Below are 71853 nucleotides of genomic sequence, written 5' to 3'. Positions count from 1 at the left end.
GATAGAGCCTCAGACATAATGATAAAAAGATAGGGGATAGAGGATCCCCCTATCTGAGGCCTCTTTTAGGGATGATCTTATTAAGAGGACTCCCATTCAAAAGGACTTGAAAGGAAATAGTAGATATACATTGCTTAATCAAACTTCTCCACCTTTGGCTAAACCCCAAATTCTCAAAGATGTTATCCACTAGAGACCATTCCACTCTATCATAGGCTTTTGCCATATCCAATTTTAAAGCTACCCACCCATGCTTCTTGTCTTTCATGTTTTTCATGTGATGAAAAAGCTCACATGCCAAACCAGTATTATCCCCTATATTTCTCCCTTTTATGAAAGCCCCTTGAAAGGGAGAAACAATTTTATTTAGGTGCCTCTTTAATCTATTGGCTAAAATCTTAGAAATGACTTTGTAACAGAAATTGCAAAGACTAATAGGTCTAAAATTAGCCACAGTCTCCGGATTGTTTATCTTAGGAATAAGGGCAATATAAGTTTCATTAAACGTGGGGTTAAGCTCCCCCTTAGTAAAAAATCCTTCACAAAAGCAACAATACTGCTGCCCACAATATCCCATGTGTTTTGATAGAAACACCCTTGGAACCCATCAGGTCCAGGAGCCTTCAGGCTGCCCATCTTTTTAACAGTTCTCCAAATATCCTCATAAGTGGGAATGGCAGTAAGGCTCTCATTCTCCTTAACTGTGATAAAGGGTTTGAACAGATTTAGGATGCTATCATTTCTTTGGGGATGATCAGAGTTAAAGATATCTCTAAAGTAGGAGTTTATATTCTCCCCTACTTCAGTTCTCCCTACACTCCATCCTCCCCCTTACCTCTGTAGCTTCTCTATGCTATTTTTTCTTCTTCTGAAGATGGTTGAAAGGTGGAAAAACTTAGTATTCTTTCCACCCTCCTTCAACCAGTGAATAGTGGATTTCTGTTTCCAAAAACTTTCCTCCTTAACCAACCACTCAAACAGCTCAGTTTTTAAACCTTTTGCTGTTTCATAGTTGGATAGTGAGAAAGGTTTTTTCAACACATCTTTCAGCTCTTTATTAACTTTTTTAATATTGGTAAAGATGTTGCCAAACACTTTCTTGTTCCAAATAGAGAGATGTTGTTTTGTTATCTTATGTTTAAGGATAACATTAATATCAGGCAAGTCATGAGAAATAGATTTCCAAGCAGTATCTATAACAGGCATGCAAGTACTATCAGTGAACCACATATTATAGAATCTAAAAGGTTTTTCATGTTCTACTCTAATGTCATCCTTATCATTAAGATTTATCATGATAGACAGGTGATCAGAGCTAGCATTAACCACATTGTACACATGCATGTTAGGAAAAAGGATAACCCATGCATCAATAGCCATAGCTCTATCAAGTCTTTCTATGATGTGACTTTGAGGGGCTCTGTTATTGCTCCAAGTATACTTTGGGCCCTTAAACCCTAGGTCGATCAACCCAAGATCATTTATCAGCCCATTGAACTCCATCATACTCTTATAAAAAATACTTCTTCCCCCAATTTTTTCATTGAGAGAAGTAATGGCATTGAAATCCCCAAACAGATACCAAGGTCCAGGAATCAGGGCAGCTACATCCCTGAGCTCTAACCAAACTTTATATCTATTACATGCTAAGGGTTCCCCATAAACAAAGGAAAAAAACCAAGGTTCAGTGCAATAATAATTATTTAATTTACTTGTCACCTGGTTCCTAGTTGCCCCCAAGATATCCAGGTCCACCCCTTCTTTCCAGAGAACAGCAAGGCCCCGCCCGACCCGACCCAATTTTGGAACACGAATGCCCTTGTACTTAACCATCCTACTTATCCCTTGCATCCTTTCAATACCAACCTTTGTTTCAGACAGACATATAATATCAGGATCAAACCTACCTATTAAGTCCTTTAGATTCTGAACTGCCGTGGAGGAACTTATTCCCGGCAATTCCAGGCTTGTATCATAGTTGTCGAGGCAGCTGTTGTGGGACAGCTATCGCGAACCCTGGAGGAGACACCAGACCCCCACTGCTTCTAGGCTTTTCACTACCACTAAAGTTACTCTTACCCACAACACTTTCCTCATTATCTTTACTGAACTTACCTGAACATTCCCCCTTATGTTGTTTCTTAGCTATACAGGATCCCTTTTTCATCACCAAGGAATCATCCACAGCTATTGGCTTTGGTTGTGGGAACCTTATCTGAGTAATGCTATCCTCAGAGTCGTACCCACCTCCTTCCAAGCTTCCTGGAGCAAGATCCACAGGCATGTTCCCAATAGACACTTCCTCTTGCACCCCACCATTCTGAGAACCCAAATTAGTACCAGCCTCTTGAGAGTTATATTCTTCCCCCCATTCTGTAAACGCATCTGAGGGAATTTGATCTTTTGGGATGGAGTGACTTGAGTCAGATGGGATGGTAGAGTCCAGGGATCTATTCGAGATAGATGGTTCAGTTGATACCTTTGAATCACTTGAAATGCTAATCACTGGTGCTTCGTCAGGAATGAGCAAGTGTCCCAAACCTCTGGCTTTCAGATCATCAGCCTCTCTTTTCGCTTTTTTTTTTATTGTCTTACTACCTTCCTAATACAATATCTTTCCCATTCACCATCATCCATATTTCCAAGCTTTCTTCCAGAACTTATACTGAGCTTTCTTTTTTCCCCCACATCAACCCTTTGTATTGATTCCACACTTCGTTTAACCAACCATTTACCTTTGCCTCGAGACACCAACGTCTTACATCCCCTTCCACGTGAAGGTGTTCCAGAGAACCTGAAAGAGGGTTGTGCTGTTCCAGCTGATGGGTTGATTTGAAGCATCCCATCTCGTTTGATATTCTCAAGATATGGCATGAGTGTCTCGGAACCAGATGAGAGATCTTTTGGCGAGGCGTGCTCATCTCCAGATCTGTTTTCTATTCCCAAAGATCCACTCCTCAGAGCTAGAGCCCCTAGGCCTCCATCTGTACCTTCCAGAGAATTCGACTTGTCCACTTGGGCTTTATGTGCCCCATCTACCATATCCACCTTTTGTGTATCCAGATCCATCTCTGAAAGACCCAAGCCCCAGATAACTAAATCTTGGTCCTTAGATGTTAGCCCAAGGCCCAAACCCAGACAGTCCTCATGGACTTCTTCATTTCGAAACTCCAGGGCTTTGGCCCAAACTACCATTTGTTGGTTTCCCCCACCCTCCTTCTGGCCCTCCATGTCTGCTTCCCCAACGGCTACTGATTCAGGATTTTTCAAAACTAATCCATCCGTTCTGACTTCTGTCAGACCAGACTTGTCTTCCTCTGCCTCCCTTATCCTGTTCTCCTTCCCAACAGCCTCGCTGGCAACCCTTGGTGGAGTTGAGAAAATCCCCGCCCCTTGCCAGTGTCTTCTGCCCGGAGATCCTCTATTTCTGGCTGGGATCTGATCCAACCTTGGTTTTTGGGGGGTTCCCGAGATAGTGACTGTTGTCGGGGAGGAGGAGGCCGCTCCATTGTAAAACACATTTGCCCTCATCAAGAAAGAGAAGTTATTTTTTATATCCTTAGGGGAACCTCCCAGTTTCCTTAGCTCTGCACTGTGCTTTTCTCTTATGCTACAGAAATGCAGATCATGCCCAATACACCCGCAGAAGTAACAAAAAATGTCTAGTTTTTCGTACTTGAAAGTCACTGGAATAACTTCCCCCATCTCCGTGCAGAGCTCCATACCTTTAAGTAACCTTTCTTTAATGTCCATGCGAACTCTCACCCTCGCAACAGGTTTTTTGAATTCAGATGAGCAACAGATGTCAACCCCTTTTACTTTTCCAAGATTCATCCCAATGATCTTAGTATTCTCTTCATTTATTCAATATCTTGGGAGCCCATGAATTTGGACCCAGAAATCCACTCTGTCAAACTTCCGATCTGCTTCCAAGACTTCTGAATATTTACCTTTTTTGATGGACAAAATGAAGCCTTGGATTACCCAAGGTCAGTTCTGTTTGACATGATTATACTCATCCACATTGTCAAACACCATCTTGTAAAAACCTTTTGTAATCATTTCTATGTTTGTTTCTCCCTTTGTTTGCCAGCACCTATGTACCTCTTCCGCAAATTTTGTCAAAGCAATATGTTTTCCCCCATACAACTTCCCAACTAAAGTTGTGTGTTCTTTTGGGTCTACTACCAAGTTCTTGCAACCAATGTTAACTAGCTTTTTTTCTCTTGAGCAGAACAAGTTCTTCATATCAGCTTGGAGTTTTTCTATATTTGCTTTCTTTTGATTTTCCTGTTGTTCCTCATCCCTCACACCTCCCCTTGTACCCCTGCCATCTGTCGCCAAGTGATCCAGATAGCAGCAGCAGCCCAGGGATGGTTGGGTAACAGAAGTAGAAAGCCAAGGTGATAGAGACCAGAGGTAGAAATGGAATTATATTTTCAGAAGGAGAAGAATAGATAGAAGCAGTAGACAAGCTATTCTACCCTGACCAGAGAGATCCCTTTTTTTTTTTTTTTTTTCCAAACGAGAGGAAAAACGGAACCCCCCAGCCAGATAATGCTAGGATACTCAAACAACTAGGATTCACAGTTTGAAATTTGAAAAAGAAAGAGGGGGAAAATTAAGTAAGTAAATCAAGGAACCAAATCTGCTTTAAGCCGCAGGAGAGCTGCTATCTGGGGATACATATCAAACTTACTGTTTTTCCTTTTTAGCAATTTATATAGTAGCATTGCTGGCTTGCTGCATCAGTACATATATTAACATCGCTACTTATGGCGTAGTTCCTGGATGGAAATTGGAAGCTTTTAGATATTCAAGCAATTTCTTCCCCGACCCGTATTCTGATTTTGTACTCTTCTTTGTTGAGAAAAAAAAAAGAATCAGTTAAGGAAAGGATAGAGCATTGTTCCAAGATTTTGAGTGTCAGGATACTAAACTTAATGCTTTGTATATATGTTAATCAATGGATGAGAAAGAAAAGGCCGCAAAACATCGGATTGGCACTGAATTTTTCTGTCACACCTTAGGGAAATATTCACGCCTTAGGTTGGAAATAATCACAAAATTGGATACAAACGATATAAAAAAAAAATAAAAAAATAAAAAATTTGAGAAAAGAGTTTATACTCGGCACCTTTAAAATGGTTCAAAGTTCATTATGCAGCGTAATCAGATTTCCAACCTATAACGATGAGGTTGACAAAATTCTCAATCTCTTTCTGGACCTGTAGGAAAAAATACCCAAGAAAGTGATAATACTGAAATATGCTCACATCATTCTTATGAGATGTCACGACGATCACCACTAAAGCTGGAAAAGAAATAAAGAAATCACCAACATCATAAACGCTAGAATAGAACAAATCATCTTCCAATTCCCCAGTGATTATACTAAAAGGGCACAATGGTATCCTCTTCATCTCATTTCTACTCATCATAAACAGAATGTGTGTTACTATATAGGCCTCGGGGCTCGGGGTAAGGAAATTTAGTAAAAAGGAAACTATCACCGCAATGTTTGAAACCTTCACATGTGCCTAGGAACATACTAACGAGGCACGATCTGCTCATAATGGAATCTATTAACTCTACTAAAGCTCCGTCCAAATCTGTTTTCTCAGTGCTCCACGGGTCATTTTTAATATTAAAAGAAGAGGGCATCTAGTATGTGCAGGGTGTACTTATGCGCAGGTCTAAAAGGGCATAGATCCAGTACCTTCTCATGTAATAGACTTTCAGCTTGTGTGTATGAGTGGTCCAAATTCACTAGCTTTTTCTTTCTCGTGACCCACACTAGCTTTTCTCTTAAAAGAAAAGTGTGGAAAAAAAAAATTAAGCCAAAAATAAAATAGCATTCCTTTTCGCCCCTCTCTCTCTCATATTTTCTTCCCCAAGCGTCGCAACACTCAAGGAGTAACTACTCAATCCCTCACTGCAAATGCCCTCCTTCTTTTCTCCCACACTGTTTTCTAATCTGTTTGCCTTTTTCTCCTGATTTTTCATTTACATCGATACGCAAACATTAATGCACAAGATTATTACTCTATAAAAAAAAGGTATGTTCAATCATTCTATCCCGCTGTTTTTATTGATAGAGAATTAGAAGTGATTATAGGACAGGGATGCTCAGAGAAATTCGAAGGAATGTAATGTTGCTGTAACTTTAATTTGCATAAAACTCAAGATTTGAGCACCAGGAAATTACAATGCCATCCGTGCCTGCTCCAAAGATGGTAATTTCCTCAACTTTCATGCATATCAAGTATTCTTTAGGATTTATGTCCGGCTAAGAGATATTGCAATGATGTTCAATCATTCTAATTATGTCTAATCATTTTTAAAATATTACTCTACTATTTTTTTCATTCTTTATTAAAGGCATTTGTTTATGTGTTACCAATTTATCAATCTCTTTCAACTCCAATATTATTATCAGTTTGTTCTTCTCTTTTGTCATCACTTTACATTTATTTACAACTAATTCTCCAACATTTTTAAAAAGGGAAGTCAGTCATGGTATACGATTATTTGTGAGATATCCTTATTTATTCATATTAAATTTTTTCAGTCACAAATGAATTTTGTTACAAGGGAGGAGGCAAGAAAATCGAGATTCCTTCACCAAAGTATCCTTCAGCAGAGATACAACAAGAGGAGGATTGAGTGTCTATGTAATTAATTCTTAAATAAAAGGTCAAGATTGATTTTTAATTGTTCTACGCCTACGGTTTGTTTACATTCATGTATTGTTGTTCATGAGGATAGCACAACTACAACAACCACAAGCCAGACACATGGTTTCGCCGTTGCAAATGAGGAAGTTAATGTGTCTTTGCAAGATGAACAATTTAATGGATGTTCACATAATAGTGAAAGAGACTCAGGTATGATGAATGGGTTATGTACTATTTTTTACAGTACTCGCTAACCAGTAGATTTTCTTCCACGTTACTTTGGCAGTCACAATTGATTGAAAATGGGGAATTGTTAATTATATTTATTCAACTTATGTCCTTTTGTTCTTCTGCAATACCACTCTGCCATTGTTTTCACCCCTGTAGAACACTTTTCGAAATCCATGATTTAAAATGAGTCTAGGTGTAAGTTTGTGAAAATGCACGTAACACGTATTTATTTATGTTGTTGTTTGTGTTATATTTCTTTTGCAAATCTTACTTAGTCTATTAAATATTGATTAGTATAGTAGCTAGCAATGTATCAATCATACTATAAATAACTAGTTGATGATAATAGAAATTCCTAATCTAAATTACTCTAATGAATGCAAGTAAAAGATGTGGCAAAGTAATAATGAATATATGGTTGATTTAATTTGAGATTTAAACTATAACTAAACTAAATTAAATATTTAATTATGAATGAAGAGAGAGAATATCGTGGGAGAGATGAATCCATCAAAATCATAGAATTAGTCTAATAGATTTACCTATCATGCTTAATATAAATCACCATTAGTAACTCACCATACCTACAAACCTTATGCTCATAACCATGATGATAATATGTGGCTTTCAACATGTTTTCCATTTTTCCATCAAATACTTCTTCAATCTCCAATGATATCTTCTATCTACCAAAATTGTATTTTAAGTGCATTCAATATACAACTCTAGGTGCCATGGAAAATCCACATGTGGTATTAACTATATAAATAATTGAGGTGCCATAAATAATCTAATCATCACACTAGAACACTAAAAACTAGAATAAAAGAATTTGGGTTTGTGATATTTGGCTCTACACAATCATAAATTACCCTAAGACCTTCTAACCTCCACAAGGAGAGTTAGATCAATGGATGAATAAGAAAAACTCAATGGGGGATTTAAACTAAAACATGATAGAAGAAGAACTAAACTAAAACATAAGAAAAATGCTTCATCTCCCTCCCAAGAGAAGGGAGATTAGCTCCTCATGCTATGCTATGAACACAATATGAAAAAGAATAATCTTTATTGATGGTAGTAGTGAAAAAGGTATGAACTTTCTTCTCTTTTAATTTTAGATCTAAGATGTCAAAAACTAATTTTCCCTAGATGATGTAAACTGAGGTTTTTGTGCCTTATATATTGGCTTACATGTTCGTTTAGATAGAGATTTGAATTCTATGTTTATTTGGTCTTAAACTCTTTGGAATATATTTAGAAGCAATCCTGAAAAAGTTGGATTCGGTTGGACAAAAGTTGAACATGGCCCACTTTGCCCTGCAGGCTATTTCCAAAGCTCAGCTTCTGACAGCTTTCAATTTCCTAATTCTTGTGAAACTCTGAATTCTTTTCCATGTTGATCTCCTCTTCTTATGAAATCTAAATTAAGGCTTTGAGATCAGATTTAAGACTCTTCTAACTCAATTATTATCCTCTTTTAGAGTCTCATTAGGCTTGGCACTTATGGGGACAAATATGATGTTTTTGCCCTAGGCATTTAGCTGTAATTTCCAGTGACTCCTTTTTTACTTTTTTTCCCTCCATATTTCACATTTAGGTTATTTGACCTGCAAAAACTGAAATTGCATCATATTAGAATATTTAAATATAAAATAGAGACTAACATACACATAATTGGAGATATAAATCATTACTTTTGAGCACTTATCAATTTGTTGTGTTCATGTTGCTGGTTCTCAAACATCAACTCTTGAAAGGTAGTGGAATTTACTCTGTGAGTTCTTAGCTAGCCCTTAATTATTTCATAACTCATGTTGGTAATGACGTTTGCATTTCATTTTGCCTCCTACTTTGAACTATGATGTCTTGTATAAGATCCGAGCTGACTATACTCTGTCGAAGCTTTTGACCAATTGACCCAAAATTTTGTTTGTGTTATGTCGTGCGCTAACTATGAACTATGGCTTCATTTGATAACATTGAACGATAATTTGAGATGCCTTTGTATGCAATATATTCAGGAAAAAAATGTTTTTATTATGTTATAATTTAAGTATTTTCATGCCATTTATCCCCATTCTCTGTCTGTTTACCTTTATTTGTTAAGAATTTGTTTTTGTTTTTATTTGAATTATACAATTTACCATTTACCTATTCGTATGATTGAAACAAGATATCAATGTGGTGATTGGCTATGATATAGAAAATAAGTTTGGCATTAGTATCTCATCTTTTATAAAACACTTCAAGAACGACCTTCGCAATAAGGTTTGAAGAAAGGTGGCATTGGCATAAACGTTGCATACCTATTAGCTGAGGTTATAAGCCTTTATCTCTTGCTATGGTATCTTACAAAGTTTGTAAACAACCTTTATCTCTTACTGCTTTAAAAGTCCTAAAAGATTACCCAGTTGCGTACTTGATGCAACCAGTCTCTTATTTAGTATTGGTAATGTACCGATTATTTTGTGTTGTCTAATTTTTTTTTTTTTTAATGTTCTATTCATTTAGTATTGCACTTTAAATTATAATGAAAGCTATGATTCACATTAAGAGGTTGTATGATTTTCATTTCTAAGTTGAGTAAAAATATTGTCAGACGTCAATTTTAGTATTTTCTTACGGATGAATGTTTTGTTATGCATTCAGCATTTGTGTATTGGTGAAAAGATTATAAGAAGATAAAATGCAAGGGACATGACTATTTTAGGTTGAATCATTTCCATTTATAGGCTGAATAGAGATATTGGTAGTCATATTGTTGCCTGACATATGTGTTTAATTTGAGTGCTTTCTGACGGTTGAAAATATGAATTTATACATATAAAATGAGTGTATATGTCAGCTGAAACAAATACGCCATGTCTGTTGAAGCAAATTCAGTGAGGATAATTGATCTTAAAAGTGGGAAATACATTACGTCTTGGATCATTTTCTTTGCATCCTTTTTAAAGCAAGAGATTGCTCTCATTTTCTTTGCATCCACATGAATTCCTACCATCCAACTGCATCCTTAAATGAGAAACCTTGATTTTTTTTCTAATCAAAACTTTATGCCACCTAAGCAAGTAAGACTTTGTTTCCAAAATTATGCCACCTAATCATGCCACCAATTAGGACTTTTGTGCACCTAATTAATTTTGTGCCACCTAATCCCTTTTGATGACTTTGTGCTAAAGTTATGCACAAAAGTCTTTGATTCATTTCAATGTATCTTGACTTGTGCTAAAGTTTAACGTGTAAGTTTGATCACCATATTCTATTGGTTTGCATAGTGGGTCCCTCATGCTTCGACCAGTGGTGGGTCCAATAGTTGACTTTTTACAAAGTCCCGCCTATGTGTAGAGCTCGTCGCACTGATCATTCTGATGGTTCACTTGCTGCTATTGCAGTTCAGGTTTAGAAGATATGGGCTTCTAGAGTTTGATGCTTTTCAGCATATTCATCATGTTCTGACTTGAAATTCTCCTTTTTTTTTTGCTTCACGTGGGCTAAACTGGAAAACTTCATGTAGACACCCTATTCCATGCTTAAATACTGGCTTTTATCATCATTTTCACGTTGATTGCTCAAACCTGCAAAAGCACAAAATAAAATACGATTATTTCATGATTATTAAACACATAATTAACCAAAATGATATGTCTCTACGGGGTTTTATATTACAGCTTTGGGTGCTTATCATTACTCTTTTTGAAATATTTTCTAAAGAGGAAATCTTGACTCATTAAAACACAGTAGTTTCAAAGATATCTACTTAAAATTTTGGTTAGATATTGCTTTGGGCAATGACTATCATAGCCATATCCACTGTGTCTATGATTTCTCTCATCAGTTCCGTTTTTACTAAAGGTCTCATTGTTGTAACAAGTTTTGAACTAAGTGACTCTTATATTCACCTCCCTCATAACACATGAAGATTTTTATTTTTGTGTCAAACTGATTCTCGATGTTTGTTTTGAAAATTTGAAAGACTTTCTGAAAGTCAACTTCATAAATAAACCTTTAAATCATCCTCAGAACCCTCAATGTTACAGGTACTGGCCTCCATGTTTGACAAGAGTGCATTGACACCATCTAAAGTACCTAGAATATTATCAGCATGTTTCTTCATTATATGAACAATCTGAAACACCATAGAGGAATTTTTGGATTCAGGATAAATCTACTAAGTGATCTATAATGATTCGATCAATGGTAGAACCGCCAGATTAATTTTTTTTTATACTTACAGCAAGGCAATAAATAAATGAATACCAAGCATGAGCCTTCATACTACATATATGTTGTTGTTTGCTCCACTGATGATATAGACTGACCCGTGCAACGCACGAAGTCAAGAACTAGTATAACTCTAAAAGGAGGCAAAAAAGGAACACCTCCTAAGGCATTCAAGAACTTAGCCATAATAGGCACACCATCAAGCTGCTATAACATTAAGGAAACCACAAATCACCAAAAAATATAACTATAATCATTGGTTTAATTTATACATACAATTATACATAACACGGTTATTCACCATGTCCTGCCATGCCTAGATGTGGGTTCAACATTGGTCTAATAAATAGCACCTTCAACGTAATCGACAATGCCACCCATATAAATGTGAGATACTACTTGAGCGACATGAGTTCAGCATAAAAAACTAATCCACAACTAGATCACAGTAAGTATATGGCCAACATACACGAACTAAAGTAAACATTCAATTCAATTAGACTAGTCAAATAAGAGTTTACTTGTGTAGCAACGACCCAATCGGAGCCTTGACAACTTGGTAGATTGGGGTTGGGTCAACCCTAAAAAACTGCACCATCTGGCCATTCTCTGTTAAAAAGTCGGGTGTTGCAGATAATATGATACACCTTAGGTGCTTGCTTGAGCATTTCACAGCCAAAAAATGGTCGAGCCTATACAAATTCATTTAAGATCTCATGCATTTGTATTGATAATCAACATTACATTAACTATCAACACAATTCTATAACAACTACACATATTACTTACTATCAACAATACATAAAATACCATCAAATGATTATGAAAATTAAAACACAGATAAACCATAATAACTCAAATCCACCATACTCATTAAAAAATCCAATTCAATAAGACATCAATAAGTTAATGACTTCCCTAGCCATGGTAGATACTTACTAACAGAGTGTAAGACTCCAACTATCACCCATGTAACAACAACAAATGAGTCAAGACCATCCAACAAGGACATCAATATGTAAAACAAGCTTAATAGCAATAAGCCTACGTATCTGGACTGAAGAAACATTCTAGAATCAGACTCCAACATACAAACCTAGAACATATACAAAATTATAATCCACCTCACAGTAATTTGCATAAATGTAATTATGATACTAAGTTCCTAACAATACTAATGATAGTCAAATCAATAATAAGCTAAGCTACCTATTTACAATCTGTAACTTTAACTTCACCAGAAATGTAAGTCTCACGACCAATCCCAAGAGGTAAAAGCAGCAACGCTGCTCCACAAGGCAATGGAATATGAGACTGCTCTTAAGACGGTGTAATGCTTCACTATGGAAGAACAAACAATGTCATATAGGGTTTTATAAGTGACGGTTACTTAGGAATTTACAAACAATTATCAGTTTGGTCCTTTTAAAAAAGTTAAGAGAGCTTCTGCCAGAAAATCTTCTCCCTCACAGTAAAAAAGACTCGATTATAAATGCAAAATACTCATAATGCAAACACAATACGTCATTGGAAAACAGTTTCAAATACCATTGGAAAATAGTTAAAATATTTCACAAGAGTCATACACAAATAATTAGTAAACCCTAACAACTTCTAAATCATCCACATTAGAAAACAGTTTTTTTGGTTATCATACATCTTCTAAATCATCCACAACTTTTCTTTGCATGCATATCGATTTGTTATCATACATATTCTAAATCATCCTCATTTGTTAGTTTACTAGATTATGTTCAAACACACCATGCAAAAAAACTTCTCAACTAACACAGTTGTACTCTTTATGCAAAAAAACTTCTCAACTAACTTAACATAGAATAAATAAAAAATTACCTAGATCTAGTCATTCTGTTTTCTTTATGTTCGAGTCTCCTCTCTTCGAGAATTGTAACTAGCTCCGAGAAGTGATGACCCCTAATGTGCCAAAGCCATTTCGGCAAATTATGCGTCCTCCATGCTCGAGAAATTGGTTTCTCCCTGGAGAAACTTTACTACGGATGTTTTCCATGTATTTAACTATTTCAAAGGTTTCTCCTTCGCCCTTCTCCGCAATCTTCATTCATTTTTATCATTTTCAGACAAACTTAAAGTCTTCCTTTTCATAATGATGCCCTAGGATTTGAGGAAGAAGCCCTTAAAATATACATCGGAGAAGAAAATCAAAACTGACCACTTTTTTTTTTTTTTTTTAAGAGAATGCCAAATATATATATATATATATATATATATATATATAGTCATTCTCTTAAAAGTAGCTACTTAAGTTAACTTTAAAATAAGTACGTAAGTAAAACTTCACCTACAAAATGAATTTAAACCTATTTTTTTGTGTATATGATATACTCAATATTAAGATTATCTCTACAAAATTTCAGCTAATTTGGAAACCTCTAACATTGTCAAAAAACTATTACAAAAATTCAACATTTCTGGACCATTAGATTTTTTTTTAATTATGACAACAATTTTATCTATGTTAAAGGTTTCCAAATGAGCTTAAATTTTGGGAAGATAATCATTATGGTGAGTACTTCATAACCACAAAAAATTAGGTTTGAATTCATTTTGTAGGTAAAGTTTTACATACGTACTTATTTTAAGTTAACTTAAGTAGCTACTTTTTAGAGAATTACCATCCACAACTTTTCTTTGCATGCATATCGATTTGTTACCATACATCTTCACACAAAAAATTATCATACATCTTCTAAATCACCCCTATTTGTTAGTTTACTCGATTATGTTCAAACACATCATGCAAAAAAACTTCTCAACTAACACAGTTGTACTCTTTATGCAAAAAAAACTTCTCAACTAACTTAACATAGAATAAATAAAAATTACCTAGATCTACTCATTCTGTTTTCTTTATGTTCGAGTCTCCTCTCTTCGAGAATTGTAATTAGCTCAGAGAATTGATCACCCCCAATGTGCCAGAGCCATTTCGGCAAATTATGCGTCCTCCATGCTCCAAGAAATCGGTTTCTCCCTTGAGAAACCTTACTACAGATGTTTTCCATGTATTCAACCATTTTAAAGGTTTCTCTTTCGCCTTTCCCCATAATCCTCATTCATTTTTATCACCAGACAAACTTAAAGTCTTCCTCTTCATAATGATGTCATAGGATTTGAGGAAAAAGCCCTTAAAATAGACATCGGATAAGAAAATCAAAACTGACCATTTTTTTTTTCTTTTGAATGACAAAAAAAAAAAAAAAATATATATAATATATATATATATATATATATATATATATATATATATATATATATATATCAGTTTTGGTTATCATACATCTTTAAATCATCCCTTTTATTTGCATACATATCGATTTGTTACCATACATCTTCAAACAAATTATCATACATTTTCTAAATCATCTCCATTTGTTAGTTTACTCGATTATGTTCAAACACATCATGCAAAAAAACTTCTCAACTAACACAGTTGTACATTTTATGCAAAAAAAAACTTCTTAACTAACTTAACATAGAATAAATAAAATACTACCCAGATCTAGTCATTCTATTTTCTTTATGTTCGAGTCTCCTCTCTTCAAGAATTGTAACTAGCTCCGAGAAGTGATGACCCCCAATGTGCCAGAACCATTTTGGCAAATTATGCGTCCTCCATGCTCCAAGAAATCGGTTTCTCCCTTGAGAAACCTTACTACGGATGTTTTCCATGTATTCAACCATTTTAAAGGTTTCTCCTTCGCCCTTCTCCATAATCCTCATTAATTTTTATCATTTTAGACAAACTTAAAGTTTTCCTCTTCATAATGATGTCGTAGGATTTGAGGAAGAAGCCCTTAAAATAGACATGGAGAAGAAAATCAAAACTGATCATTTTTTTTTCTTTTGAAAGGCAAAAATATATATATATATATATATATCAGTTTTGGTTAGCATACATCTTCTAAATCATCCACAACTTCTTTGCATGCATATTGATTTGTTACCATACATCTTCACACAACAAATTATCATACATCTTTTAAATCATCCCCATTTATTAGTTTACTCGATTATGTTCAAACACATCATGCAAAAAAAATTCTCAACTAACACAATTGATCTTCTAAATCATCCACAACTTTTCTTTGCATGCATATCGATTTGTTACCATACATCTTCACACAACAAATTATCATAAATCTTCTTAATCATCCTTATTTGTTAATTTACTCGATTATGTTCAAACACATTGTTTCGACCCCCACCCACGTGGCAAACGTCCATTAGTAGGGGTCTCCATTTTTATTCGTTTAATCGACAGGGCTAAAGCCTAATTTGCAATACCATGGATCAATGTACAGGCCCATTAACTCATGTGTCTAAGGCTGAACCTTAGCCACATGGCTTGCCACTAATGTACATTGATTTATGTACATATTCATTTCTTATCAAAAGATAATTATCAGTTGAGAGTTATATTCAATTACAATTACTTAAGTTACAAGAATACTTGAGCTACAGGGAGTCTCTACTATACCTATATAAATACCAAACTATTTTTCATATAGAACTACGTTCTTGAGACTTGATCCCATCGATAATTTGGGTACGTAGGCAACCGAAAGGTACAGTCTCATCATTCTCTCAATCACCATTATTTTTATCACTACTTTTCTACGTTATTCATCTCTTTCGTCACCACTTAGTGTTTTGATCATATTTGGTGAAAACATAATTGGCGCTATATGTGGTTCTTATTCAACACCCTCGATCACGTTTTGCGAAAGTTATGATGCATACTCGAAGAGCTCAAGGTCCCGATGCAATTACTGATGATCATCATGAACATGATGGTCAAGGTCAGCTTAGTAATAACGGACTAATCCCTCATAATATTGTCATTCCACCAATGCGCCAAATTATTCAACGCGAGATTATTGCCTCAAACGATTCTCTATCATCTGATGTGGATAATATCAGTCAAACATCTCGTGAAGCAGTTCTTAAAAAGTTCAAGAGTGTCCACAAATAGAACAACTACTACAAGTGTCGTCTGAAACGACCAATTCCACTCGCCGATGATGTTGTATCGGTCACACCACAACGTAACACATGCCAACGACATAACAGTGTGTAGGATCATTTGAGTGGTGAGGATGAGATTCACGATATTCGCAATAACCATCAACAAGTTCTAAGTCATGGGCGCAGAGTTCCTCGACCTCCGCCGAGAAACAACCAACCATTCGGTCATGTTCTCGATAGGCAAGGTACTGCTAATAATCATCCGACTGCACCCCAAAGTCATACAGATTATCGGCAAGTCCTAAGGAATTCGGGTGGAGAACAGAATAATGGTCGCACTCATGATCGGAACCATCAGTATGGCGATTCTTATCGTTCTGAACAATATCATACTGAAGGCCCAACGTACCGACCACATTCATCTCGATATGATGAATCTTCATCATTTTCTTCTCGTTCCGTTTGTTCCCATAGGCGTCATCGCGACTATGATTATGAGCCAACTGATATGGATCTGATGACTTCTCAATGTGTTAGAGAAATGATTAAAAAATCCCATCTTGATAGTGATCCTTTTGAATTGACACTAGAGAATCTTACAGTTGAAGATGGTATTTTGGACAAATTTTCTCTCGGTGTCCAACGGGCTACTCATAACAAAGATTTTAAATAACCAGAGTTTGATCAATATGATGATGTCGAGGGTTGCCTTATGCTTCATGTGATTAATTTCACGAACAAACTGGTTTTATCGGGAGGTGATGATGCTTTGAAATGCAAACTTTTCCCTTCTACATTAAAAGGGGAAGTGTTGGTATGGTTTAGTGAATTACCCCCGCGATCTATTCATCGGTTCAATGACTTAACCGAAAAAATTTCGAAGCGTTTTCATCATAATCTAAAACGTTGAATGGTGTCCGGGTTCTTTTCAACATCAAACAACAACATGATGAAACTCTCCATAGTTTTGTCACTCGTTTCCGCCAAGCTGCAGTTGAGATTTCCGAGCAGTCCGATCTAATGGTGGTCTATGCTTTTAAAAAAGCTATTTTGTTTGATAAAGACGGGTTGTACAACTCTCTTGTTCGTGACACTCCATCTTCTCGACGTGCATTATACCAACGAGTTCAACAATTCATCAATGTTAAGGACGACACGGCTGCTCGAACTTCTCGTGACAAAGATAATAAAAGAAAGGATTTCAATGATCAGCGAAATAAACAGAAGAATCCGACTTTTGGTCAACAGTTACCCAGTCAGAAGCCTCCTTATAAGAAAAAAGACATCATGAGCAGAACTGGAAAGCTTTTTAATGATTTTGAATTAACTCTGCTTAATACTAAGTATGCGGTAGTTTACGACAAAATCAAGGATAAAGGTCTGTTCACTCCGCCGTTCCCCTAGCGACGACACTAAAACAACTCGCGATAAATCTTTATGGTGCAAATTTCATAATGATTATGGTAATGAGACTAAGAACTGTAGGTCTTTGAGGGGAAGAATTGAAAAGCTTGTGCAGAATGGGAAACTTGATCAATATGTGTAGAAAAAAGTGACAACTCAAGCTTTAACTGTAACAGAACACAATGTCATTAAGGTTGGACATGTCGTCATTGATTCATTGTCCAATACTCTGCAGAAAAATGCTCGTCATTCTAAAGTCAAATATCTTTCTAATTTTTACATGGAGTAATAAATTTTTTACATGAAGTAATAAATTTAAACTGTCTGTTCTCTTCATGACTAACATGTAAGCGACTTCATAATACTAATCTTTTCCTTTTCGTTGTCTGTGCATAAACGTCTCCACCAATTCGAAACTTGATTTCCAATTTCTCATGGCATGCTGCCTTGCCATGCCATATCACTCACCCTTGTATATCTTTCTCTACTTAGTTTTTTTTTCCGTCTACTATTTTGCATATGGAGTTTAGCCGACACTTATATAATATTTCTTAGATCTACACAACTAAAAAAAGGGCTTTCTATGACGGCTATTTTTTTTCTACCTTGACGACTTCCGTATAACCCGTCATTATTTCTAACTCACCATTAATTTTATGACGCTTGATGTCAAATGTTGACGGTTATAGGTCATGCATCATAAATATATGTGACGTTTTTTATCAATGTGTCAAGTTAGTGACTAACAATTGTATACTTATCGTTCATTTTATGACGCATGATGTTAATGTTGACTGTTATACGCTAGCCGTCATAAATATCTTTGACGTTTTTTTTATTAATGTGTCAAGTTTGGTGTCTAATTTATGAGTTCATTCTCACAAAGCGTCAAGTAAAAAAATTGTCTAACTTTTTTTCCTTCGGCACTAACCGGTGTTTAATTAATTGTCTAACCATTTGGGAACAATTAAAAGCGAAACCATTGTAACCGGTGGTCGAAAGTGAACTGTGAATATGAATAATTGGGTTAAGTCTCGGTCGGTAATAGTATACCCATAGTTCGTGATTCCGAACGAAACTTCGGAATTCCACCCGGAATTTCGGTTTTTCAAAAAAATGGAATTCCAAATAAAGAGTCGAAATATCCGAAATTTCGAATGTGATAGGGGTCGAAATTTAATGAATTTTGGATTTTGGATTTGTCGGAATTCCGAGAATTCCGGAATTCCGAGAATTCGAAATTCGAACTATGAGTATACCCAATTCTTAATAACCAAACTTTTTTTTTTTTGGTAACTCAATAACCAAACATCCCAAATAACCAAAACTGTGATTCCCTATCTAATACCGAAGGTAATAAAATCAATATGGAGAAAGAATTTCCCCGCTCAACAAATATACAACGCGCGCTTTCTAATCTAATTCCCGGATTCTCCTAAACCCTAACAGTTTATTATCGTAAGTTGTCAAATTGGGATTGGAGATTGGTTAATGCGCAAAAGAGGTAAATATTCCCCTTCACTCTGATTCATAGGGATTTGCTTTGGAAACCCTAGCATAGTATCTCAATTATATATAAATTTAAATGTCTGCATCTTTTAACTCATCTTGAATTTCAGAATCGTAGCAGTGTTCTCTTAGAGTCGAACTTGGAGTGGAGTGCGTTGCTTTTGCCAAGGAAGTGATTTCTTATTAGCAAGTAAGATTTTACTTTTGTTTTTTTGTTATCTGTTAAGCATTCTATAAAGGTTTTATAATGTTGTTTTGATTTAAAATTTCATTAAATAGGGTGTTTGGAATTTTTTAAAGGTATTATCTATACATAACCTGTTTTGGCTGCAATCTTGTTTACCACGTATATATCCGGATTCTCGGATTGCTTTAGTGATTCTTTTTGGGTACTCAATTTGGATGCTTATTGTTGATGCTATTTTCGTTGGTTTGTTTGTAAAACTCTTTCGAACCATGCCATAGTTTCGAGGGATGTTTTAACATTATATTTTTAAGTGAACTTAGTTCTCCTTATTGAGTTTGATTTGAACTTATATTCTTCGCATTTGTGTGTGTATATATATATCGGATCAAGTAGTAAGAAATGTGTCGTAGATCAAAATTACCTTTTAACACTCATACTTACTTTTGAAGCCTGAACAGATTGGCCATCAATTTTGGTCACACTAGCCTTCTCTCGAAGTTAAAAGCTTGTTTAGAACCATTAACCTTTGCATCACGTGGGGGTAGCAAGTTTTGTCGAGGGTTGGGCTTCTTCGCATGTTTAAAACCACTAATCTTAGCATCACCGGAAGGAACGATGAGTACCAGAAAGTTCTTTTAGTTTATTCTTATTTGCCACCTACTTCTTTTTTCCCCTAAGCTTGGTCTTTTTATATTGCCACTACCCTTATTTGAGTCAAAATGGCTACTTCCACCTTAGCCTCCTTCTCTCCATCTTTGGGCTTTGCCACATTAATTTTTTTCTGACCGATTTGGTAGTAGCATCCGAAGCACTCTTTTTGGCCCGACCCAACGCGTGCCCATTAGAACTGCTGCTACGAACAATAAATGCCTTTGCCGACTTTTATTTAAATATACCAACCGGGTTAGCGGTAGCACTCTTCACTCCATTACTATCATTTAACTTGGTCGGTTTAACTGAAAAGAACCTCCTACCGATACATTCTTGTGAACCAAAATTGAATCTCCGCGGTACTCTCTAGCGAGTATATGTTGTGATCATACAAGATTTTTCCGCCCGCATCGAATGCTTTTCTCCTCCTCCTCGGTGATGATCAATGAAAATATGGTGGAACTAGCAGATCGAGATCGGTGGCACATCGCATTAGTTTTAGTTGGCCTGCAAGAGCCGTTCGGTGAAAGGTAGCTATAGGGGAAAGCAGAAGTAAGGGAAGCAACGCCGGGTAAGTAAGCTGTAAAGGTAACTGAAGTCGACTACGACTTGTCATTGTCCCTCCGATCGATCATTCCGGTTACAACCCGTTCCACGGTGATAAAAGACCGGTCCATTTCGGTCTTGTTTGAGGCGTTAAAGGTAGAAGATAGGCCTTGTAGTTCGGAGAGTAGGGCGTTATTGACCGATATGAGGGTTGTATTTCTGTTAAGGGAGACCGGTTCTTGTTGTTGAAGTAGTCAAAGCCTTTTTGTAAGAACTATAGGTAGAATGAGCTAACATAGAAGCCACTATCATCATCACTTTTGATGTCTTAAGCAAATCAAGAAATCGAATCGAGTCGATCCGACTTTGAGATCCTGTGCCTAGGTAACTGTGATAGAGTCCTACCTTTATGAGAGGTTAACGAAGTTTCGGGGTGGCTGAAAGAGAAATGGGTTTCCTCCGAATTGGATGTTTTCACAAGTGAATTATACAAGTGCCCCCTTCTTTTCTAAACTTAAGGTGCTAACTACATTTACTATAGTTAACACTATTACTGAATGGAGAATATTGTAAACAACTCCCTGAATAATTCTGCAGTGTCCTGCATTGTGAGTGTCGAGCAAAACCACAAATAAGTGTAAGAGAATTGCTAGCGTCCTCACCCCTTTAAGGGGTAGGACCATGGGTAGGACCATCCTACCTCTAATTAAAACAAGAAAAGGTGACCAGTAAATGTTTTGAGCTGCTTTCTTTAAAATCATTTTTTTAAAGTGGGTTGAGTCCAATTAAAAACAAGAAAAAGGGAAATAAAAGAGAATTCCAGAGACACAGGCTATGTAATTTCTTTTGATGTTTGAGTTGGTCTTCTTCAAATTGATTAAGTCATTTTCTCTTGGTTAGTTATGAACAATTATCAACATATCTTGTGGCAAAGTTGCTTTCCAAATTTGTTCCTCTTTAAATTCATAAATCTTCCAAGAAAGGTTCTTTACAACATAAGCAATCCACTAAAGCATTTGAAATTTGAACAAATCACACAAGTAAGTTCATTTACTTCATTTAGTTTTAAAAAAGAGGAACCTCTAGAAATGGTCAACAAGTAAGTTCTTTTGTCAGATATAGAGGTAGGATGGTCTATTTTTAGTTTACTTTTAAAGGGGAGGACGCTAGCAATTCTCTAAGTGTAAATAATAATAATAATAATAGTAATAATAATAATAATAATAATAATAATAATAATAATAATAATAATAATAATAATAATAAAATGAATAGAATTAGAGTGTGAAAAGTTAGAAGAAATAATTATTACCATGATTGGTAAAACGAGATGAAGTAGAAAACTTGCGGGTAAAGAACCGAATACAAAGAGTCTATTAAAATTTGAAACGCCATTTAGAGATAATGATTATAATAATATGTTGGAATGATAATTTTTTTAGCAGTCAAACAATCCATTTAGAGTGGAGTACGCTCATTTAAGTGAAAAATGAGAGAGAGAGAGTCATAGAGCAGTGTCTCCTTTTATATATAGAAGAAGTGTGAAGCGAGGTGTTTCTGGGACTTTACGGTGAACTAGTAATCAAATTGAGATTGTTAGTAAGTAAATTAATTTGCTCCAATCGCAAATGTTTTTTGGAAAGTAGTAGTGATACAAAAATTAGAGCACTTTTATGGTGCCTATGAGAATACATAGTAATAGAGAAGAATAAAATCACTAACAGATTTAATGATCTTGAAGCGATTATTTTTATTTTTATTTTCTTACTAAAAAGAGTGCAAAATTTGGGTGTTTTCAGGATTTTTGTGTTATACTTTATTCGAAATGGACAAAATGTGGATGTCCAAGGATAGGCTAACAGATGAATATATTGTTGGGGTTAAGAATTTTTTTCTTACGTTTGCAAATCCAACGAGAGAGTGAGACCATTCTCATAAGATGTCCATGCAAAACACCGCGGTGAATCTTTGTGAGTTTACTCAAAAGGAGGTTAGAAACCACCTTTTTGAATCTGGTATCGACCAACACTATACTAGTTGGATATATCACGGGGAGAAAAGTCATAATGCAGCCCCTTCTAGTGTCGATGGAAATGGAGACCATCAAGATTATCACAATATGGAAACTCAGGAAGATGCAAAAAGTACAAAAACTTGCTAGATCTTTGGGCGTGACCAATTCACCGGTGATCCTGTAGAGTTTGAACAATTGCTCCAAGATGTTGAGAAACCATTATATGAAGGGTGTACAAAGTTTACCAAGTTATCAATGGTGGTTAAACTATTCAATCTAAAAGCCAAAGGTGGGTGGTCAGACAAGACTTTTTCAGAGTTACTGAAATTGTTTGGAGAGGCGCTTCCGGAAGGTCATTTACTACCGTCCTCACTGAATAAGGTCAAGAAGACATTGTCCGTCTATGGAATGAAGTATGAAAAGATACATGCATGTCCTAACGACTGCATCCTGTACAGAGGTGACACATATAAGGATCTTACTGTGTGTCCTACTTATGGAGCGTCAAGATATAAGGAGAATAAAAATATGACCGAGACAAGTAAAGGTGTGCCTGCAAAAGTTTTGTGGTATTTTCCACCCATCCCAAGGTTCAAAAAGATGTTTCAGTCTGTGCAAACAGCAAAGGATTTGACATGGCATGCTAATGCAAGAGAAGTTGATGACAAATTGCGTCACCCAGCAGATTCCCCAGCATGGAAGACTGTAGATTGCATGTGGCCAGAGTTTGCAGCAGATTCACGAAATCTGTGCCTCGCACTCTCTACAGATGGTGTCAATCCACACGGTTCTATGAGTAGTAGGTATAGTTGTTGGCCAGTTATGTTGATCACTTACAACCTTCCACCATGGTTGTGCGTGAAGAGAAAGTTTATGATGCTTACATTGTCGATATCAGGTCCACGACAACCAGGGAACGATATTGATGTGTACTTGAGGCCCTTGATTGACGACTTAAAAATTTTATGGAATACTGGGGTCAATGCTTATGATGCTTACCGACATGAATCCTTTACATTGAGAGCTGTGCTAATGTGGACGATAAATGATTTTCCCGCACTTGGTAACCTATCTGGCTGTTGCGTTAAAGGATATTATGCTTGTCCAATATGCGGTGAGAATACACCTTCATTTCGGATGAAGCATTCTAAGAAGATTGTATACATGTCCACCAGAAGATTCCTCCCAAAGAACCACCCTTACAGAAAGCAGAAGAAGATGTTTAACGGTAAACAAGAGTTTCGATCACAACTAGAACCATTAACCGGTGAGAAAGTAAAAGAAAAGGTTAAACTGCTTAATATTTCTTGGGGGAAAAAAGTTAAGAATGTAACTGTGAAGAATTTAACAAAACCAAAAGGCCGGAAAGAAGTTAGGAAACAAAAATTGAAGAAGTCAATGGGTAAAAGGAAGCGGCATGTGGTGAGAGAAAAGGCAAAGACGCCAACCACATCAGCAAGGGTTGATAATGGAGTCGATGATATTTTGAAATGTTGGAAAAAGTCGTCAATATTTTTTGAACTGGACTATTGGGAGTATTTGCCTGTTAGACACAACTTGGATGTCATGCATATTGAGAAGAATGTTTGTGACAACATTATTGGTACATTGCTTAACATTCCTTTCAAAACAAAGGATACTGTTAATGGTCGTCTTGATCTTGAGGAGATGGGAAGGGCGGAGTTGGCACCAAAGATAGGTAAAAGTAAAACTTTCCTACCCCCAGCTTGTTTTACATTATCTAGGGATGAAAAAAGAAGAGTTTGCCAAACATTGCATGAGCTGAAAGTCCCCGAAGGATACTCTTCTAATTTCAAGCCCCGTGTTTCAATGGATGATCTAAAATTGCAAGGGCTGAAGTCGCACGATTGCCACGTTTTGATGCAGCAGTTGCTTCCTGTGGCAATACGATCTGTCTTGCCAAAGCATGTGAGATATGCAATTGTCAGGTTGTGCTTCTTCTTCAGTGCACTTTGTGCAAAAGTAATAGATGTGCAGCAGTTGAGTCAAATTCAAAGGGATGTTGTTGTCACCGTATGTATGCTGGAAAAATACTTTCCCCCGTCATTCTTTGATATCATGGTTCATCTCACGATTCATCTTGTTAGAGAGGTGAAGCTTTGTGGTCCAGTTTTCTTCCAATGGATGTACCCATTTGAGAGGTAAACCAACTTACTGAGCTTTCCTTTATCCTTGGTTCGTATGACATAGTAAGCATTATCGTACCATTTTCCCATTGACATGTCTTAGGTACATGGTGGTCTTTGAAGCGGTTATGTACTGAAACCGCAATCGCCCGTAGAAGGTTGCATTGCTGAAAATTAATTGCGAGAGGAAGCAATTGAGTTTTGCGGTGAATTCTTATCCGACTTGGATGCAATTGGAGTTCCTCCCAATTGTAAAGTCACCCCGATGATATGTTGGTGGAGGAGTTACCCCCCGTAGGGGGTTCTCTGCTGAAGTTGATAGTAACGCCTTGGAGCAAGCGATCTTTATGTGTTGCACAACACGGAGTTGTTGAGCCTTACATAGGGTAAAATATGTTGATAGTTTACTTCCATTCTTCCATTGGTTTAGAATTCCTATAGCTAAATGTGAGATTGCTTTCGGTAACTAAATAGGGAGCACATGGACTACCTGAAGAAAATCCACCCCCGTCAGTCAAAGAAACCAACATGGTTACAAGAAGAACACAATCGTACCTTTAGTGATTGGCTTAAAGAAAGGGTACAATTAAGCAATTCTAAAGTACCATTTCTTCTGTAAACTCCATTTAATCATTACTAACTCTTATAAGAACACAGGTTTCACAAGAGCGACGCATCACCAATAACAAAGTCTCGGATACCTTAATGTGGATATCTCAAGGGCCTCGGATGCATGTATTAAATTATGAGAGCTATATCATCAATGGTTATCGGTTTTCCACAAAAAATCGGGATGCTTCACGTGCACTCAAAACAGTGGTGTGAGCTTGGTCGCCCTAAGACAATGCAAGTTGCAAGTGCGAAGGATAAGAAACCAGCCTTTTCTGATATGTCCTTTTATGGAGTTATTGTTGAAATATGGTTGCTTGATTATTTTAATTTTCACGTTCCAGTGTTCAGGTGTGATTGGGTTGATAGTAGGAATGGTATGAAGAAAGATGATTTGGGTTTCACATTAGTTGATCTTGGTAGAGTTGGGCATAAATCTGATTCGTTTATCTTAGCTTCTCAAGCCAAGCAAGTCTTTTTGTTCCCGACCAACTTGATCCTAAGTGGTCGGGTTGCTCGCAGCTCCTAAAAAGATGTTATAATGTTGGCGATATTGGTAATGATGTGTTTGATGGGGACATAGGAGACAAGGTTCATTCAAGTATTTCCAAGTCCGATTCTTTTGATTTGATTGATGAATCTCGGTTAGTTTACACACGTGAAGATCGTGAGGGAATATGGGTTGAGAATGAATCATCTAAAACCTAGTCATTTTGTTTTTTTTTTCTTCTCTTTTGTTTAGCGATTTTTTTTATTGTAAGATTCTCTATAAGTTGTCAATTGATAAAGATTTTTTTTAAGCCTTGATTGAATCTTGTATTTAGTTATTTCTATTAGTCACTTTTTTTCTGTTTTTCCATTTGGAGCTTTACTTATTTCATGAGTAGACTTCATCTATGCCAGGTATTATTCAAACAAATTTTTTAGCTTTCATTATACTTGAAATACAAATATTTGTTGTATTACAATTCATTCTAGAGAGATAATTAGCAGAATCTGTCAATCACTTATAACATCTTCTATACTGTAGAATTCCAAGCCTAATGACAGACAGCCAACAGGTAAAAGAAGCTTGTTATACATTTTCAAACCCGGGCCAATTAGTCAACAGAGCCTACCTTCATATCTTGTCTACACAGTTCCCTTTTGCAGTTTTGCTGCATCAGTTGTTAGTCTGATAAATGTTTCTTTCTTTCTTAAAATCGGTATTTTTGTTGCTTCTTTGCCCTAAAATGGATGATGGGCACTTATTGCAACATGAGTAGGAAGAATCAGTAACTGACCAAGTTCAATCCCATCACTACATCTTGGTCCCCTTCGAGGGAAAATAATGGGGAGATAGCCATTGCGGGAGGGCGCATTACGTCAAAAGTTCTCATAATCCTCAAACCATTATCTCACTAGGAAACTAGTGTAGAAAACCTGTGATGATCCATTCCTTCGGGTATGGCTTTGCAATAAATGTTTTACAACTTCGTCCCTAGTCGGGGATCTGATGATAATCTGGTTCTATTCCATTTCCATTGATGTCCATATGATTTGGCGTTACATACTTCCCAACAGGTGACTACCACACCCGATCCATCATTAAGTTGAATACTGATTGAATTAGACCCATCGAAAAGTCTTCTCCCCATCAAGAACAGCTCTGCAGTTATCATGAAGTGCAGTAGCTACTATTTCACTTGAACTAGCAGTCTTGTTGTTGACCAATACAATTTAGGGAGTTTGAACTGAGGCACGCCTCAAAGAACTATAGTATTATGGTACTTGGGATCCCTTTGTTAGCTACTTTGATACTGTGGTATTCTGTTGAAAAGAATTTGCACAAAAAAAATACGTGGATATATAATGGCCACGCTCGCCAAAAAAGAATGGCAAGTTGAAAAGAATGACAAACAAGTGTGTTTTACCAAAACATTTACATAAGGTTTTCCTTGAATGAAGTGTGTTAACAAGTTGATTTGCATGGCTCTCAAGAGCTGAAATCACTCAAGTGACAAGTTTCCTGAATTTAGACCTCGCTATTCGAGAATCCAACCATGTCACCTAGCCCTTCACTAGCGGAAATGATTCTGATTCTGATGAGTAAAAGAAGGAAGTGTAAGGGGAAAAACCGTTAAGTGAGATGACATGTTACACAATCACTAAGCATTGAACTTGCTATCATACATACCAAAAGTTTCTTCAACTTGTTGTTCTTCTTCTTCTTTTTATCTACATAGGCTTCAAGTTCCTTCTCACGGACAGGGGCATCCTCCGTGAGCCTGCGAAAAAAAACAAGAATAATCGGTGCAATAAAAAGCATTCGACGCGTTTTTCCTTGAATGTGCCACTAGCTAGTAGCTGTTACCTTGGGCCAAATACATACAATGAGTTCTAGCAATCAAGAAGAGTAGAGCAGGTGTTAGTATTTCAAATTCAAAAACCATGAGTCTATAAAACTTTTGGTTGCCATGAGTTCTTGTTCTAGGGCATCGACACGTTTTCACGTTAAAGATTCAGCATTTCCTCTTTCTCGCCAGGCATTGTAGCTGGTTTTTTGTTTGAGAACGGTGACCTTCTTCAGTGTCACCATGCACTTCATGACAGACATGTATTTAGCGGCGGATATGGTAGGTCCAGGTAACTGGTGGGGTAGTTGGCGCTTAATGTTGTGGTCTACAGAGTCAATAGTGCTGGAATAGAGGTTGGCATCAGTGAGCTTCTTTGGTATGTTGCGAGTCAATCTGATCATAGTGACAACGCCCATGACAAACGCCAGGACGCCAGAGAAGATTTGAGCGCTTAGCTTGTCAGAAACCTTGCATTCATCATAAGGAGAGAAACAACCTGAAATTTGAATAGTAGCATTTGATGGTTCCAGTTATACAAAGAAAACGTAAAACACTTGGCAATACAATATTATTAGGTTATGACACCACCGCTTGTTCTCTTTTTGATTCAAAACTTATTTACAAGAAATACAATTTGCTTGGTGTGCATTTGCTATTACTAGGTGTTTATATATATATTTGTTTTTATATTATATATATATTATATATATCATCTCATATAATACTAATTAATGTCCAAAATGCTTATATTTTTCAGCTTAGCCTAGCCATGGATCGGAAGAGGTTGTTCATTCCGAGGATGAGGTTGTCCATTCCGAAGATGAGGTTGTTCATTCCGAGGATGAGGTTGTCCATTCCAAGACGAAACACCTATAAGTACTAGGGTAGAAAGGAGAGGCGAATCAGAATGCATTGTCTTTTCCGGTGATTGGGATGGTATCATCATAAGAGTTCACTTTGATGGGAAAGGTAGGCCTATAGGTCAAAAAGTTTGTAATAAGCTTTTTCGGTTGGGAAGATGCTCTTGGAGGAGTCCGATTCCCCTAAGTGCTTTTCAAAAGTGGACGAAAAGCACCACCTTAACTTTTAAAACTATTATGGGCTGGCATCTTGGTAATTTATTTTGAATTTTGAATTTTGAATTTTTATTTTCCTGTTGTTTCTTATCTTGCTTGTAACTTGATTCGGTTTTTATTCGCGGACCCGGATAAGATTCGATATAGATATCGTATAGGAAGTCAGTTTTGAAATCGTTTGGAGTTAGATGGAGGACCTTCAAGAATATGCTGACTGTCAAATATATTATGCCATTTAAAGATGATCCCGAGGCACTCTCAAAACCACCTGCAAAGTATAAGCTAATTAAAAAAGCTGACTGGGATGCATTTGTGAAATCGAGATTAACAGAAGAGTTCCAGGTATGTGTGAGACATTTAAATAGGTATATTGTTCTATTTAAATTAATAATTTTTTTTTATCTATTAGGAGAAGAGTAAGTTACAATCTGCACGAAGGGCAAAGGGTAAGTATAATCACCGAGTTAGCAGGCTTGGATATGCTGGCTTGATAGATAAGATGGTGAGGACTTGTACAACTTTTTAAAATCTTAATGTATATAGTAAACCATATCAAATACTTCATAACTAAATTGATTTTTTTTTTGTATATCTCATTATAGCAAGAAGAGTTGGGAGAATCGTTTGATGAGGATGATAGAGTCGGGTTTTGTGGCTTTTTAGCCTCGAGAACAAGAGTGGCAAATACTTTAACGATGATATAAGGAAGGTGGCAGAAAAAATTGTAAGTTTTGAGCTATGCTAGCATGGGTAATAGAGTAAAGTACTAATGTTCTAGTTCATGTCAGACCTTGTTCAGTCTTCCCGCCCATGCCGCCACTGTTGCTCCTATCGGTGGAGTCACTATGTACCTCTCCTTAACTGGTACCAATGGAAGAGGAACGATGTTTATATAAATGAAAAATTAAGCCCATCCATTATATAGAATTTTCTTTTGCGTGTTTCCAAAGCCCGGAGATCCACACTTAATCGGCGAGTCCCGTTTTTTAATAAATGAGCCGCTACCCCGGTAGGTGCTAGGAAGAAGTTCAGAGCCATTGGGGGAGGGATGGCCTCTCATCAGCGATTGAATCTGCCCACGGGAAACTTCTCAGATCGCAACTATGCCAAGCCCGATCTTGGTTCCAATGCTGCAGAGACAAGGTTATGGGTAAAAACTAGGTATTGGTCCCGTGTCGCTGGATGTTAGGTCAAGACCGGACGATAGAGACCATATCCCCGTAGAAGGTGAAAAAACTCGTGTTTGGGAAGCACCGCCCTCCAGAAGTGGAATGAGTTACCAGCCTTTCTCAAGTCAGACACGAAACTACGGATTAGAAAATCATTCTCCAAAGCGAGGAAACTTAAATACGGAAACTCCAGCCTTTCGACTCACTCTCGTATGGCTCGCCCTCGAGCCCTGGGCAGGTCGGCCGGGTCTTTCCCTGTTGTTCTGTTCCCACCATGAGAAAGACGCACGGGACGATCTTTTTGTCTTATCCTATAGGTAAGGAAGTCAGAGGAGAGGAAGGCTTGGAAAGGGATAAAACATATTGATGAGAAACTTTCACAAAGGCCAATAGCCGATAGCTGATGTCACTAGCCTGACCTCCTCGCTTCGACCCTATCCTCATGTGTGGAGGAAGGATCGGTCCTGTGCATTGGGTAGACCTCATACAATAACTGTCCTAGTTCTACCGTATCTTTTGTTTCATTTCTTCTGGAACAATCCTGCTAGCGATTCCCAAAGGCCAGAAGAATGAAATAAGATGATCAGGGGGGAAGCTTCTTTCCTTTCCATATGTTAGAGCGGGAATCAGCCAAGGTTCATCAGTCTGGCTTCGCGCATGCACTACTATGAATATAAGTCCTGCTTTCGCGCGGCAGCTATTGCGTTTTGAATATAGTTCACCGGGCATCTCCATCCATCGCAGGGCCTCAAGGCACGATCTAAAAAAAAGAAAGAATTTTGTTTGTTTGATTTCTTGTTTATCCTATTGTTCATTCCTGGGAAGAGGAAGCAGCAGATAGAGCAAAGGCCTCCTCTTTCCGTCCGCGTCAGAGGCGTAGCCGAACGGGCTATACCGGATTGATATGGAGCCGAGCTAGAGCCGAGAAGAGCGTACCAAACCCCGTCCCGCTCCTGTCTTTTCTTTAACTGATGGATTCCATGGACAGATATAGCAAGACTGTGTCCCCGTCCCTTTCTTATGATTCAATTCCTTTCTTTCTTTTGCTCGCTCAGTAATCGTATCAACCAGAATAAGCTTCCCGTGAACAAAGCGGACTCTATCGAGTAAGCCCAATCAAAACCGACCCAAAAGGTGCTTTTACGAAAGGCTGGTCCTATTCATTTCATTCTTTCCAGAATGGAAAAAATTACTAAATAGAGTGATGGCATAATTCAAATAAGGATAATAGGTTTTCTCCTAAGAGACTCACTTAAGTAACTAAAGTATACGAGGAAGAAAGTCAATATAGAATAGAATATCACATAACGCAAGCGTGACGAGTTGGGTGTGATAGAAGTAGATTCTAGGCGCCCATCTCTGGGTTAATCGGGGGAATCTTCACCGGGTATTTCAATCCCCTCTTCATTCTCTACAGGGGTCTCTGCCCACATGGAAGCGGGGCAGAGATGGAAGAGATCGAACACGGGAATAAGAAGCAAGCTCGCCTTCCTTTTTTATCATTTTAGCACTGCCACTAATCACAGTGCTTTCAACCTATTTAATCGAGACGCGGACCTCGCGACCCCAAAGAAGCGAGGCGTTACTCACTTCTTCTAATCGCCTCCTCCTCTCTTCTTCCGGTTCCGGATGGAATGAGGTCAGCGGCTAGGCCATCACGGAAAATATAGGCAATGGGACCTGGCAAGGATGGCTGGAATAGGTTGACTCTATCTATTCATTGATCCATTGGATCACTCCCTCTTTTTCCAAGAATTCATGAGCCGCTCGGAAAAAGCCTTCCATTTCTGTCAAATGGGAAGCAGTGGCCAGAGAAACAGAATCATTTGGAGAGCCAGGAGAGGGTGTAGAATAGGCAGGTTCCCGTTCCTAATTATGGTAAAAATCTTGTTACTGATCGAACTAATCTAGGCTATAGGCCTGTTCCAGCCCATGTCAGACCTTGTTTAGTCTTCCTGCCCATGTCAGAATATGTTCAGCACCCCACAGGCCTGTTCCAGCCAATGTCAGACCTTGTTTAGTCTTCCAGCCCATGTCGGACCCTGTTCAGTCCTTTACAAATCAATATCAAGCTTCAACAGACCATGTCCATACCATTCATGTCCACCCGCAATACTTAACAGGTCCAAAAAGCATTGGCAGTCCACCAGTCAGCCCATGACAAGCCGTCAACCGTCCCAATTAGGCATGGCCAGTCCACCAGTTAGCTACACTCACTAAGAAAACACACATTGAGAATGATGGGTTGATATTTTCTTTCTCAGTAAATGTATGATCTACCTTGCTTAAGAAGAGAGAATGTTTTCGCAGGAACAACTAAAAAAGGAAGAGGCTGAAGGGAAGTTAGTAACCCAAGGAAGCGATGATGTTCTTACGAAGGCATTGGGGACCTTAACATTGTGGCAGGGTTAGAGCAGGAGGGAAATATGTCACTCCAACTACTTACTTTAATCTCCTAAAAACGGGGATCAAAAGCACATAGAGCAGAGATGGAGTCCACGATCCGTAAGAAAGAAGAAGAAAACCAGGCATTAAAGGAAAGAGTGAGAGAGTTGGAGACCTTACAAGGAGTGATTAGCTCGCAACACATAGAGAAAGTTGCCTCCAATGGTTCCAAGAATAATAGTAAAAAGTTTAATGGAAAGTCCAAATGATGATGTATTATCTTCTGGCACTAACAACAAGACAATTAATAAATGTCTTGAGAGAGCATTGGGTGTGAATTCGAGAAAGAAGTCGAGAAAGGTATTACTTTAAATAAATGGCTACTCAATGTAAATATTTTTTCAGTTTTGAATTAACTTGTTCAATATGTGTGTAGGCAATTAGTGGTGCTAAATCTAAAAGTGATGAGGCAGTCTCTAAACAAAAATTAGGAAATGAGCAGATATATGTTATTTAACGTGCAATCTTTAAATGTTACTTAAAAGATTGTTGATTTTAAATTCATTGTTATGTCTCTTAGGATGTGGGCTTGAAGAACAAGTAGTGTTGCTAAACTTAATAGCAAAGTGGTCTCTTCAACATAAGTCGGGCAAAAAGGTGTAATAGTTTTTTTTTTTACTAATGAGTTAGAGAGGCATAGGAAGGTAAATGTTTTTACAACGGTGATAAACTCAAAAGTGATATGCCAATATCTATTATGTCATTAGGAGTATGGAGTGTGAGCCTTGTAAACATTTACGCTTTTCATTGGTCCGACACAACTTTTTTTTCAGATGTCAACCCCGACATAAATGAGTTTATCCGAGGTTGGAACCGTTAGTATAGCCCGGATACTCTTACATAGGGTTTTACCCAAGTGATGAATAGTGTACTATTGTTCCCATCCGAGTTTCTATAATCGAGAGAGAGAGTGCACATGATGTGATATGGTTAGTGTGCATGACTGTTGAAACCACAGCGTGTACCAGGATCAACTTGTACACGCTGTCTTAAGAAACTTAAAAGTATACACTAGAATATTCATCAAATTAGCCACCAAACCTACTTGAGCAGCTCACAAAAGTATCAATAGAGCTCACGTGCCAAAGGCTTTATTTGTGGCTTAGAAAGATATTAGTTAATATTAATAGAACAGATTAAAATACACAATATTCACAGTAAAGATGGGAGTAACGTGACACTCGTGACGCTACTAACACTAGGATGTAGGTGGATTTGCAAATATATGCCGCTGAAACATACTTACAAATAGTTAGTAGCACAATATTCTAAATACTTATATAGACACTTTTACAGAAAGTTAAGGGGTAGGTACAAAAAAAAAGGGGTTACTAAAACATGGAGATGAAAATTTTCAAAATATAATTTATCTTCAAGGGAATTTTAACTTAATTATAGATAGGAAACAAGCATGATGGTGTGTCATTATCAAAAAATACAGAGCTTTAAAAGATGGAAAAAATGACAATAGCTTAGCTTACCGTACTCTTATCCGTCCTAGTTCCTATATATGCAATGAAAGTACAAGAGAATGAAAACATTCCCCATTTTCACCCATTTTCATTTGTTTTCAATTTTTTTTTTTATTTTTTCAATACGTCACACTTTATTATCCGTCACATAATATTGGGTATATGTTAGGAAATAAATCAAGTATTTGCCTACAGAATAGGTAACGGTTGGTAATATTTCTAACATAAAACTTGTGTGACAAACATTATAACGGATGAATAAGTGTTAGCAATCAATTTTACTATATGTTGCAAATTCAATGTTATGGTGTAGTGCTACCAATAATGTTATACTCAATTGTTTTGTTGTTTCAAAAGTGTAAAAGTCGGGCTTTGGGGTCCAAAACAATATTGTTGCGGATGCTAGTCTAATTGAGGGGTTCGGACCGGATGACAATATCCATAATGTTAAAATGGGGAAGGCTATGCGTGTACAAATCATAACGCGCAATTTTGGCAAATTCTCTTCTGCCAAGACCGATTCCGGATGATGATATTACCACCGTAGGAGGTGCAGTTGGCTACCACGTGGCTTGGCCAAGTGACTTTGTGGTATTTGACAATTTGGCTATCTCAAAACCTATGTTAGGAAACAAGCAGGTACCTGTCATTTTGATATTAACTAAAAGTGATAGTTATATATAGTTTATAAATATCTATTAAAATTGTCCTTATAATGTTTGTTAGGCTGTGGGATCAAAAGACAATGATAATGGTGCTAAAGCCAGATCAAAAGGCAATGATAATGGTGCTAATAAAGCCAAAAGTGTTATGCCAATCTCTAAACCTAAATCAGGAAATGAGAAGGTAAAATTTCTAATTTCTAAACTCATTAATCATGGTACTCACTAGAATTTATAATTTATAATTATTTTAATGTTTGTGGTTGTTTTAAAGTGTAAACTTGCTTTGGGGTCCAAAAGCAATGTTGTTGCTGATGCTTGTATAATTGAGGGATTTGGACCGGATGACAAGATGCATAATGATAGAATGGGTGAAGGCTATGTGCGTGTACAAATAATACGTGCAATTTCAGCGATTGCTCTTCTACCAAGACCAATTCCTGATGATGACATTACCGAGGGGTAGGTGGTGCAGTCGGGTACCACGTGGTTTTGGCCTCCTCGTGACTTTGTCATACTTGATAATAAGGTAAAACGATTCTATTATATTTTTCTATCAATATTTATATAAATTAGCACCTATTTGTATTTATTATTCATTGTTTATTTATTTATTTTTATAGAAAAATGAGGCTCAATGTGATGAGCATGACAAAATTATATTTGAAGAATTTGCGGTTTTGGTCGGCAATATAATGAAGGGAAATCATATAAGTGAAATGGACATGAGGATTTTTGAGCTTGAACTGCAGTTTTATATTGCAAAAGATGAAATAATGGATATTTGTCATAAGCAAATGTTGAATGCCAATTGCATTGTAGTATATATCCGGTGAGTGGAATCTTGGATTTTATTTTTAAGAGATGAGTTGTTTAATTTATGCGTACATGTCGTACTAATGGTAGTATACTTTTCTTTTAGATATTTGTATGAGAAATACGAAAGTTCTCGACAGAGGTTTGGATTCTGTTATCCTGGCGATTTCAACTTGTATGCAGACAAAAAAGAGATGAATCGTCTGGTTTCAAATAGATTAATGGCAAGACAAGGAGACCAAATTATTTTTCTTCCGTACAATTCGGGGTATGCTTGTTGGTCATGTTATTTAACATATATGCATTCTCATTTTATTTTTATTTATTGTACTTTCTTAACTCCTATATATGGTTGTATAGGATCCATTGGGTTTTGGTAATTATTGACGTAAGTGCAAAAAAAGTATATTTTCTTGATTCAACTGGAGGTGTCCCTGATATAAAACTAAGATGCATGGTGAACACGTGAGTTGATTAATCTTATTTTTATTTTGTATGTCATATATGCAAACAACTTGTAACTTAATTGTAAAGTTTGTTTTTTAGTGGGATGAAGACATTAGCATTAAGTGAAGGAAAAAGAGTGGAACCAGAGTGGGACTATGTCAAGGTAAATATACAATACTTGAATGTGAAAGATTTACTTAGTGTATTGAATGTGTTTTGACAATTTGTTTATGTTTTCGTGTAGTGCCCAATTCAACCAGGAGGATACGAGTGTGGATATTATGTCTTGCGGTTCATGAGACATTTTATGATGGATCCTAGTCAATCAATTAAGACAAAGGTTAGCAAGTCTTTCTTGTTAATATATTCTAAAATATCTATGTAATTTTTTCTTGTAAACGTATATCATATATATTAAATTCTTTGTTGACTTGACGTACTCGTGTAGCTAATGGAGCTGGCCAACACTATCACCTATACCAATGCTGAGCTTATTGAAATTCGTATGGAGTTTATTGACTTTATCGAACGATTTATCTCGCCAAGCCAAAGGTATGAGTATGTATTGCGATAATAGTATTTTGTTTTATTTTGTTTGCTACTTTTGAGGTATGGGATGACTTTAAATGTAGTAGTGTATATCTTGAATCACATCCCATTTGCATTGTAGGTATTTTCATTTATTTTTCTTCCGTTGAGAGAACTAGGTCCCATCGCATTGTTATCGCCATGCTTATATAAAATAGTCCGCTTTGGTCAGTGGCAAATTTACTAATAATGTTTCTTTACTTTATTTGTTTCTTAGGTTTAACAACGTTCGATCGATGGATGGATAATATTTAATTTGTTGATGATGGAGTTTATTAGAATGACTTTTAGTTTGGTTGAATGTGCTATCAAATAAATGTATCTAGCATTTTTCAGTGATGTTGGATAAATGATAAATTGATGTAAGGAATAAGTGTTTCCGAATGGTTTGAAAATACATGGGTTGAAGTTATTGTGGATGTTTTAATTTTATTTTTGAGAATTTTATAGCTGTTTTATTGGCGAAATAAGTTTACAGATTAGGAATTGAATTACAGGTTATTAGGTAGGAATTGAATTACAGGCTATTATGCAGTATTTTTTACAGGAAAAATATAATAAAAAATATATATAATATAAATTAAAAAAAAAAATAGATGACGATTGTAGAAGAACTGTTACAGTGTAAACTATTTGTTGACGTATTTTTCTTCCATAAAATGACGGTTTTGTAGTAGTTGATAGGCATTTCATGACGGTTTTACAATAGTCAATGGGCATTTCATGACAGTTCAACAGTAGTCAATGGGCATTTCATGACGGTTCCACATTAGTCAATTGGCATTTCATGATGGTTCTGACGTGAACTGTTAGAAAATATTGTTAATTTCTTGACGGTTCTAACTATAATTAATGACGGTTATATATGAGGTGTCATAATAAAACTTACCTACTATGACATTTTAAAGACTAATATATGTCATAATGGGAGGACCTTCTAAGACATCTTTCTATGAACCGTCATAAATTTAATGACGGTTTTGGTTGACTTTTTATGACACCCTCAGTAATGACGGCTAGATTTTCAATCAGAAAGTGTCATGATATGTATTTCATGACAGCTAAAAATTGTCATAAAACGCCCTTTTTTTAGTAGTGCTAGTTTTATATTGCTGGTTAGATTCTTATCTAATCCGAATTCTTATCTAATCCGAAGTTGGCACCCAATTTTAGTTGCTCAAGTCTTCACATTCGAATCCAATTCGTATTTAACTTCCTTTTCTTCCTATTATTACTAAACTGCCCTTACATTTAATTTTAATTGTCTAATCCTAATATAAATCTTCCACCGGCATGAGTAGTCAAAATCAATTTTATTATTATTACGTAATTATTTCAGTACAGTTTTTGCCATCAATTTCTTTTTAAATTTTTTCTGTGCCACCCATTTCAATTCTCATTTCAACCATCTTTCATTTAACTACATTGCATCCCATATAAGTTAGTTTGACATTATTTTGTTCACAATAATTTACGATTTTTTTTCATACGACACTTTGTTATACATTCCGCTCACTCTTTTCTTATTCCATGTTTTTCCTTGATTTTTCTTCTCTTCTTTGCCATATGAACTTTGTTCGCATGCAAAAGAGGGGGCGGTGTTTCGACCCCCACCTACGTGGCAAACGTCCATTATGTAGGGGTTTCTATTTTTATTCGTTTAATCGACAGGGCTAAAGCCCAATTTGGAATACCATGGATCAATGTACAGGCCCATTAACTTATGTGTCTAAGGTTGAACCTTAGCCACATGGCTTGCCACTAACGTACATTGATTTATGTACAGATTCGTTTCTTATCAAAAAGATAATTATCAGTTGAGAGTTATATTCAATTACAATTACTTAAGCTACAAGAATACTTGAGCTACATGGAGTCTCTACTATACCTATATAAATACCAAACTATTTTTCATATAGAACTACGTTCTTGAGACTTGATCTCATCGATAATTTGGGTAAATAGGCAACCGAAAGGTATAGTCTCATCATTCTCTCGATCACCATCACTTTTCTCACTACTTTTCTACGTTATTCATCTCTTTCGTCACCACTTAGTGTTTTGATCATATTTGGTCGAAACACACATCATGCAAAAAAACTTCTCAACTAACATAGAATAAATATTAAAAAAATTACCTAGATCTAGTCATTCGTTTTTTTTTTATGTTCGAGTCTCCTCTTTTTTAGAATTGTAACTAGCTCTGAGAAGTGATGACCCCCAATGTGCCAGAGCCATTTCGGCAAATTATGCATCCTCCATGCTCTGAGAAATTGATTTCTCTCCGGAGAAACCTTACTACGGATGTTTTCCATGTATTCAACCATTTTAAAGGTTTCTCCTTCGCCCTTCCACAATCCTCATTCTTTTTTATCATTTTCAGACAAACTAAAAGTCTTCCTTTTCATAATGATGTCCTACGATTTGAGGAAGATGCCCTTAAAATAGATGCCGAAGAAGAAAATGAAAACTGACAATTTTTTTTTTTTTTTTTTTTTTTTTTGAAAGGCAAAAAAAAATTTTTTTGTCAGTTTTGGTTATCATACATCTTCTAAATCATCTGCAACTTTTCTTTGCATGCATATCGATTCGTTACCATACATATTCACACAACAACTTATCATACATCTTCTAAATCATCCTCATTTGTTAGTTTACTCGATTATTTTCAAACACATCATGCAAAAAAACTTCTCAACTAACACAATTGATCTTCTAAATCATCCGATCCACAACTTTTTTTTGCATGCATATCGATTTGTTACCATACATCTTCACACAACAAACTATCATACATCTTCTAAATCATCCCCATTTGTTATTTTACTTTATTATGTTCAAACACATTATGCAAAAAAACTTCTCAACTAACACAATTGATCTTCTAAATCATCCGATCCACAACTTTTCTTTGCATGCATATCAATTTGTTACCATACATCTTCACACAACAAATTATCATACAACTTCTAAATCATCCCTATTTGTAACTATAAATAGGAGGGGTGGTGTTCTCAATAAAGGGGTCAATTCCTTTGTGGCCAATTCACTTGAGGCCTTGTAGCCAAATCTCTCTCTCTCTCTCTCTCTCTCTCTCAATTAGTTAGTTAGTTAGTTTTAGAAATAGTTATAGTAATCTAGTTTATTCTAAAGCACAGGTCTGGTTAATGTTATATAGAAGAAATAGTGTATGTCAGTAAGCATTGATCTGTTCCTAGCTAACCTTATATAAAACTAACATACGGTGTCTCTCAGTAGGTGTAGGCCACATCACAGGCACGATAGAAGAATAAATAAATGGTGGTGTGGAAACAACTCAATTCGAGCCATAGATCCCTCTTTGGGAAACAATTATTTGCACCATATTTTTTCAGACTTCTTTAAATTCTCATATGTGCATTAAGAAATAAGAGTGCATCAAATAGCTCTTATGGCTTGATACAAGATGCGGCCTCTCTTAATCAAATTACAACTAATTCACATTTACCATCTAAGTTGCATTCAACATATTTCATGAATTTAAAACACTAAAAGCATCATAGCAATATATAGAATGATGGGAATGTCACTACATTGCGGGCTAAGGTATACCATAGAGCGTCGGACACGATATTCTCCAAAAACTCAAGACTTGGACCAAAACATTAATAATATAAGAAACGTAACAAAGAAGACCCTGGGACCATAACAAAAACACTTACAATAATAGTGCTAGAGGAGAATTTAAAATCGTAAACATGCATATAGAACTTAATTAATTAGGGTAACGGGGACTTATACATTATTTCATTTTACTCAATGGTCAATGTTGATGGTGTAGTACTAAAGTCTGTGGAGTCACAATAGTACTAGTCGTGGAGTGTGAAGCCTTCCTTCTTGGTGAAGCCAAGTGTACCATACATAGAAGGCCAACATTTGTGCTCACTACTCAGTGACCCAAATGGCTCGACAACAACTGGGTCCTAGGCATGTTTCACCATTGAGAAAGAAATGAATGACTTCACCAGTACATGCTCGTAGCTCGATCAAAGCAAGATTCCCAACACTTGTACTAGTCCTCAAATTGTAGTCAAGTGGCGAGAGTTGAACCTGTGGTCAGCGGTCGTGCATATGCAGTCATAGACACTATAGTCCATGTTAATAGCATAGTGATCATGAAAAGTTTCATTTACTTAGAGGTGTGTTGGCGAAACTGATACCAATCGATCCCCACTAAGATAACTTGTACTTAGACAATCTACTTCTCCAATAAAAAGTCTAAACTTTAACTACAACCAACAGCCACAACCTAAACTATGGATACAACTATCACAAACAAGCAATAGTAATATAAATTAACTTACCACAATGTAAACACAAGATGTAATGTGGTTTGGCTAATGATGCCTCCTTAAATAAGAGCAAATACTTTTATAAGTGCGGGAAAAAATATTACAATCATTCCTCTCAAGTCTCTCCAAACTTACTAGATCACTCTTCTCTCCTTACAAGATTTTTCTCTTTGCAAGGGTTTCCTCTTAATTTTGGTTGCTCTCAAAATTGGGTTTCTATTCAAGACTCTACTTACTCAAAACCTAACTTTTGGTTTTATAGTAATCTAAAATTTTGATACGTCTGTGAATTTCGGTTCCAAACGATATGCCCATGTCAAAATATCAAGTCCCGAATGACATGGTGATCGAGGTCGGGCTGATGTTGCTCCAAACAGTCTACACAGACCGTGGAGACTCAATTCCAGTAGAATCAACTTCGAACGACACAATCGAGTCGTTCAAGCTTATTACACCACGATGTGAGCAGATCGTTCAAAAACTCGATTCCAGCAGCATCAAGTTCATACGGCACAGCCGGGTCGCTCACACTTCTTCTCAAATGGTACAGTACCATGGGGTCGTTTGCCTTCACACTAGTTCTACCTCACCAGGTCGTACCAGCCCATGGTGAGGGACCCCAACAATCTCCCCCTCCCGAAACCAATTGGGGGGGGGGGGTCTCCACACATTCCCGAATCAACAGGAGGAGTGTGCTACCATTCCTACGGTAGCACAACAAACATCAAACTTGCCTTTCGGCAAAACTTTGGTCATCATATCCAACCTGTTCTTGTCGATATGGATCTTCTCAATACATAATTGTTTCTCTTCAATAACTTCTCTAATCCAATGATAATGCACATGTATGTGCTTGGATCTAGAATGAAAACTCAAATTCTTGCTCAAATGGATGGCGTTCTGACTGTCACACAGAACCACAAACTATTTCTGCTTTAGCCCTAGTTCATTGAAGCACCTCTTTATCCATAGAATCTCTTTGCAACACTCAGTGGCTGCAATATACTCGGCTTCTATAGTAGAGAGGGCAACACATTTTTGCAACTTAGATTGCCAAGAAACTGCTCCCCCTGCAAAAGTAAACAGATAACCAAAAGTGGACTTCATAGAGTCAACATCACTTGCCATGTCTGCATCTGTGTTGCCTTCAAGTAAGGTCTTACTTCCACCAAAACACAAACACGCCTTGGAAGTGCCCTTGAGATATCTCAATACCTACTTAATACCTTCCCAATGCTCTTTACATGGATTTGACATAAATCGGCTTACAACACCAATGGCGAAAGCAATATCCGATCTTGTACACATCATTGCATACATCAAGTTGGCCATCATGGATGCATAAAGAATATTTTGCATTTCTTTCTTCTCATGCTCACCCTTTGGATACATATCTTTGATCATACAGAATTGGCCACCAAGCGGACAACTGACTGGCTTCGCTTGATCTATGTTGAATCTCTTCAACACCTTCTCAATGTAGCTTTCTTGAGAAAGCCACAACTTCCTACTCTTTTTATCACGAAAGTGATCCAAGATACCAAATATCTACTTTGCTTGACCCAAATTCTTCATCTCAAAGGACTTACTCAAGTGTTTCTTCAACTTGGATATCTTGTTGATGTTTTGGCCAACTATCAACATATCATCCACATACAACAAGAGCACTATGAAATCCCCATCTGGAAATTTCTGAACAAACACACAATGATTAGAAGCGGACTTCATGTAACCATATTTCACCATAAATTACTCAAACTTCATGTACACTACAACAGAAGGGCTCTTTTGCAGCGCACCCTTTTGCCATGCTAAAAATTTGTTGCTAAAACACATCTATTGCAACGCCAGCTGGCGCTGCTAAATGTCTTCCGTTCCATAAGGCCTGACTTACTTGCATTCACATAATGCAACGCCTAGACCGTGACAAATGCTTGCTTTTATTATTTTTAAGAAACAATAACAAATATTTTTTTTAGGAATTTTAGCATTGGCAACGCAGTTGTCGCTGCGACAATACATGGAATTATTTGCAATGCCGTATTCATTGCTATAAGCTTTAGTCGATTTAATATTTACGGTTTCTCAATATTTGGTATATATTTGTTCATAGGGCGATCAGCGTCACAATTGGACTCTTTCAATTTTCACAGCCTTCTTCGGCGGGCTTTCTTTTGGGTTTTGGCTCGAACAAAATAATAAAATACTAAAAAAAATATAAATAACAAATGTAAAAAAAAAAAACCCTAAAATCACTTCTTCTCTCCAACCGCCGCTCCCTCTTTAGTTTCTTCAAAGAAATATTGCTATTGCTAGGTGGCTTCAATCTTCCCTCAATTAAGGTAGTCTTCTTCTACATTTAAGATAATTCATATAAGCTTTCCATATTTCTTAATCTATTTTTTTTTTTTTCATATTACATATTAAAAAAAAAAAAAAAAAAACTTTGTTTTCGGGTTCTAGGATTGGGATTAGTGTTTTGATTTTAAGGTAATCTCCCACAAACCAGAAAAAACGTTAGTTTTGATTTTGGGTTTGTTGAAAGTTTCAATTTTTTTTTTCGATTAAAAGAATGTTGTTTCACGCATAATTAGATTCAACCGCTCTCTCACGGGGCAAGGCGGATCCGGGACCACCCAAGAATTCTCCCTTGGTCTCATTGTCGGTGGTCTCGCCGATGGCAAAGATCAACATTTGGAATCCCCTCTCTCTCATTCGGTAGTCTATCTCTCAATGCCTTTATTATTATGATTTTATATTACCATCAACCGATCCATCCATTGTTTTTCTCGTTATATCGGGATCCATTTTTAGGGTTTCTTCAATAACAACTACAAAATTCATTCCTTACTTAATAATAATTAATCAATTAATAAACGTTTATCCCTCGTAGGTTCACAAGATGTTGACCGCTCTCTTGTTGGACGCTTTTCCAAAGCATACAGCCCCCGTAAGTTTTTCATAACCCCGCCTACATCATCCTCTCTTGATTTCCTCACACTTTTACTTACCTTTGGGCTAAAGGTTCATGGTCTCGAATTCAATACCAATTTGACAAACCTTCTTGCATCCGGTGTCATTGAGGGGAAATCTGCATTTGGGACCCGCAAATCCAAAGCAGAACCTACTCATTTCCCACCACTCAAGGTAACAAAACAACATTATTTCTCAATTGATGCATGCACTGTAAGATTGACAACAATTTCATCTTTGTCCGATTTTTGCCGTCTGAAGCTCAACTTATTTGACTCTTTTGTATGTAATGGAGTATCTAGTTAGTTATATATTAATGGCAGTGAGCTTTACCGGAGTGGCTTAGAGGGTTTCGTATAATTTTTCCATATCCTTATGTCTTAAACCTAGGTAGATCTTCTAATCCCGACAAACTAACTTGCAGAGCTACACTGCTTATTGGATCTAAATGTACAAAACGCCAAATTCTATCTATTATAGAATTCAAGGAGAACCAATTTAAAGCAAATTTGTAAAGAAAACGAGAATGAAATAAACAAGTAGTGAAGGAACCCCAAGAATGAAGAGAGAGAGAGAGAGCAGAGAGAGAGAGAGTGTTTTTCACCTTTGTTACTCATCAGTCCTTTTTATTCCTTTTCACCCAAAACTTTGTCAGATATACCTTTTAAGTCCCTCCGCCAATCGACTTGCAAAGAGGAGAGTTATGTTACTGTTCACCACACCCAGAATTTGTTTGTTCCTATACCTATTAAGTCGCACCCCATTCGCTGAGACTACAAGAATGACAAATTTTCCGTATCATTCAGAAATATGGACTTTCAAATTGAATGTCATTCAAGTACAATATGGGAAATTTTCAGCTAGGCTCGGCATTTTGTTTGTCTTTTTATGTTTTGTGTTTTTGTTTTGGGGTTTTTTGGGAATTCTGTTTAGGCAACTAGAGTGCTTTAGTGGAAACAGAATCACCCTATCATCAGATACTATTGTTACACATAGTGCTTTTAACTATTATTAGTTGTTCAAAGGTTTACCACTTCGCCAGGTCAAATGAACTTAGCTTATGAACGCTGCTACTTCTAGTAAATTTTAATGGAATCAAGATCTTCAAGTTGAACATGCTGTTGTTCCAACCGAAGTTCTCCTCCTTTTCGAAATGATTATCGTCGAGATGAAACGCTTGCGATTTGACAATGAAATATTGTGTAGAGTGTTGGATCCGTGCGCAAGGAGAGGTTTCATTTTTTCATGGAATCATAAGGTCCACCATATATTAGCATCCACTTCTAATAATGGTACCATAGGTGAGAAAGGGAAGACATTATCATTTCAGATATTGATAATTGTGTGTCGTCGGTTTTTTTTTTCTTTGAATTCTTACTAATGCATGTTTTCATAAATAAGAATAATGGTCGAGACATAATAGTGTACTATATCAAATAGTTCATTCCTCATCATCGTTCATTTTTTCCAAGTCAAATGCCACACATCTCGCTTTCCAATCTCCTTTTTCTTTATTCTCCAAAACTGGTGATGGTGGGAGAAGTTTCCAATAATTTTTCTCATACATGTGAATTAGGATTGGCTAGAAATGCAGAGATGGTGAAATTTGACTTGCACTTGAAGAACATATATGATGAAAACCACAATTTTAATAGCATGGATCTTTGGTAGAATAAGAAATAATAAGAAAAGAAAGAGTGCTTAACGAGGACTAGTAATGACATCGACCACAAAAACCATTGAAAGAAGACAAAGGGTATCCGAGCTCCCGGATTCTCGCTTCTTCTTGAACGTACACTTTGGAGAAGAAGATATCAAGAACTCATCGCTGCCCACTAATCGCTCTCGAAAGCTATCGAGTGAAAGACGATCAATTACCTCCATTTGGGCTGCCGGTGTTCAAACCGATACTTGCACTTACGAAAAGTGCAGCTCACATTCTGGTTCTCCTTGATATCTCCCCGGTAGAGTCCAAGATAAGAGTAATCGCGACTCATCCAAATTTTTGTCCTGATTGATTTTAAGGATATCCATAAGCCGGTTCTCGATACTCGGTGGGATTACAAGGTTCAACCTCCTTGATAACATGCAGCATTGTTGCGTAAAGCAAAGTACGAAGGGAGATAACAAACGACCTCGAATCAAGAATGACGTATTTAAGCAAACGCTCACATCTCTTCATAAACTCCCAATGAAGATTATTCTTCAATCCAAGCCTCCTTATTATGTGATCAAGAAATGAAAGTGGTGTAACTTGATTCATCCTCCAATGAAGAGTAGAAAGTACCAGAAGCTCCATTCTCTAATAGTTTTGGCTTCAAACACATACTTTGTTTCTTCCACTTGCAGATCTAAGAGAAGGGGAACTTGGGTTTCTTCCACCTTAGCAGCAATAGAAAGACAAGCTACAGCAGCAAGTTGAGTCATCCATGGTTTATCTTTCTGAAAATGAAGGCTTGACATGAATCTATCAAGATAATTAACAGCAAGAACTGCAGTGAGTGCAGAGAAACCATAGTGTGCGTCAACTTTTAACATCCACTCAACAGCTTCTTTACGAGCTAAAACAAGACTTGAGTCAATATCAAAGTTACTTGTGTTAATAAGAAGATGGGGTTCTTTTTCTTTAGAAAAGAGTGATACAAGCTCTCCATCTTCCCAAAACAAGTCTTGTTCTAATAAGAAAGTAGTTGGGTTTGTTGTTTCATTAGTAACATTACTATTCTCACACTCACTCTCTTCTCCTTCTTCCAAACGTTCTTCTTCACAGTATAGTGCATCAAGAAGATAGAGACGGTGTTGGCTTGATGATTGTTGTTGTTGTTCGTTTTGAGGTGCCATCTTCTTCTGGGAAGAAGAGGTTTAAGGCTCTATACATTGTAAGCCATACAAGGTTGAGCAGCTTACACACTCACACATCTTCTTCTCTCTCACACTCACTCTCACTCACACATCTTCTTCTCTCTCACACTCACTCTCACTCTCACTCTTTTTCCTCTGTGTCAGTTTAGTTTCAATGCATATTATTTATTTTTGAATATGGCTATACCGTTGGTATTTCAGTTGTTTGGGAGTTAAAGCGGCAAAAGCCAATGATCGCAAGATACAAACTTGTGGACTGGAAAATATCTTTGGCAAATTTTCATCTTATGTTCCATTGCATGATTGGTTGTGATCTTTTGTCATTATTAATTTTATGGATTCAAATCGAAGACGGTGCTCGCTTTTGCAGTGGAACGGATGTTGCCACACAACTCATTGTTGCATCCGATGACGATAGCTCACCTTCTCTTATAGCACGCTTCTCTTGACATTTATCTTATCTATGACCTGGTTTTCAAGATTCGTGGTACTTAGCTTGGTATGTTTCTCCGATCTTTACCCACGGCTTTTGGGATGTGAGGAATACAATATCACCAAAGGAAGGAGTTTGTGGGCCACACAAAAGGTATGAGACATCACCTGTTTCATTTTTATTATTTATTTTTTCCAATTAATTTAATTCCAATTGGCCCACTTGGTAAGGACTTGGGAGGTTGGGCCCAAGGTCTAGGGTTCAATTCCGCTTTTATTTGGGGAAAAGGGAATTTAAAGGATTAGGAATAAAGTTATACTATAAAAAATAAGTCTTGAAAATATTGTCGTCATATTGATATGAGAGTTAACCTTGGATGGCTATATATGTATACAAAATTTCTCTTGCTTTCTTTCTTCTTTCATTTATATTTTTAAGTTAGTTAAGTTTTTATTATGTGTGTTTTCCTTGGCGGTAAACTTGGGTGCTTTGTTTTAATCAAAATCTGAATAGCTATTTTCGTGGCAATGTCGAAGTTCTCTTCATATAATTGGATGTGTTTGTTTCAAATAAAAACATCTTGACCATATTTATCCAATTATTTTCTACACCTGTGTAATCGCGAATGTCATGGTGTCCGATCGACAACTCTTTTTACTAACTTTGTGCAAAAAGACAATGGGACTATTTTGTCGGGATACAATCTCGAGAGGTGGGAATGTTTTGACCGGGCGCTCATATTTAGTGCTACTTCTTTTTGGCTCTTCGTTATTCAACCATTTGTGCTCCTAGATTCTTGTTAACATTATTGTCCAAGACTTGGCTATAGTTTTTCGATGTCGCAATATTGGCTTTATATTAAATTTGGTGCAGATAGTATGTGAATTACCTCCCGAACCAACTGGAATTTTGATATTCACCGGTATCCAAAGATCCTGTGGTTGATATCGCCCCTCTTTGATGGGAAAATTGGCATTTATAATGTTGAGGTATGGACATTCTACAATGCATGTACAACTAGTTTTTGGAGACATTGTTTGACAAGGCTTCAAACCGAAGTTTTATACTTTTATTTGCATATTGCCAAGAAAAAAATAACCGGATTGTTAGAATTAGACATTTTGCATGCTTGATTGAAGGTTGTAAAATAACCAATTGTTATAATTTTACATTTTGCATGGAAGATTGAAGGTTGTAAAATGACTCAAGAGACAGAAGTCGCCCCTACTTCATATTAGCAATCGACAAGTTAGAACCCAAAAAAGAAAAGATACTAGAAATAGACAAGAGAACAAAACCTGAAAACCCACCTTTTATTTTGAGAATACAGGAAGCATCCCACGCCCGATACCTTTACATCTGACTCTACCATCTGTTGGAACTGCTTTTTGTAATTGAGCTTGTTTGCTTGATTTACTTGATGTTTAGCCTTGCTTATTTTATTGTTTCATTGGTGACAACTTTATGACACAAGGTTTTTTAATGGTTTGGCATTTACATGTACAATTTAGTTCAAAATCTATTAGCTTTTGGCTATTTTTGTCTTCTTATTTGATCTGTGTCTTCATGAATGTGATCGAGTTATAACTTTGATAAGTTCTTTCTAAGTTTTTGGCCATGGGCACCAATTTACTCATATAGGAGGTGCATAGTTTCACATACATTGCCAACTTGAGTGTATTTTAGGTTTATTAATGTTTCTAATAAATTTACTTAAGTGATTTTTTTTTTAATTTGTTGTGCCAGATTGGTCGGTCGCCAGAAGTAGTAGAATCAAGAAGAAGCTCCAAGTGAATGCTACTCAAATTAGCATGTTATAGACATTATTTGTGGAATTTTAGTTTTGAATAATTCGTCTAAATTTAGTTGAACGTTGTTAAGATTATGTGAGATGATGTTTTTTTGCAAAAAATAGTTATGTGAATTCTTTAAGATCTTTTGTATTGAATGATTTAGCATTACAGATGTGTTATATAAAAATTGTTTTGGGCAGGATTATGTAAATGAAAATATATAGGTATATGTATGAATTGCATAATCTGAATGTTAAATGCGTCCCAAATAAAGCGCAGGTGTTTTTCCTCGAATTTATATCATTCGCAACAATTTTAGTGTAGCTAAAAGCTTTGATTCTACCGTGAACGTAGAGACATTTTTTGCCACACTTGGTGTGTGGCTAAATTTATAGGCGTCTTTTGCCACGCCAAATGTTCAACTAAATATTCAAACTTCCCGCAAGACCGTAGCCAAATATTTAAACTTTTCAAGAACGGAAATAGTATAGCAAAAGGTTGCCTTTTGTGACTTCTAGTTGTGTAGCTAAATGTATCACTTTTTGCAACGCCATCCTAGTTGTTACAACCTCTCTTTTATGCACGCCAAGCGTTGCAAATAGTTTGAATTTTTTGCAATTAATTTAATTTTCATAAATGAAGTAGCAACGGAATTAGTGTATTAGCAGCGCCCACAGCGCCGCAGAACAAACTAAGAACATTTGCCATGCCACTTTTGGCGTTGCATTTTGAGTATTTGAGACGACTTTTTAGCAACGCCTTTGCAACGCCATCGGTGCGTTAAAGAACAGATCTTTGCCACGTTCAAAGGCACCTTTACCGATGGGGTATGGCGCTGCTAAAACCATGTTCTGTTGTAGTGGTACCACTATTTCGGTGCCTGCTTCAACCCATACAAACTCTTTTTCAGCTTGCATACCAGGTGTTCCTTGCCTTTAACCTCAAAACCCTCTGGCTGGTCCATGTAGACATCTTCTTCAAGATCTCCATGAAGAAATGTTGTCTTGACATCTACTTGCTCAACCTTAAGGTTCATACTTACGGCCAAACCCAATACCACCCTAATAGAAGTCATCTTAACTACAGGAGAGAAAATTTCATCAAACTCAATACCTTTTCTTTGACCAAATCCCTTCTCAACAAGGCAAGCTTTGTGCCTTGGATGTGGATTATTCTCCTCATGTTTGACTTTGAATATCCACTTATTCTTGAGAACTTTTCTTCCTTACGGTTTCTCAACTAAGTCATAAGTGTGATTCTTATGCAAAGAACCCATCTCATCTTGCATGGCCTTCAATCACTTCCCATTGTCTGTACCTTCAAGAGCATCTTGATAATACATAGGTACGGTTCTCCACCATCAGATAGTAAAACTTATGTATGTGGTGGATACCTGGTTGAAGCTTGTCTTTCTCTCTCGGATCTCCTTACCATATCTTCTTGTGGTTCAAGAGGATGCTCTTCTGCTTGCTCAGGTGGTAGTTCATGCATTTCATCTACATCTTTTATATCAATAGGTTCAATCCGATCCCATCATGAGCAATAGGATTATCATCATGAGTTTCAAACCCATGGTTCTCTGCATTCTCAATGCCTTTTGACGCTCCACAAGAGGGAACTTTCGTTTTAAATCAACAAGATCATCAATGAAAGCTTCTAGCTTCTCACCATTCTCAAAATCTGCTATTGTTTGGTCTTCCAAGAACACAACATCTCAACTTCGGATTACCTTCTTGTTGATCGAATCATAAAGTTTGTAACCAAACTTCTCATCTCCATAACCCATAAAAACGCACTGCTTGGCTTTGTCATCAAGCTTTGATCTCTCATCCTCGAATATAAACAAATGCTCTGCACCCAAATACCCTCAAGTATCCATAATCAATATCTATACCTGACCATACTCTCTCTCGATAATCACTATTTAGAGGCATCTAAGGCGATAGGTTGATAACATGTACAGCTGGGCACAATGCTTCTACCTAGTAACTCTTTGGTAACTTAGAGTGAGACAACATGCATCTCATCCTCTCTACAATGGTACGGTTCATTCTCTCAGCTATACCATTCTCATTGAGGTGTCTGGGAACTGCCCTCATTGATTTAATCCCATGACTCTTGCAATACTCTTCAAACGCTCAATGTACTCTCCCCATTATCTAAACTAATACACTTCAAAGGCTTTTTTGTCTCTTTCCACCATGTTATGGAAAGTCTTGAACACGCCAAGAACTTCATCCTCGGGTCTTCATACTATATGCCTATATTTTTCTTGACGATCATCAATGAAAGTCAAGAAGTACAAAGCCAGGTGGGACTTCACTTTCATAAGACCACATAAATGCAGGTGTACTAACTCAAGGACATTCTCCTTTCGGTGAGAAGAGAATCTTTGAAAGACACCCCTGTTTCTTTCTAACCAAACAATGAGTACATCTATTTAAATGTGTACATTTGATGTTTGGCGCGCCTTTGCTTGGCAAGAACTTTCATGTCATAGTTTGGTGGAAGCTTCTTCTTGCCGTGATTTAACTCGCTTTTACACAAACTAGCTTCAGGTCTTGTAAAGTTTAACACATTTTCTTCCCTTTGGCTACCACAAAGGAACATTTGCTTAGTTTCCATACCACATTGCCAAACGAGCTCTAGAAATCATCATCATCTAACTTCCCAAGTGGAAATTAGGCTTAGCCGATGTCGTGGACATGTCTTACATCCCGAAGTGTCAAGGTGTAGCCGATATTGGTTTCTACATGAACATCACCAATGCCTATAATCTTGAGACTCCATTGTTATCCATTTTTATCTCACCAAATTCACCACAAATTGTAGGTAGTGAAGAAACTCCTCAGCGGCGGTATGACGGATAGACGCCCGCAGATCTATCACCCACTCAGATCCTAGCATGAGGTACTAACACAAACTCACTACTAACCGACACAATCCCCACTAGATCATTGTTTGCTATTACAGTAGTATCTCGGATTGTGTTTCCGTTCCTCTTTACCATGTCTTCATGTAAACAGTTATTCTTTTCATCCATCTTCAGTGTTCTACACTCATATATGAAGTGACCCTTGGTGGCATAATAGTAATATTGTCTCTCCTCGCTTTAAGAGTTCCAAACTTCACCCCTAGATTTGCTTCTGTCATTACCTCTAGAATGAGGTGGTTTTTCGCTTTTACCTCTCCCTCGCTTTTCTCAGAAGAAAGATCTCGAGTGAGAGGAGCTACTTCATGAACCCCTTATTGTCTCCTCACAATGCCCCCGATAAGCATTTCAATTAAAACAATTTCATCATTACGCTCCACCAAGAGAAATCAAGTAAAGTCTCCCAACTATCGAAAGTAGAGTTTAATAGTAACAAAGTCTCAACTTCGGTCACCCATATGAATCTTCATCAAATGCACGGTGATTGATGGTATTATATGCGCCATTAAGATGTTCGACATTGAAGAACCTTCTTTGTACTTCGAAGTTAGCAAACTTCCTAACGAGTAACGCTTTGTTGCAGTAGCCTAGACTTCCTCTCATAGAGGTTGGGTTTCTTCCACAAGCCAAAAGCGGTAGTCTCTTGGGATACATGGTGGAAGACACTATCGTCAATCCACTATCGAATGTACCCAATAGCCTTTCTGTCAAGCTTGCTCCACTCAACCGCGACTATTGCATCTGGTTTTACTCCTTCATTCTCAATGGGTTGTGCCAAGTCCTTACAATAAAGCAAGTCTTCTATCTTGGCTTTCAAAATAGTGTAGTTACATCTATTTAGACTAGTCATGTGAGTGTTTATAGAATGATCGATCTTAACAAGCTATTTCAACTCAAACTTCCTCTCAGAAATTTTATCAAACACCTTACAAACAAAATTTGGATAACAATATTTGTGATTAATCTAACTTGGCTCTGATACCCTTGTTGGGAAAATGATACCAATCGATCCCCACTAAGATAGCTTGTACTTGGACAATCTACTTCTCAAATAAAAAATCTAAACTTTAACTTTAGCCAGTGGCAAAGCCCTCCAGAGGGAAGGGGGAGGGCTAGTGTTAAGTGCTAGGAGAAACGCATTTGAGGTAGTGACCGAATGACCTCCACTCTGTGACTTCTACAGCAATGCTTCTTACTTTGCTTCTTCGATTCAATTTTGGGTTGTGCTCACTCCAAAAATTCTTTTAATTTCTTTTAGAGCATGAAGGCCTTTGTAGTATTGGGGAAAACAAGCCTTAGTCCACTATTTTCTAACAAGAAATGACAGCATCAAATACATAAATAGAGTCACCCGGGCAAACCAAACCTCCTCCTAGTGCCTAGGTAGGCCTGAATAGTAGTTTTTTTCCTTTTCAGTACTAGGTGCCTAAACAAGTACTACTAATTTAGTATTTGTCCCAAGTTCAGGGGGGGCCTACGCCCTACATGACCTCTACACGGATGCGCCACTGACTACAACCAACAACCACAACCTAAACTATGGATATAACTATCACAGACAAGCAATAGTAATATATAGTAACTTACCACAATGAAAACACAAGATGTAACGTGGTTCAGGTAATGATGCCTCCTTCCACAAGAGCAAATCTTTTTATAAGTGTGGGAAGGAAGATTACAATCACTCCTCTCATGTTTCTCCAAACTTATTAAATTTTTCTTCTCTCTTTACAAGTTTTTTTCTTTGCAGTGAGTTTCCTCTCAATTTTGGTTGCCTCAAAATTGGGTTTCTATTCAAGACTCTACTTACTCAAAACCTAACTTTTGGTTTTATAGTAATCTGAAATTTCGGTTCCAAACAACATGCCCATGTTGAAATATCAAGTTTCGAACGACATGATGAGGTCGGGCTGATGTTGCTCCAAACTATCTGCGCAGACCGTGGAGACTCAATTCCAACAAAATCAACTTGGAACGATGCAGTGGGGTCGTTCAAGCTTATTACACCACGATGTGAGCAGACCGTTCCAAAACTCAATTCCAGCAGCATCAAGTTCAAACGGCACAGCCTGGTCGCTCACACTTCTTCTCAAGTCGTTTGCCTTCACACTAGTTCGACCTCACCAGGTCGTACCAACTCATGGTGAGGGACCCCAACAAGGTGGAACACCATTCTTTAAATTAGAGATGGAGTGGCAGATGTGAGTAAGAGAGTGGGAAGCGTTTGATTTATATAGAAGCTGTGTGGGGAAGTAAAGAGACAGAAAGTAAATTATTTTTATGTTGCTGTTACATAGTTTTAGGAACTCGCAGAGTAACGTTAACCATAAAGTACCATCCTGCAACCAGTAGTACGTCCTCTTATTTCCCTAAATTAATCCTAAGGAAACCCTTGAAATTTTAGTCTTCCTTGTGAATTTGTTTTTGAGGATTACATACATTCGTTGTTGTAGACACTAGAAAGCCAGTTTTCTTCAGTAGTGATTATTAGATCTGTAGCAAGTCTAATTAATCCAAAAAATGTACTAGTGAGGGATGTGACTTCACTGATGGGGTGCAAAGCTACAATCCTGCAACCGAGGTTGCTTTAAGAAAAGCAGAAAAGAATAAAGATAGACCAGCTCACCAGCCACATTTTTAATAATTAATCAATTCAAGTATTAGAACCATTTAGCAGTCTGGGAATCTGGGCTAAAAATGTACCAGTGGTTTATTGAGGAATTTAACTTTTTTGATGGGGTCCAAAAGTTGCCTGCAACCGAGATTGCTTTAAGAAAAGCATGAAATTAAAGACTAAAGATAGTGCTGCATTACATCAACCAGACTCTTCTTCAGTAAGTAATAATAATTTGATCAGAAATCTGGGTTATATAATTTCGGGGGGGGGGGGGGAGTATATTATCTTAAAAAGTATTGAGGAGCGAAGCCTTACAGTTTCAGGAATTTTTGTACGGTTTTCCCAAATGTGTTCGTCGCCGGCATTTGGGAATACGTGGTCGGCATTTGGGTCGTCAGGATTTGGGTCTGTGTCGACGCCAATATTTGGGTCGTCCCACCCTGTTTCTAACACAGGAAATATATCAATAAAGCTTCCGATCAACAGAGAGAAAAACAAAGTGCTCTTTGCAGAATCAGATGGAGATTTTGTCGACGTGTTATTCAGTCTCTTAACCTTACCAATGGGAACCATCATCAGACTCCTTGGAGCTAAATCCAACATGGGATCCATGGACAAACTTTACAACAGCGTCGCAAATCTCGATAAAGAACACCTTAAAACGCAAGTGTTTCAACATGTTGAATCGTCCAAGAAATGCGTATAAAAGTTACTATAACAACTTGAAGATCAAGGTTGATGATTCAGAGCCTACTAGGTACCACACTTGTCCAGAACCCAACATAGGAACTGTTATATATTCAGCACGCAAATGTGTAAAAAGATCGTATGAGAACCACAGTTTGAGACCACAGTTCGATTTGCGTGTTTATCTGAAGACAAGCCGATAATGTTGAAAGTACTAGCTCATAGTACCACTGTACCCGTGTAGTACTAATATTCTGAAGTAAATATGTTTGAGAGTTTTGTTTTACAGACATGTTCTTGCTTGATGCTATAATGACAAATCACAGTGGTGTTTCATATGGGAACTAGTCAAAGGAATTTTTTCTAACATTCTCCTACCAGTAAATTTATCCTTAATATATTCTTAATTCTTAATAACTAAATTTGCTAAATTCATGCATTATAGGTTTTGCTTCTGCTCGAGCGTGCCTTGCACTCAGACACGCCATTCACTGATGTTTTTGTGGTGAAGCAAGAAGTAGCCAGCAATATCAAGTTAGAACCCAGAATAATCCTTGAATCTGAAAAAACTGATAGTGATCCACAAAAATCCAAGAAGATTAGCTTAAAGCTGGTGGCGAGCAAATCCAAAAATAAGGTATTATATGCAGAAGCTGGGGCAAACTTGCTGGACTTCCTCTTCAGCTTCCTAACCTTCCCTCTCGGTTCTGTCATAAGACTCTTGGGTGGAAATTCTTCTATGGGATGCATTGATAATCTATACAGAAGTGTGAATAATTTCATGACATCTGAGCCATACAGAGAAACTTTTCTTAATCCTACGCTTCCCCAACATTTCAACTGCAGGATGAAGAAGCCCCTCTTGTGTGCTTGAGTTGTGACTTGTGCAACCTTGTTTCGCATTTGTCTTATGAAAGCCAGTGTCCTCACGGAAAAAGCGGATATGTACTTGAGGTCGTCAACCCAAAGTCTCCTACGAAGGAAACAACAAATGGAGGAGGATTCATGAAGGATGAGATGATATACATGGTGACTGATACTTTGGATATAAAACCTCTTTCACCTTTGTTGGCCATCTCTCTTTCAAGTACATTAGATGTTGCAGTCCACGATATCGAGGAGCATGTTGTTCACGTGGGGGAAGAGGAGGTAAACTACAATGGTCTCCAACTTTGAGTTAATCAACAAGTGTGTATTCTTTCTGAATTTTCTGCTCTAAGCTTCTTTTCTCATTTATGAATTTCCTTTTGCTTTCTGTCAAAACAGGCTTTGAAACTGTTGGAGGCCTCCTTGACGTCCAAATCAGTCTTGAATGATGTATTTGCACTAGAATTAGAAGGATGAAGCTCCAAAACTTTGGTTTTTCAGAGAACCCCGTAAATTTGTACACCGCACACAAGGTTTCCACGAACAACTTCCAGAAGAGATGCACAGGCTTGGAGTTAGATGCAGAAAGCTAGTGAGCAGTATCGCTTTTAGGCACAACATCAGGGAGGCCAATGATTAAGTTGCTGATTTACTTTCAAAACCTTGTGCGAGCTATCATGAATTCATGATTGTTCGTTTGTATTCACCTGGCCAATGAGGCCATTTGCCGAGCAATTTAAGCTTATATCCAAGATGCTGTGGCAGCATTGCCCACTTATTCAGAAAGTTATTTTTCTGTCATTTTGTCGACATATATGAGAAGTACTTTCCGTATCCTCTGTTTTTAAAACAATCAACCAACTAACTACGCAAATTAATATCAGAAACAAACGTGAAGTCTAATCTGATACGAAGAACAGAGAATGAAGTAGAACTTTTAGATGAAGAACAAAAAATTTGAAATCAAAAACTTGATTTCAACACAACTTTTTAACAGAGAATCATAGAATCAAATGTCATCCAGACAGAAATTTGAAAACAAGAGTAGGTTTTGAACTCAAGCGCCCACTTTCCATTTCCATGCGAGCCGTACAAGGTTCGATCTCCTTCGTCTCCAAGATTCAAAAGTTACTTTATTTTAATATATATATATATAGGCCCGATCTTAGAAGTACATACTTATTTTAAAGTATGTAAGTAAAACATCACCTAGAAAATGAATTCAACTCTAATTTTTTATGGGTATTACCTATATACCATAAAGATCATCTCCACAAAATTTGAGCTCAATTGTATATATACATATATAAACAAATTCTCTAAATTGATACCATTAAAACCTAGCAAAAGAGAAATTGAAATCTGCTTTTCATAATGTTGAAAAATGAACGAGAGGCTTTGTTAAAGGCAGTTTTACAACAGTGCAACAGATTCCGAAAACAGGAATAAAAGAACCAACAACTTTAGAACTGTCTAGCAAACTCTTTAAGTGAACATAAATAATCTTAAGCAGGATAACAAACTTTTGATCTAAAATACTCTCAAAAGTTCTGCTGAAGCTGATAATAGCTTAATAGCTGTGCGCTTATGATGTATGCTACAAGATTGTTTAATAACTTTGATGAGTAATAAACTCGGGAAAAGACAGCAAATACATATATACCTATGAAGAAAAGAGTCAGGGAGATAGCAAACAAATCCCATCTTATGAGCAATAATTCTAGCCTCCTTTAGTATTACTCTTTGTCCTCTGTATTTTTCACCTCTTTTGCCAGAGTTGACGGATGCCAAAAAGAATGGAAGCATAGATATAGAAACCTTAAATCGGCCTGGCTGGTGGTCGCTAATTAAGAACCAGTAGTACTGAAAATATTTTTTTCTCTCACCATAGTCTTTACAAAAAGCTCACCTGCTCTATATGAGGACCGAACCTACAAATGAGTCAACACTTTAGAGTGAGGGAGGGGGAGGGATATATGGCAGTGTCGAAGAATAGACCCAAAAACAACTGATTCAACTCAATTTATACTGTGGTTGTACAGCACCCTACCCCATGAATGCCGGATGGGGTAAGGAGCGATGTATTTGGTGAGTTTATTTTGTGAAGACAGCAGGCACTTACATTAACAGGCAAACAAATTTCCTTTTGTGTGAAAACTTCTATAGCCTTACATCCGATGTCATGGAAAAGGACGTGTGTACTCACACCAAGTATTAACGCGGTCCACCAGAGACAAAGACAAGCACCATAAATTTCAGTGGAAGCATCTCATTACAAACTTTGGTGTCATATAAGGACAGATAGTCTATGCTCCACATGTGCCCAAAGTCCAAACAGAGCCCTACGCGTGTGTAAGTAGGGAAATTTTTTTTTGATCATCATTAATAAATGATATTTTCTGGTTAACAAAGGTTAAAGTTAGTGAAATCAGAGTAAAACAGTAGGTTTGGTCCAGAATCCAAACAGCTTTTGCAGTTCTTATCACACTAATAGCTGTTCGGGATGTCGTAAACTAATTTAATTGCCTGATCAAAATCCGCAAAGGATGGGAAGGCTCTTACTGATTTAGTCATGTCATAAAATAAATCAAATGCTAATGTAACTGCAAATAGGGCAAAGAATGTACCAGGGGTCCACTAGCTACATAACGGAATCCGATTGATTCCCCATAATCCTTCCAGAATGTGAACTTCTCAGGTGTGACATATTCCTTCACCGTCAAGTGCAAAGGAGTCGGCTGAAAGACCACAATTCATTAAAACTCTTAATACCCACAAAATCAATTAAGTATTCTGAAACCAATTTGCATTTGTTTACCTGTAAATACTGTCCAAGAGTCAAAATATCAACATCAATGGCCCTTAAATCAGCCATGGCTTCTTTTACCTCCTCATCAGATTCACCAAGCCCCAGCATTATAGAAGTTTTTGTTATCATCCCTTCTTTGCAGAGCTTTGCATGTTTGAGAACAGATAAACTCTGCTCGTATCTGCATCAATAAACCCACAAATCTATCATCACTGACTTCTCAACAGTACAGCTCTATACTAGTGAAGAAGATTACTTATCAGCTAGAGTTTGTGAATGTGATGTTTCACCTTTTAGACAGAAAACTAGAAACAGGGCTGGAAATGTATATTTCATGCTAACCAATAAAGAATGGGTCGATTCCCTGACCCACTCACACAGACTTTTGTCATCATTTGGAGGCTATAAACAACAGTGATATTAAGATATCGATCATCCATCCAGTTCTCAAAGGTGACGAGGTCTTGACCAGTGAGATAACGGTCAAGCCTGGTTGAAGTGGATGTGCCGATGTCTTCTCCCCATGCTTGGAACATCTTATGACTAAATTGAGTTCTATATATTCCACCCAAAAATCCCTGATCTTCACACTCTTGAAAAATGAAATCCGGATCATAAAAAGAAGTGAATTGCTTTAGATTATACATGAATTTACTATGAACAGGTCAAATGCAAATTCAGGAAAACAGAGTATCAGGGTACAACGAAATTAAAAGCCCTTTTGATCACAATAATCAATATATAAAAGGAGAGAGAATAAGATAAATTAACATTGTGTTCTCTAATTACTACAAAAAGGATGTCCAAGAATGTGCACTACTCACCCAGCCCGAGGGTCTCTGACAATTCGTTGAAGACGTTTAACAGTCTCAACATTGTGAGCAAATACATCTAGCCCTGAGTGCACCAGAGATGTTACAGCATTTAAGTCACCTCGGAAATCAGAAGTTAAGCATTCAACCATAATGTCAGGACTGAGGCTCTGTCAAAAAAAATTTATTGCACGAAAAGACATTAGTTGTTAGTTTACCTACTGTAAATAGCTCCAAGAAAGTTACATGTAAGTTGATTTTAGAATAACCGACTCCATTAAACAAGCATACCTTCATAGCCTCAACAGTACAAGCAAAATGGCCACTTCCACCATCAGGAAGGTCGTCACGGTCAACACTTGTTAGCACAATATAATCCACACTGTCAAAGGTAAGGACCATTCAAGTAAAAAATTCAGATCTACATTCTTACACAACCAAACTGAATTATCACGAGTTCTAAAAGTGTGCAAATGTAGAAAGTTCTATCAGTTTGAAAGCTACCCAGCAGAATAACAAGGAGAGAAGAGTATTCATACTAGGTATCGACAAAGTAATAAATGGTAAATTGAGTTCAGTATGTTATATACTAGTGAAGTTAAATGGATAAACAAATCGTGACTTCTATCATTCTATGTTGATTCTTACACCGTGAGATCCTCTCCATAAACCGCCCCCTTCCCTCATCTAATCAATCTTATTATCAACTTGTACAGTTCACAGCTCTATCCCCACTCGGTCCCAAAGATAAGCTCTGTTGTCCAGGAACCTGCAGTGCAATCTAGTGCATTTGAAGCTTAACGGCTACCCATGATTTGTGAAAACAATTCCTTGGAAACCACTCCTCTCGCTTTGATCAATCTAATTGGAACCTAGCTGTGCTTTCTTTTATGATGAGTCTTGTGAATGGAAAACTCAGTGATGTGAATTGACTGAATTCTACATGATGCACATACTCCCTACCAAGAGCTGAAAAGTGTATCAGATCTGATTTAAAGGACCTAAGCTATCCATATCGGGGGTTAATAAAAATAAATAAATAAATTGATAAGTGAAGGTGTCCAGTGGCAGGCTCTTTCGGCATTGACCCAAAATGCGTAAAATCTAGACCTCTTTTCAAAGCTGCCTCCATAAAATGTGTGATTCAAAATGTTTCAAAATTTGTTGATCCTTACCCATGAGAAACTATGTTTCTCAGTCCTTCACTAATGTATCTTCATTGCTAAATCACACTGACACGAATACATGTGTCAGTGTCAAGGACACGAGTGTCTAACAATGCCTATATAAGTAAAACTTGGGGACACAACTAATTAAAAAGAAAAATATTACTACTCTATAGGTACATAACTAACTCTTCAGCTCAAGACCTTACAAAGCACCTCCTTAAAAATAATTAACTTTGAAAGTGGCATATCATGGATTACATTAATAATATATGGAGTGTCCATGCTACTTAGCTTCTGATATTGTTTTAGTATACCTGGAAGAAAATTAGAGGTAACTTACCCCCAGCTGGCAATAGCCTTGGCAGTGTTCTCTGGTTCCATTGGATCAGGTGGTGACGGGTTTCTACTGGTTTTGACAGCACAAAATCTGCAACCACGGGTGCAAGTATCACCTAAAAGCATGATCGTTGCCGTTGCAATACCATCTCCTCCTCCATTCCAACACTAGTAGCAATAAATACAATAAGCAAACGGATATAAACAAATAATAAATCAACAAAAATAAAAGAAAGTAAAGAAGAAGAACCTCTCCAATGTTGGGACACTGAGCTTCTTCACAAACAGTATTAAGTTTCAACTTAGACAAAGACTCCTTAACCTCTGAAAACCTCTCCCTTGAGGTGCTTTCTGCCTTAACCACGCCGGCTTCTTCACATTCGGATCCCTTCCTGTATGAACACCCATTCCACCACCTGGATATGTATAATCAACAGCTTCTGCTCCAACAATATTAATTCTCGTTGGACGTGAATAATAATGAATTAAGGATTTCGGTTTTGAATGTGTTGGAATTGTTATGGGTTTTGTGAGGGAAATCATTTTGGGGCAGAGAAAATTAAAGGAAGTTTTAGTTGGGTCTTCTCTTCTTGTATTCTCCGTCCTCTATGCAACTTCTTTATATGGTTTATATATATATATATATATTGGATTGAACAAAACCACCATGCCTTGCTAACCAAATCAATTGTTAGATCGACAGCTTCTCATCTAACAATAACTCTTGTTCTTATTTTCATTTTATTTCACTTTCAAAATTCCTTCTATTACCAATTTTGATACAGAAATTTGGGCCTTTTAGCTTGCCAGCCAAATTAGGTCCGTGCATTAAAATCTACACTTAAATGCACAAAATCGATACGAACGGCACGATTTCTAAATGTTCCGTCAAAATTTTTATGTCCTGGGTCATGTCCAGTTTCAGGCCATCTTTCGCAAATAATTTATGTCGGGGTTCATGCGTGGTAGTCACGGCCAAAAATTAAGGTGATTCCATTGGGCACTCATCAAATTGGATTGGGCAACCCCTAAAAAAAAAAGAAATTTTACAAATTTACCATATTACAAATTTGTCATAAAGCCCAAGCCCAGCAACCAATTCAACCGGTATTGCCAAAACGAACCCTCGGGTCGTTTCGTTTACATTTCAAACGACAGCGGCCACTATGTCGTCAAGTGTACACTCAAACGACTTGACCAAGTCGTTTTTTTTTCAAACTCAAAGCGACATGGTCGCTTTGAGGAAAATGTAAACGATACGACCATGTCGTTTCAGGTGAAAAGTAAAACGACTTCGCCAAGTCGTTTGAGTGTACACTCGCATCGACATATGACTATGTCGTTTGAGTGTTACTTTGAGTTTGAGTTACACTCAAACTAGATGGTAAAGTCGTTTGAGTGTATACTCAAACGATATGGACAAGTCGTTTGAGTGTTACTCACACTAACACCGAAACTTCTGGCGGCGGCCATGTCGTTTTGAGTGTACACTCAAACTTACGCGGCCATGTCGTTTGAGTGTGCACTCAAACTACATGACCAAGTCGTTTGAGTGTATAGTCAAACGACATGGCACATAGTTTTTTGTTACTCACACTAATTCAAACGGCGGCCATGTCGTTTGAGTGTACACTCAAACTACACGGTCATGTCGTTTGAGTGTATACTCAAACTACATGATCGCGTAGTTTGAGTGTACACTCAAACGACATGGTCAGCGTAGTTTGAGTGTACACTCAAACTACATGGCCGCGTAGTTTGAGTCTTAGTGTGAGTAACACTCAAACGACGGGTTCATGTAGTTTGAGTGTACACTCAAACGACATGCCGGTAGTTTGAGTGTATATGTACACTCAAACTACATGGGCGCCAGTAGTTTGAGTGTACACTCAAACGACATGGCCAGCGTAGTTTGTGTGTTAGTGTGAGTAACACTCAAACGACTTGTCCATGTAGTTTTGAGTATACACTCAAACGACTTGGACATGTAATTTGAGTATACACTCAACGACTTGGTCCGCGTGTTTGAGTGTACACTCAAGCGGCGTGGACACGACTCAAACGATTCAAATGCACTCAAACGATTTCAATTGAATTAGAAAAATTGAAATCCGATTTAAAAAATGGGTTAGAAACAACACAATTACATCAATAAAACTACATGCACTCTACACTCTTTTTATCTGTTATGACATAGTATCTTTATAACCAAGTTAAAACATGTAATCAAACATGCTATAAAATATAAAATAATAATTTGTTTTATATCTAAACTTGTTATTATTATTATTTTTTCAATTGTGAATCATAAACTAGTTTGGGGTTTAGATTTGAGTTCAAGGTTTAGAAATTTCGTACCAACATATTTCACTTAATTATTTGAAATAATAATTTGTTTTATATCTAAACTTGTTATGTTTTATTTTATTTTTAAAATTGTGAATCATAAACTAGGTTGAGATTTAGGGTTTAGGGTTTAGAGTTGTTTACAAATTTCGTGCTAACAAATTTTACTTAATTATTCAAAATAATAATTTGTTTTATTTATAAACTTATTATTTTTTATTTTCTTTTTCAAATTTTGAATCATAATCTAGTTTGGGGGTTTGGGGTTTGGGTTTATACCGACATAAAAAAAAATTTAATTTCAAACATATTTCACTAAATTATCCAAATCTAAAATAATAATCTGTTTTATATCTAAACTTGTTATTTTCCATTTTTTTTATTCAATTGTAAATAATAAACTAGTTTGGGGGGTTTACAAATATATTTCACTCAATTATTCGAAATATATCAAAATTTCAAATATATATAGAATCTTTCATTCAACTTTCGGTTTAGAGTTTAGGGTTTACATAGAATACTCAAGTTTCTCTACATACTCAAATTTCTCTACATACTCAAGTTTCTCTACACACTCAAGTTTCTCTAAATGGAACATGAAGATGAAGATGAAGTATTTGAGGTAATGTTTGATGTACAACAACAAATTAGAGAAGAACAACAAATTAGAGAAGGAGAAAATAGAAGATATGTTGAAAGTGAAGAAGTGGAACAAAATGTTGAAGGTCAAGGTGAAGAATTTGAAGATGCGACAAGTCGAGCAAATGAAATTCCGAGAAATCGTCGACGACAAAATGCAAACCTAAATAATGAGGTAACACTTGATTAAAATGAATACAAAACACTTGATTGATTGAATGAATGAATGAATGGATGCAAAATGAATGAATGCAAAACCCGAGCCCAAACGACATGGCTGGGTCGTTTGGGAACACTATCAAACGACATGGGCCTGTAGTTTGAGAACACTACGGAACGACATGGCGGTGTAGTTTGAGAACACTACGGAACGACATGGTGGTGTAGTTTGAGAACACTACTGAACGACATGGGTCGGGTCGTTTCATTACACTATAGAACTACATGGCTAGGTCGTTTTTCATTACACTATGGAACTACATGGCGGGTCGTTTGGACTCTTGATGAAACTACATGGTCGGGTCGTTTGAAACTAAATGCATTGTTTGAGACTCTTGTTTTATTCTTCTATATGTAGAATTCTTTTGCCGCTATCAGGGAACCGATCTTCTGCAAACTCGAATGATGTGGATTGTCAACCGATTTTAAGTGATACAACAGAAATTTTTACTACAGAAGAGGTATGATTGAGTAGGCATTGATTTTTTTTTTTTTTAATTTTCTAAATATAATTTTATTAGTGTATTAATAATAGTTGTTGTTTTTTATGTGTGTAGGTCTTTCATACACGTAGCGAGGCAATCGATTGGGCAACCGCTAGAGGAAGACAAGTTAATGTTGTTGTAGTCATTGAAAAGTCGGAGTGTGCCAAAGGAAACCGAGTAGCAAGATTGAATTTGGCTTGCGAGTGCTCGGGTGTGTATCGGTCACACAAGAAGGAAGGCTAAAAGAAGGCTAATAAGAGAATCGGGGAACCAAGAAATCGAGATGTCCATTTAAGTTAAAAGGTATTTTCCAACCCGCAGCCTTTGTCGATAGTTGGAAAATTGTCGTTCTTAATGGTGTTCACAACCATCCATTGGCGAAGACCCTTGAAGGACATGCATTTGCTACTCGCCTAACCGCTTCGAGTTCGAAAGTATTTGTCGAGATGAGTAAGTGTGGAATAAAACCTAAACAAATATTGGATTCCATCAAGAATAGGTATCATGATAACATCTCTAGTATATCCCAAGTCTACACCGCAAAGCGCGAAGTGAGGAGGAAATGGATATGAACGGTCTCACACAATTCTGAGATTGGCGTGAGTTGTTAGCAAAAGAACATTATTTTGAGGAGTTGAGACGGGGATGAGAATACCGAGGAGATAACGGATTGTTATGGGCCCATCCAGAAGGTGTTAAGTTGGCTCGGACTTTTCCAACAGTTTTTCATGTTAGGACGCTACCTACAAAACTAACGGTATCGGTGGCCTTTCGTACAGGTTTGTAGGGTGACTTCAACGCGTGGAAATCTTTTTCACCGTGTGTCAGTCGCCGATCACGAGAGACAACAGTCGACTATGAGTAGGCCCTGCATCATTTTAGTGGTTTGCTTGGTGACATAAGCCCATCTGTGATCGTGGTTCCGGCGGGGACTTAGCCGATGAGTCGCCGACGAGAGTTTTTCCTAACGCACACAAGCATCTATGTAGATGGCATATCGCTACGTGCGTCCTTTCAAAATGTTACGATATTTTTCCAACTACAGAACTTGTAGAGAAGGCCCAGTTTTCGTGGAACACTGTAGTCAAATCGAAGACAGAGGTTATTTTCCAGCGTAGATGGGATGCTTTGGAAAAATATTACGGGGTTGAAGTACTCAATTTTGTTTGTTATTTCGCGAGAGACTTGGTTTCCTCACGGGGGATCGATTCATATGTTGTTGGACTGACCAACACATTCACTTTGGGAGTACAACGACCAATAGAGTTGAAGGGTCTCATGCTCAGGTGAAGCGTGTACTAGGAAATGCAAACTGTCATGATTTTTTGAGTATGTTTAGCTTAATCCACCCGATTCTAGAGATCCAGATGTCCGAGATTAGAGCTACCTTCGAGAGAGAAGTATGATTGTAACTTCAGCACCACCACCGGATTCCTTTGTTTCGTGAACTCGGAGGCCTTATCTCACGCAAGTGTTTAGACTTGTTATTTGAAGAAATAGATACCCGCGTAAAAGCGTGTTAAAGATGGAGAGATAAGGTGTTGGTGCTATTTGCGACGAAGTCATGGTATCATGTGCTCATGAATTAATTGAGTTTGAAGAGCAAGAGCGGTCCATCCCTTTGTCCGCTATCGACTTTTTGGAAAACATTGTCCGCTTCTCCCAATGTGTGGGTGTTGGTCCCGATGTTGCACCTTCGATGGACTTGTTCATGAATAGGTTTGCAATGGTTTTACGAAGAAGAGCGAGGTTATGATTAGGAAGCTTATGGAGATTGCCGTATCGGAAAGTACATGGCTAGTACCGCCTTGTGAGGAAGCAAAACCAAAGGTCGGCCGAAAAGGTAGGCAGCAGAAAGCTTCAAACTGGAGATGATAACTCTTCAAAGCGAGATCCATCTCATTTTGAACATTCTCAACGCGGACCATGAAGAGTGGGTCTTGTCACAACCAAATACTACGCCCACCCAAAACACCCACACTACACCAAGAAAGAAGTCTTCTCCAAAACTACCAACCCAAAACATCCACACCACACCAACAAAATAAGCCTTCTCCAAAAAAACACCAAAACAACCACACCAAGAAATAAACCTTCTCCCAAAACACCAAAACAACCACACCACTAAATAAGCCTTCTCAAAAACGGTACACCACGAAATGTGAGATGGCTTAGACTTTGGAAAGACGAGGGGTCCTAAAGATTACGGGTTGGATATTCTCGAAGAAATGCATAAATACATTGTTAGAGTCCATGACCCGTTGGCGATGGCAATCTGCGGTTATAGAGCTTTTCTGCATTGCATTAGGAAGAAGTCAAGAAGAATGGCCACGATGAGAAGCGGAGTTGTACGAAGAGCTTATCGACAACCTCCCCTTTATTGTACTTTGTACAATCAAAGTGAGGTTTTTATTCGATGAAGGAAATCCTACATGAAGAAGGTTACGACCCTTAAATAAGTGGATGAGCATGCCTTTTCTTTGGATACTTATTTGCTTCAAGATTTAATGTTGTCCTTATGCATTTAGGAGCTGATTGCTTCCTTCTCATGCGCTGAGAACCCAAGCAAATCTCGAGAGAGTGACCCAAGTGTTGGGTAGCGCACATGTTGGTGGAAATCATTTTGTCAATGTTGAACTTGTTGAAGATTGTCGGTTCCTCCAAGAATGTCGCTAATGGCTTAGAGCTCGATATGATATTGTTGAAAGTTGGAATTTGGCCTTGACAAGAAGGCAATTGCAATTTATGGCATTGAACATTCCCAATTTAATATGGGAAAATGAGCTCGTTGAAGACCCAAGCATACATGTTATCGACTAAGTTGTTTGTATGTTGTCGGTCGATATGATATTTTGATGTAATTTGTATTTTGATGTAATTTGAAACAAGTGTAATTTGATTTGATTTTTTATGTTATCAATGTTAGGGCTTTTATTTGATTTGATTTGGAAATCGAAAGTAATCGACTAAGTTGATTCGGACGGCAATCGAAAGTGATTTTGAAATCGGCGATCGACTAAGTGATATATTGATGTAATTTGATATTTTGATGTAATTTGGAACAAATGTAATTTTATTTTATTTTTTGTTATTTGGAAATAATGTTAGGGCTTTTATTTGATTTGATTTGGAAATCGAAAGTGATCGATTAAGTTGATTCGACGGCAATCGAAAGTGATTTGGAAATAGAAGCGATCGACTAAGTTGATTCGGACGTCAATCGAAAGTGATTTTGAAATCGAATGATCGACTAAGTTGATTCGGATGGCAATCGAAGTGATCGACTAGTTGATTCGGACCGCAATCGAAAGTGATTTGAAATAACGTTAAGTATGTTGTCAATAATGACCGAAACTACACGGTGAGGTCGTTTGGCTTTAATACAAAAGCGACCCGACCGGATCGTTTGGTCTAAAGGGAAAACGATGTGGTCATGTCGTTTGGCCTTTATACCAAACGATGTGGCCATGTCGTTTGGCCTTTAGACCAAACGATCCGGGTGGTCGGATTTTGGGATTAAAAGTTTAACGATCCGCCGTGGTCGTTTTGGTATAAAGGAAAAACGATTGCCGAGGTCGTTTTGGCCTTTATGCCAAACGACGCGGGGTCGTTTGGAAGAAATTTTTTCAAAATTCGTTTTGTTTTTACAACACTTTCATATTCATCAAATTCCACTTTTCCATTCAAACATCAAATATCAAACACTCTCATTCATCAAATTCCACTTTTTCATTCAAACATTAGATATCAAACACTCTCATTCATCAAATTCATCCATACATAAAATTCCATTCAAACATTAAACCCTAAACTTAAAACAAATTACATTCAAACATTAAACCCTAAACCCTAAACATTAAATTCCATTCAAACATTCATGCAAACATCATATCCATCAATTCATTCGAAGTTAACAAAATTACAAACCCTAAACTCAAAACAAATTACATCCATCAAACTAAATTACAAAGTTACAAATCCTAAATGAAACAAATCAACTATAAGCCCACCAATGTACTTGCACCTAGTCAAGTTTATGCGCTGTTCGAATGAGGACCTTGCTTCCCTCGCATATCATTCGACCAATTGCGGACCTCTCTCTAGCAAACGACCGGTTTCATCGATGACGCCGCTTACGTCGAAAAAGAAAAAATCAAGATAAGTTACCAATCGAATGCAAAAATCACGGTTAGAGAAAACTCAATTAAAAATCACAATACTTACAATCGGTGAGCGGTTAGGCGTTGTCTCCGTGGAGGATGAATCGAAGAAGTTTCGGGGTTCACCAAAACTACATGAGAATTCCTCGCATACCAAGTCATGTAGTTTTGATGACACTCCCATGGATAAGATGAAATAGGTCCTCGGTTGCAGAGTTGGATCACGTGATTCTGCCACGACTCCCAGTAAAGTGGCCCAATATTGGTCCAGCTCACCTCATACCCGCGTCCTGCCACAGTTCTTGTTCTCCAATTTGGCATTGGAGGATCTTTAGGTACAAGTTGCACGTGACCCAACTGACGCACCACCTTTGCGACAGCGTAAAGCTCGACAATGTTGAAAAAACATAGCAATCCCTCAAAAAATGCAATGTCATCGATCGGGTTTGTATCTCTGATATTTTTGTAGGGATGCCAAACAACCTGAAACAAAATCAAATGTGTCATTAACAACTCTAATGATCAATTACTAAAAAATAAATATAAACAAACTTAAATACCAAATTGTCATTGAATTTAATACTTACATTGAACTCATTCAAATCATCAATTATCGCTCGATAAAACTGCAATGCATACGTTGTGTCGTAATAGTGTGGGAGCGATCGGGATGTGTCTATGAGCACGCGGCTGAGACGAGATATAGTTGAAATTTGGGACTGTCATGAATACCGGAAAATACTCATAGATCCATGCCTAGATATACACAAATAGTTAACATATTGATAGAGTAATAAAATTAACATTAAAAAAAATAAACTCTAAAATACTCAAATTTTACCTGTAGAAGAGTCATATAGCTGAACCCCTTTCACCTTCGCCGACATGTGGCAGCCAGAGACCTCTATATAAAAACGCCAAAATTGTCGCACCCCATGCATACTCTTCTATCTCAATGAATTTCAACAACGGCCTCGAGATAACATATAGGCACTCCAGTCCCCAGACTTGTCGATAAAAACGCAGCCCAAAGAAAAAAAAGGAATAAAAGCTCTAATAAATCCGTTGAACATCCACGGAAACTTCGAGGCCTTCTCTACCACATTCCCAAAGCGTCACATATAGGGCTATCATGAATCTTGTTAAGCAAAATGCTTCCGGATGAATTCTAGCCTTACTTTTTGAAGTGAACCTGCTAGCTTCCATCTCGCCCTAATCAAATCAATAGGGAGCCCTGCACCAAGATGTAAGAGATTTATCGATTGTTTAAGTTCAGCTCATCGTCCCCTTGCACCGCTTCTTCCTCTAACTTGTGACTCCACTGATTTGGACAACATCGTCCAAAGTCCGCGATCATCTCCCTTAATGGCATATGGAAGGTGTTGGTCTCCGGATGCCATCTCTCCACAAACGCCGAGATCAATGGTGGATCCATATGCTCGTGATAACCTTCCACAAGATCAAACAACCCGGTCATTCTCAACGCCGCGGCAAATCTCGGAGACCTTTCACATTCATTTTTGAAATTCCATTGGGATAACCCGCTAAGTGTGAAACACACTTCAACGCTCGCGATCCTCAAAACAACCGAGCACGCATTAGATATATATGAGCGAAACAAAATATTTTGTAAAAGAAAATCAAAGTACACAAGAAAAACAAAATATTACCCTTCTCTCCCAAACATCGCGAATGACGACGCACCGCATAGTCATACAACAACTCGACTCATCACGGGCCTCCCCATACACACCTCTTTGAAACTCCAATCATCATCATTGGATTTTCTTCACGAAATCCAATACCGGAGGTGCTTCTTCCACTGGTGGTACGCCTTCTACCACATATTCTTCAACATCATCATCCCTCGCTTCATCCTCTTCCTCTCTCTCCTCCTCCTCCCCCTCCTCACTCTCACTCTCCTCTTCTCTATATTCTTCCCTTTGTCTAAACCTACATCTAAACCTACATCTAAACCTACATCTAAACCTACATTAGTATCACTATCTATACTATCTACACTATCTTCACTAAACGAATCAACCTCAGGAACCTCAGGAACCTCTTTTTCCAAATGGTCCCCTCTATTTGATGCCGGATTAAGCCGTCTGTCCTATGTCTTTTTCTTCCAACTGCATCACCGCTAGAGGAACCGCCACTAAACAATTTCTTAACACCCTTGAATGTAGTTTTCGCTACATTCTTCACATTCTTTGATCGAGGACCCATCGCTACAAAGAAAAATAAAACAAGTATTAGTAAACCATATTTAAATAAACAATGTACAAAGAAAACCACTAGAAAAAGAGATCATCCCAAATGTAAAACTAATAGACTTATAAGCTTGCTATGATAACTCCAAGTATATATGAAGAAATAGAATGAGGCGTTGATGCTATCCAAATTCTATCGAATTTTGGGCGAGTTTCCTTTGTTTGGTCAACATTTCAGTATACTTAAACTGTCATAAACCGGAAATCAATAATGACATCCTTCCAACAACCATATGTACATACCACCCTATAAAATATTCAACCCACAATACAATTTCTGTCCCTCGTCAAGCATAGGGAAACCACCAAAAAAACCACCTTGATTGTACATTCAATTAAATTTGATAACCAAAGAAAAAAGCTTCTCACCTATAATGCTTTACCGCCAGGTTTTGTTCCCCGTATCGGACCTTAAGCAAGTACTCGTAAAAGCTGCATGTAATCAAGGTCATTACTCATTAGTCAAGACTCAAGAACATAAGCAATATAAAAGGTGAGTAATGAATGTACTGAGAGACACTAATCATAAAATGGTAAAAGTATCTTCTCTTATAACATCAAGCCCTAAAGGAAAATACTAGGTATGAAAGATGAGCACTATGAAAGTTTAGCAACAAGATGTAAAGCAACAAGATGTAAACCCAATACCTACACCAAACTCTCTCTAAGCGGACGATCCATCGGAAACTTATATAGTGTATTTGATTATTAGCTTATATAGTGTCGTTAGTTAAACAAATTAATAAAGATGTAAACTAAAAGGTTTTGAGACTACTTTGTGTAAGCTTATGAAGATATTATATAAGTTTTTAAAACGAACCGTCCATTTAAGAGAAAGCTTGATACCTACACTATAATATAAACACATATTACAATATAAAGATTCTCAAATACTA

The 71853-nt window shown here is 37.2% G+C and overlaps 6 protein-coding genes, 3 long non-coding RNA genes and 1 pseudogene across 9 annotated transcripts in view; 6 read left to right on the top strand and 4 right to left on the bottom strand.

Moving 5' to 3' along the window:
• LOC147488561 (uncharacterized) overlaps positions 1–5669 on the bottom strand; it is a 7669-nt gene extending 2000 nt beyond the window's left edge. Inside the window, exon 1 of the long non-coding RNA XR_015202077.1 lies at positions 5138–5669. This is a non-coding gene — a long non-coding RNA (uncharacterized LOC147488561). The remainder of the gene's footprint in view (positions 1–5137) is intronic.
• A 166-nt stretch (positions 5670–5835) lies between these two features.
• LOC147488560 (uncharacterized) lies at positions 5836–7033 on the top strand. The gene is made up of 2 exons (XR_015202410.1): positions 5836–6236; positions 6572–7033. It is a non-coding gene; the product is annotated as an uncharacterized LOC147488560 (long non-coding RNA).
• Positions 7034–22702: 15669 nt separating this feature from the next.
• On the top strand, positions 22703–24613 carry LOC147488559 (uncharacterized). Its single transcript, XM_086574416.1, has one exon. The coding sequence runs from the start codon at positions 22703–22705 to the stop codon at positions 24611–24613; it is 1911 nt and encodes a 636-aa protein (XP_086430542.1).
• A 4163-nt stretch (positions 24614–28776) lies between these two features.
• LOC147488558 (uncharacterized) lies at positions 28777–29319 on the top strand. The gene is made up of 3 exons (XM_086574415.1): positions 28777–28957; positions 29025–29117; positions 29218–29319. The coding sequence occupies exons 1-3, from the start codon at positions 28823–28825 to the stop codon at positions 29317–29319; spliced, it is 330 nt and encodes a 109-aa protein (XP_086430541.1). The 5' UTR covers positions 28777–28822.
• A 4874-nt stretch (positions 29320–34193) lies between these two features.
• LOC147488557 (uncharacterized) lies at positions 34194–34829 on the top strand. The gene is made up of 3 exons (XM_086574413.1): positions 34194–34340; positions 34428–34547; positions 34638–34829. Exons 1-3 carry the CDS (start codon positions 34323–34325, stop codon positions 34827–34829), a joined length of 330 nt encoding a protein of 109 aa, XP_086430539.1. The 5' UTR covers positions 34194–34322.
• Positions 34830–34993: 164 nt separating this feature from the next.
• LOC147488556 (ubiquitin-like-specific protease ESD4) lies at positions 34994–36200 on the top strand. The gene is made up of 6 exons (XM_086574412.1): positions 34994–35195; positions 35286–35447; positions 35540–35644; positions 35726–35789; positions 35871–35966; positions 36075–36200. The coding sequence occupies exons 1-6, from the start codon at positions 35059–35061 to the stop codon at positions 36198–36200; spliced, it is 690 nt and encodes a 229-aa protein (XP_086430538.1). The 5' UTR covers positions 34994–35058.
• Positions 36201–44169: 7969 nt separating this feature from the next.
• LOC147488555 (cyclin-D3-1 pseudogene) lies at positions 44170–46359 on the bottom strand (annotated as a pseudogene).
• An 8358-nt stretch (positions 46360–54717) lies between these two features.
• On the top strand, positions 54718–56543 carry LOC147488554 (uncharacterized). Its single transcript, XM_086574411.1, has 4 exons — positions 54718–54855; positions 55288–55479; positions 55689–55991; positions 56109–56543. The coding sequence occupies exons 1-4, from the start codon at positions 54718–54720 to the stop codon at positions 56184–56186; spliced, it is 711 nt and encodes a 236-aa protein (XP_086430537.1). The 3' UTR covers positions 56187–56543.
• A 937-nt stretch (positions 56544–57480) lies between these two features.
• On the bottom strand, positions 57481–61519 carry LOC147488553 (lipoyl synthase 1, chloroplastic-like). The gene is given in 8 exon segments (XM_086572295.1): positions 57481–57640; positions 58337–58447; positions 58528–58699; positions 59343–59500; positions 59622–59712; positions 60840–61003; positions 61086–61171; positions 61174–61519. Coding segments are annotated over 8 exon segments (1071 nt in total). The 5' UTR covers positions 61379–61519; the 3' UTR covers positions 57481–57556.
• Positions 61520–68805: 7286 nt separating this feature from the next.
• On the bottom strand, positions 68806–69546 carry LOC147488552 (uncharacterized). The gene is made up of 3 exons (XR_015202549.1): positions 69526–69546; positions 69272–69440; positions 68806–69167 (listed from the first exon to the last, which is right to left on the bottom strand). It is a non-coding gene; the product is annotated as an uncharacterized LOC147488552 (long non-coding RNA).
• Between the last annotated feature and the right edge of the window lie 2307 nt (positions 69547–71853).

This window comes from Coptis chinensis, chromosome 7, assembly GCF_015680905.1.
Source record: "Coptis chinensis isolate HL-2020 chromosome 7, ASM1568090v1, whole genome shotgun sequence".
NCBI lineage: Eukaryota > Viridiplantae > Streptophyta > Magnoliopsida > Ranunculales > Ranunculaceae > Coptis > Coptis chinensis.
The sequence above is the reverse complement of the archived record's forward strand: the minus strand, read 5'-3'. Positions and strand labels throughout refer to the sequence as shown.

Coding starts and splice junctions, on each gene's coding strand:
- LOC147488559 (XM_086574416.1), top strand. CDS start 22,703: ATGGTGGTTAAACTATTCAATCTAAAAGCCAAAGGTGGGTGGTCAGAC.
- LOC147488558 (XM_086574415.1), top strand. CDS start 28,823: ATGCTGACTGTCAAATATATTATGCCATTTAAAGATGATCCCGAGGCA. Junction 28,958..29,024: donor GATTAACAGAAGAGTTCCAG/GTATGTGTGAGA, acceptor TTTATCTATTAG/GAGAAGAGTAAGTTACAATC. Junction 29,118..29,217: donor CTGGCTTGATAGATAAGATG/GTGAGGACTTGT, acceptor ATCTCATTATAG/CAAGAAGAGTTGGGAGAATC.
- LOC147488557 (XM_086574413.1), top strand. Junction 34,548..34,637: donor CTAAATCAGGAAATGAGAAG/GTAAAATTTCTA, acceptor GTTGTTTTAAAG/TGTAAACTTGCTTTGGGGTC.
- LOC147488556 (XM_086574412.1), top strand. CDS start 35,059: ATGAAGGGAAATCATATAAGTGAAATGGACATGAGGATTTTTGAGCTT. Junction 35,790..35,870: donor CAGAGTGGGACTATGTCAAG/GTAAATATACAA, acceptor GTTTTCGTGTAG/TGCCCAATTCAACCAGGAGG. Junction 35,967..36,074: donor GTCAATCAATTAAGACAAAG/GTTAGCAAGTCT, acceptor GTACTCGTGTAG/CTAATGGAGCTGGCCAACAC.
- LOC147488554 (XM_086574411.1), top strand. CDS start 54,718: ATGGGAACCATCATCAGACTCCTTGGAGCTAAATCCAACATGGGATCC. Junction 54,856..55,287: donor TTGAATCGTCCAAGAAATGC/GTATAAAAGTTA, acceptor CATGCATTATAG/GTTTTGCTTCTGCTCGAGCG. Junction 55,992..56,108: donor TTCACGTGGGGGAAGAGGAG/GTAAACTACAAT, acceptor CTGTCAAAACAG/GCTTTGAAACTGTTGGAGGC.